At 46.2% G+C, this 72,089-nt stretch overlaps 1 long non-coding RNA gene across 1 annotated transcript; it reads left to right on the plus strand.

Annotated features, from left to right (window-relative positions):
- The first annotated feature begins 27,218 nt into the window (after positions 1 to 27,218).
- Positions 27,219 to 54,254, plus strand: LOC116838661 (uncharacterized). Its single transcript, XR_004376968.2, has 3 exons — positions 27,219 to 27,344; positions 27,620 to 27,702; positions 53,854 to 54,254. It is a non-coding gene; the product is annotated as an uncharacterized LOC116838661 (long non-coding RNA).
- Positions 54,255 to 72,089: the final 17,835 nt, after the last annotated feature.

Raw genomic sequence — 72,089 nt, forward strand, 5'->3', positions numbered from 1 at the left:
GTATCTGTGGCCAGCCAGTAACTTCACTGTGGGGCTCACGACGGATTTATTAATTGTTCCATCTGATTTAAAAAAAAACCCAACAAAAACAGGTGGCAGAATCAGCTGAGCAGAATCGTTGGGATTTTAGTGTTGCAGGATCTCAGGTCTGTGTGTCCCTTTTTATCCAAACCTCCAAACATGCCTGGGGAAGTCTGGGGGATTAGGGGATGGCCTGGGGTGAGGGAGTCAGATGAAAGGTTTATTGGCTTAACTCTAGTCACAGAGAAGTAAGCCAAACACCCCCTTTTCCGTGTCTGCCTCTGGCCCGTGGAAATCCAATCACCAAAGGATGCAAACAGTTGCCCCACCCCACAACAGCAGGAAAATCAATGAGGGTGCTGCATGCAACATGTGATGCTGCCTTCCCCTGAGCCCCATCTCCCATTACTGGTCATAATTTCCTTTATAATACCATTACAAAGCACTGCCTTGACAGGGGCTGTCAAGTCGCAGAAATGCTTCCAAGCCTGAAAGGTGAAAATCCTTGTTCTAGCAATGTAAAAACCTCCTGCTTCTGTGCTGACCTAAAATCAGCTCCCCCTTCTCCATTTCCACCTCACTCCACCTTTGCTATTCCTTAGCCACCTGGAGTGGTGACTCGCTGATGACCAATCTAAGACACCTCCTCCCCAGAAGCTGAGCACATTCCCACTGTGCTGTTCTAAGGGAAGAAGAAGAGACAGGATTGGGATGTAATCCAGTCTTCTGAGTGCTACACCCTAATGCTCTGCGCTGGCTTCCTTATTCCCACTAGCCCAGCTGCTTCTGGTAGTGGGGCGCAAACCCTTATCTCCTGCATGACACTGTTCCCTAGGGTTTTAGACCGGCTTCCAGAGCACTCTGCCTCTGCTGCTCCTGGGCAGGTGGGGGGCAATTTACCTTAGTTCTCTTGCATGGCAGAGCACTCAGCTGTACATAAGCTCTATTAATTCCCTTAGGAACATTCCATCAACATGTTTTCCATTTCAGTAACACGAGGCTACAAAATTGGAAAGAAACAGGAATATTTTATTGTTGTTTATTTTAATGACATTAATACATTTCAAGGTGAAACAGGTCCTGGAGCTCGTCATGTCAGGGAACTCTTTGACCTACATTTGGTCCTAGCATGAAGCAATGTTTATGTGATTTTGTTTGAACTTTCACAGACGGAAGGGAACATTCTTAATATACATTCTTTGCATCCATCTATTTTGTTTTATCAGTTAATGTCATAGGAGTGGAATGTGGACAATCTGCTATGTCTCAACTATTTACGATGAGGCTGAACTAACATGCAAATCTCTTTTTTTATGACAAAGTGAGGCGCTGCTCTCCTTATGTCTGATCAGTGGCTGCCCATATAGTCCAAGGTGTGTGTAACAGTCCCATCACCTCCCACTGGTCATCAGCAGCTTTTGAATCCAGGACCTTCAGCCCTATACTGAGCGAGTTAAAGTAGTGACTCCATTAGCTGGTAGCAGTAGCAGGCTTTTATCCTTCAGTAGGGCAGCCACATTAGTGAGGGGCACAGCACACCCTTTGACAGTGTCACATGTACAACTGTGTGCCTAATTTGAACATACAATTACCTTGCTTCTGTATGTAAATTAGGTAGTTTGTATATGCCAGGGACCAGAATTAGCTATTTGCATGCTCATTTGGTATGTACAATCATAATAATTGCATGCCCCACAAATTAGGTACACAACTGTGCATGTGAAATTGAACTTCTAGGCCTATAACGTATAATATTTTTGTAGATGTTTCTGATGTCTATGTTAATCATTGGTACAGGTTTTGTAGCCAACAGTTTTGTCAAATCTGCTTGGTAAATTTCTGAAGAAAACTGATCTATTATCAGTGCACTTTGAGGATAATCAATTGAACTCAGAATATGCATTAAAACGAAAAACCTCACCAGGATCAGTCAGAAAAAGGACATTAACCAAAACCTGCACTGACTCTTAGAACCTACTTCTTGCTTTTAAAGCACATGGTCTTGCCCAAATTCCTTCCACAATCTGCACTGATGATGACAGAGAGATTGTCAGAAGTAGGTGTTTGGAAGGACAGAGGACCACCGGCATAAAACAACCTTTATTTTATGTTGTTGAAGTGATTTTAATGTCGGTGGAAAAGTGCCAGAGAAAATAGTGCTGCAGACTGAACTGTAGCCATCGTAGTAAGTATTTATATTGTGGGAGCAGCAAAGAATCCTGTGGCACCTTATAGACTAACAGACGTTTTGGAGCATGAGCTTTCGTGGGTAAATACCCACTTCGTCAGATACATCTGCATCACCCACGAAAGCTCATGCTCCAAAACATCTGTTAGTCTATAAGGTGCCACAGGATTCTTTGCTGCTTTTACAGATCCAGACTAACACGGCTACCCCTCTAATATTTATATTGTGAGAGCTCTCAAAGATCCCAAAACAGATTTGGCCCTCTTCTGCTGGGTGCTATACAAACATATAAAAGAGGCAATCCTTGCCCTGAAGGGTTTATAGGTACAGCAAAAAAAGTGGCAGTGAAAACTTCCCCTGCATTATTCTCTGCTATATCCATTTGTGAATCACAGAGATTATTACGCTGATTAATATGGGAAAGGAAGAATGAAAAGGAAGTCAGGGGATGGACAGGAGAGGGCAGTAGTGGCACTTTCCCTGCAGCAGAGAAAGAGCGGAGATCTAACTGGAGTCAGACACTGTACCCAGGGTGGTAGGATTTCTGAATAATCAGTGATTCCAAGATTGATAACAAGCTGCTCCCCAGTAATAGCCATGATTCGACAAGGACAGTGAGCAGTTTCTTGTACCAGGTACTCACCTATTGCTATCCCAGCCTGCTCAGGGAAGCCTGGCTTTTCCTATCTGTTAAACACACCATTTGCACTTCTCAAATTACAAATGTTAGCGGCAGTGATTAACAGCAATAGTGGAGAGTTTTGTCTCACACTACACAACAGAAAACATCAGGTCGCTGGTTTCCTCCTACTCTGCTTTTTTTGATGAGCTGTTGGGAAGAAGATCAGAAGAGCAGGAAACATTGAACATTAAGAAGGAAGGTAATAAAGGCCCCAAAGTGTTACAGACTGGAGCTGAAGTAAGAGGAAAGTAGGATTAAGTAACAAATTTGTGGTAGGGAGATGGGTGTTGGAGAGAGGGAAGTGGATGTAGGTGCAAAGATTGGGATCAGTTTGGATACACGTTCAAAAGCTCAAATGCCTTATACGTACTATCCAATCTTGTGGACCAAATTTTTAAAGGGGCCTCAGACTGGCATCCATATGTGCAGCTGCCTGTGCCAATCACACGCATTATCACTTGTCAGCACAAATGCACATGCAAAACCCCATTTGACTGTGCTTAATTTATCATTGTGAATGTATTCTCCCATCTGTGCATACGAGGAACAGTGCACAGAGTGAGGCCATGGGCTGGACATTTTAGTCCCTTAAATCAGCAACATTTAGCCAGATATCTCTCAAGAACAGACACTGGTGAAATTTCTGGGATCCTCTCTTTCTGATTAGGATTTAATTACTATGAGAAGAATCTACCTCCGATCTTCCCAGAATTTTCAAATCTGGCCCTAGCTGAGAAAAGAAGGCAAATGTCAATTAAGGCTATTGTTGTTTATTATATGTATTTTGGTAGTGTCAAGGGGCCTAACTCAAGATTGGAGCCCTGCTGTGCTGAGTGCTGCGCAAACACACAGTGAATGATTGTCCCTGACCCAAAAAGCTTAAAGTCCAAATGAAAAGTGCCAAACATTTCTGAGCCTTCCAACCTGGTCAGTGCAACTTAAGTTCTAAAAATGGTCTGGATTTTGTTCTTGCCTATGACTGTGTGAGGAAAAACACCAATACCAGCAGAGCGAGACCAAGGGGAGAGAGCCAAGGAATAAAGAGGATTTCAGCTATTTTGTTGATTATTTACTTCTTTAAAACAGGCTTTTTTTACACCTAGGAGGTGACTTGCTTAGTGGTTACTGGTTGCACACTCCCTGTCCTTGATAAGAGTTCCCATGGGACATGCAGTTCTTTCCAGCTTCTCCTGCGTGAGTTTATCTGTGAACATCAGTACAAAGCAAAGGGGAATGAGGCCAAGTAGGTTTGTTTAATCTATGCTGTGACTAATAATGGTGTGCCGGGCTGGCTGCTTTATAGCACAACGTGGTACAAACAATCTGACAGGCCCTTTGCAAGATCCTTAGAGGAGGCATGATGCTGATAATTGGCCAGCCCAGCCCGTGATTTTAAGTGCAAGCCTCAAATAAGTTTTTATTAGCACCAGGCTGTGAAAGGTGCAGAGTTGTGTGCTATCCAGTTAAGTGCTATGGGCCTCCTTGGCTAGATAGCTACTGACACCGTGTACAGTTCCCCCTTCTTAAGCAGTGGCAGAGTTTTGAAAGGCCCAGTAGGAGCAAGAGTCTCTTCCCAAGACTCTGTTCTATTCAGTTTCTTATGCTGCCTTCATCACCGCAGTAGCCAAGCCTCTTCCAGTGGCCTGGCTCATGAAGTGATGTAACTAACGTGTCCTATAGCATCAGGAGTGGGACCCTCTTTCCTGAGTGCAGGGATGGGCATGTATCTTATGGCAAGCAAAGATAGCCGTGCACCCCAGAGTGGTGACTCTGACTGTCCTAGTCCAGGCGGCTGTGGCATACTTCCAGGGCATTTAAGAATACTTATCTTTCATCCAAAGATCTCAAAGCTCTTTACAAAGCCGGTGAGGCAGTTTATCACACTGAACATGGTCACCATGAGTTCCCCCATCTGCTTGTTGTACATGCTTGCTGGGTCCCTCATACTGAGGGATTGTCTACTTTGAGGATGGTACAGCTGCACACCTACAGCCTCTGTAATGCAGTAGTATGGACTCTTCCTACAGTGACGAAAGGGATTTTTCCATCGCTGTAGGTAATCCACCTCCCCGAGCAGCAGTAGCAGCAGCTGGGTTGACAGAAGCATTCTTCTAGCCATGTTTGCCCTAGGGTTAGTTTGGCATAGTAGATACAGTGTTCAGGGGTGTGAATTTTTCATTCCCTTCAGCACTGTAGGTTTGCCAGCCTAATTTTTAAGTATAGGCCAGGCCTAAGTTTGTAAGCTCTTCGGGGCATGGGCCACCTTTTTGCACATGTCCAGTGCCTAGTGCAATGGAGTTAAGATCTCTAGCCACTACTACAGTACAAATAATAAAGATGGGTGGGCATTATTAGTTCTGTTTAAATGGGAAAATTAAGGCCCAGAGGGCTTAAACTGACTCATCCAGGATCAGGCAGGCAATTAGCAACTGAGGAGTGGGGAATTGAACTTAAGTCTCCTGGACCCTGTCCTGTGTGTTAACCACTGGAGTTCAACACTGCCCCTCCTCTCCTTCTGCAATCTCAGAAATGAAAGTGTTGGTTAGAAATGAAAGTGAAATGACAGTGTCTGTCTATCAGGCCAGGGCAGCGAGACAGATAAGTGCCATCTCCCCCCAAATGCATCAGTAAAGAAGTAAAAGGACTCAGGTGGTACAAATCTCTCCAATAGGATCTATCCCCCTACCTGGGCCTCCCCCTACTGAAGGACAATTAAATCCTTGTAGTTTCTAATAGGGATTTGAAGGACCCTGAAGCCCAATCCCCCATGAGAACAGAATAGGTGGATTAGGCTGCAGTAACAATGTAGCCATGCAGGTGTAACTATGTAGCCGTGCAGAAAGAGATAAAATGCTCTACAGAATGAGGTCTGGCGCTGGTGGTCCCTGCAGCACTCAGTGACCCATTTCTCTCACCCTAATTACAGCACAGTCTCTCTGTGGACTGGATTGTGACAGGCCTTTATGCAGGAGATGGTGGGAATAGCAGAAGGATCCTCTCCAGCCTTGTACTTTCCACATGAGAGCCTCCCAGAGCTGCAGTCCCTATGCCAGCATTACACAGGGGATGCACTCCTGGACTCAGAGGACTTCTGTGTAGATAGGAATCCAAGTGTTGATACCCTGGGTTGGCTGGATGTCAGGAAAGCAGGGCTGGCTCCAGGCCCAAGCATGCCAAGTGCATGCTTGGGGCGGCATGCCGCGGGGGGTGCTCTGCCAGTTGCCTGGAGGGCGGCAGGCGGCTCCGGTGGACCTCCCGCAGGCACACCTGAGGAGAGTCCACTGGTCCCGCAGCTCCGGTGGAGCATCTGCAGGCACACCTGTGGGAGGTAAACTGGAGCTGCTAGACCAGCGGACCCTCCGCAGCCACGTCTGTGGGAGATCCACCAGAGCCGCGGGACCAGTGAGCAGCGGAGCCCCTCCCCCCCCACAGCGTGCCGCCGTGCTTGGAGCAGTGAAATGGCTAGAGCCGGCCCTGCAGGAAAGTTGACACTCTGTTGCCAATTCTTGCCAGATATTTTGTTTTTCATGAAGCCCCCAGCTCCTGGAGTCATGTGATTACAAGAATCAATTTTTTTTAAAGTCACTAGCCCTCATGGTTGCAGAGAAAAGCTTGAAAATGTGAACCCTAAAGGCTCAAACCCAGCTGGAGATGAACTGAGGACAAAGTTTCTAGGCTGTGGATCAAAAAGTTTGTCCCAAGTGGGTACAGAATAATTTAAATTCCAAATTTTTCAAACAGCTTTTATGTTGAGTTACTTAGTCCCCTGCACATAAGGAATAATCAGATATCAGAAGTGGCTCACTTATTTCCTGCTTTCAGGATCGATGCTTGGCCAGTGAGATTTGATGCTGCAATGCTTCTCTTGCTTTTCTCATTAGCTGAATATGTTGTCACTCAGTATGTTGCTGGGGAGCTGTATGGCCAGATGTCTTGGACACTACAGATTGGGCCTGCTCCTGTAGTTTGAATTCAGTTTGGATGAATTATTAATGAAAGCAGATGTTTCATTCTTTTTCCTTAACTATACTCCAGACTCTGTTTTGTTCACTCCAAACAGCAGGAGGACTGCCTGGCCTAGCCACAAAATTGTGGCCTGGATTTTTCCTGAAGTTCAGGGCTTCTCAGATCCAAGGGTGGGTCTTGTTTTATACAGAGAGGGAGTCACAAGATTAAGATATGAATCTGGGTTTCGAGTCCAGCTCCCACAAAACTTCTTGGGAATTCATAACTGGGGTCTTGTTTCAGGCCAACCTCCATTCTTAGCACAAGACTAGAATTCTGGTCTGAAATGATCATTAGTCAGGCAAGAAGTCTGAGGAGTCCTGGGATTGGGGAAGGAAACCAGGGGCTGAGAATAGGAGTAATAATGAGGAGAGGGAAGGAAGCTAGAGGATGAGGTACAGAATCAGCAATAAGAACAGGAGTACTTGTGGCACCTTAGCGACTAACAAATTTATTTCAGCATTCTGCGTGCTATTCTCACCAGCTCTCCTCTCCAGTCAATGTAGGTCACTGTTTTTATTTTTAAATGTGTCATTGATTCATTGAAAAGGCACGATTATGAAATGTTGGAATATTCCACCAGGAAGTGGAACGTCCTGCAGTGAGTGACTGTCTGAAATCCTAGACAGAGAAGGGGTTAATGCTTGTGCAGCTTACAGCTGGGAATTGCCAGTAACCAGGAAACAACACAGAATGTAGAAACCATGGGACCAGCTGGAGCCTGCTGGAATTCCATTCATTTGGGCAAAAGTGCTGTGGTCTCCGGCTCTGACGTCACTCCTTTGTGCATCACAGAGGAATGCCTCAGCCTTGTCTCTCTTTCTATTTTTTTTTCCTTTCTCCTTTCAGTCAGCTCAGTGACAAACTCAGTGCTGTGAGTGCTGAAAAGCCGTGAGCAGTGTTTCATGTGCCACATGCTCTGTGATAACATGAGAGGAAACTATGTTTCTAAAGCTAAACTATCTCTTTATTAAGAACTATTTACAGGGGTGCAGCACCTGCAGCTAGCATTCTAGCCATGTGCACACAGACTGCCTTTCTCGTGCTTTTTCCAAACTCTTGGCAACCTATGCTGCTCCCTTTGAGTTCCATGCAAATCGTTACAAGCAGGGGCAGTTTGCACACACACACAGGTCTTGGTGCACTTCTCCATTGCATCAGCGTCAATGGTAAGGAAATCCGCTGAAGCTGATTAGGTTACACCAGTCTAAGACTTTCAGTATGAGAGGATACCCAAGACCAGGAAGTGAAATATTTCTGTTGTTGCCCTGAAGTAGCACAAGGTACCCACTGTGCTGAACTCACATGAGGAAGCATGGTCCTGGGGTTAACATACTGGACTGTGATTCTGAAGAGCTGGATTCAATGCCCAGCCCGGTCACAAGCTTCCTGTGTTATCTACTTACCTCTGTTGTCTCTTTTGCACTTTACACAACAGAACAATGTGAAGAAACCACATGGGCACAGTTGGATCCTAAATAATGATGGTCACTAAATATGTACAACATGCAAGGTCTAGCGACATACATATTGTGGCTCTGACTGGTTTCTGGCAGCTTCTAAAACACAGGGACAACAGTAGAGGTCTCACAAGCTATTTACAGTGATACTACCCTATTCCTATACCCTACGTTCTGTGCATCAGTTTTCTCCTGCTGTAAAATGGGGATAATAATACTTACATTCTTCTGCCTTTAGTCTGTCTTGTCTGTTTATATAATAAGAAATACTGTCTTTTGCTCGATGTGTATGTGTACAGTACTTAGCACATTGGGCCTTGACCTCAACAAAAGTCTCTAGGTTGCAACTATGACACAAAAAAATAATGAAAATGGCTATTTGCCCCTGTTTTTGGTACATCTACAAAGTTCCCCAATTAAATCTTAAGCATACTTTTAATTGATTGAGGAACAGTGTGACAATTTGAGGACTCTTTTTGTACAGCGTATGAATTCTGGTTGATATGAAGTTGTTATGAAAATTATTGAATAGGAGAATGCTCTGTGTGTATGTGGAATCCACCATTTGTTGACATAGGTAAGAGCACCTTGTCTCTTCCAGACTAGATACGAAGGAGAGTCATTAACCTTAATGACTATGTCCTGGATGGAACAATTGCCATGCTAAGGACTTGGAGGTTGTGTGGAGCTGCGAGAAGCTACTTCCCCCATCTTGTCTTCAGGGAGTTGGTGAAATGTAGAGTGAAAAAATGCCAACAAAGGAATAAAAGAATGAAGTGTTGACAGGCTGAAATGTAGACTCGAGAGACTCATAGGAAGAGAATGCTTTGGGGACGAGAGAGCAAGAGATGGACAGACTTTCATACGGGAGAGTGTGATTTAACTGCAGGACCAACCCAGGTCAGAGAAGGCTAGTTGGGTTAGAGAAGGCTCCATGTTTCAGAAAAGAAGTCTTGGGCTGCAAGAGATGGATCCAGGGCACCCTGGAGGATTCTTTCCATGCCCAAAGAACTCTCCAGGGTGGTGAGGAAACTGAGGCCTAGATCTGTGTATCTCTTGTGCTTCTAAGTAAAAAACAATGATATTTTACAGTCCTGCACTGAGTCTGTTTGCATGTCGGTTGGCTTTCACTATTGCATGCCCCTGAAGAGGTGAACTCTAAACCAGAAGGCTCACACCTTCAGTGGGTTTCTGGGGAACGTGGAAGAGTGGCTGGTGAGGCTTGACGGAGATAGCACTCGTTTCAGGGCTGAAGCCGTTGGATGCGGGGTGTGTCTCCCCTGCCAAGAGGGGTGTTGGATACAAGGTCTGCACCTGGACTGCATGCCTACAGGCCCAAAGCCAGGCACGGTGCCTAAACTTTTCCCAGCCAAGCCCAACAACAACAAGAACATGAGGAATTCAGCTATTTGATCCCTCACAGCAGTCTGGTTACTGAGCTCAACTATAGCTAGGACAATCGGTGCCTAATCTGATGTAACTGAAAACTTCTATAATTTCTTGTTCTGAATGGGTTGTGTGTGTGTGTGAGGGAGGGGGTTGGTTTGTTTTTTTTAAATTCTCTCCATAAGTTTCATGGGATATGCACAGCTGCCAAGAGTAGGGTTGCCACCTTTCTAATGGCTGGTAACCAGACCCCCAAGGCCCCACCCCTGCACTGCCTCTTTCTCCACCCCACCCTCCTGAGATTACAAAAAAACCTACATCTGGGCTTGTCAAATGGTACAGAGACACACAAGCCGAAAACCGGATGGGTGACAACCCTAGCCAAGAGTCCCCCCCCCCCCCCACACCTCCAAACCAATAGGGGTAATGCATTGTCATTAGTATTCACTGGTTATTAACTGATTCTCAGATACGTGGGCATGAGGTATGGTTTAGTAAACTGTGTCCCTAACCCCAGTCAGTCATGGTAAAATGCTGCTGTGTGGAGGAACCATCATGGGAAACAGCTGTAGCCTGCAACAGTGTCAGAAATGAATGAATGGAAAAGGGCTTTTGCAGAATTTTGCATTGCCTGTCACCGAGCTAATTTTGGAATAGCCAGAATATTAGATGTCTGCAGTAGTACTCTGCCTTGATATGCAAATGTTAGCCAGAGACGTACTCTATAAAGTGGGTTTTATGCAGATTCTTTCTATAATTATTTAATCTCAATTTTTCAGAGTGCTTTTCTGAATAGTTCAGAGATTCTCCCTTTCTTTACTTATGTATACACATGCGTATACACCCACACACAATCTTTATCTATATAGAAATAGACCAGTGCATATGCCCATAGCCTCATTAGCAGACCCTAGGAAGGTTTCCATGCCTATGAAATCCCTAGTAGTGTGTGCACATAGAAATGTGGATACCCATCTAGCCATGTGAACGTGAAAATCAGGGTGTTATGGCTGGGTGACCTGACAGCAAATGTGAAAAACTGGGACGGGGGTAGGGGGTAATAGGATCCTATATAAGAAAAAGACCCAAAAATTGGGACTGTCCCTATAAAATCGGGACATCCTACCTTGGTCACTCTACCTTATGGACACCTACAGAGCTGCTGGGACAGCACAGTGATAGTCTGTGAAACGTGTAGTTGATCTATTCCGTGTTTGCCCCTCCAATATGGGTTAATGTGATACAACCAGCAGATCACAAAGCCTACTGAGGAGAGCAGGAAAGGGAAGGCAAATACCACCACAGCTTGGAATGTATAACAATGCTATCATGAATACTGTGGCACATAGGCCGGATTTTCAGCAAAGCCCAGCTCAGCACTCAGCATACATTCAACGTGCTGAGCTCTTGTAAAACTCTGTCCTTTAGTGGCAAAGTCCTAAGCAAGCTAACAGTGTTAAACTAATAAAACCATTAGACACCTTAGAACAACGGGATTAAGAAACAACATTTTTCAACCTGAGTGCTTAAGATCCTAAAGAAGTGCCTGATTTTTAGGGATTTGAAGCACCCACATCCATCATTGAGTTGACTGGGAGCTGCTGGGTGATTGGCCACTTATTTAGGTACCTGCCATTAAGTACACAGAACCTGAAGATGTTGGTCTTGGTTTTTAAGGTTTGTAAGCGAGTGGCTCCTCATTTCACTGGGCCTCTTTCTGGAGCAGGAGGAGGTGGGTTCTGTCCCTGCTGATATCGTGAAATTCCAAATGGCCTCAGGGGTGCAGCCCAAGGACAGCAGTGACGTTCCTAAATGGCCATGAACTTCAGAGGGGAGGTGGTTGGTAGGCTTTGTCTTTGCAAATCGCTTTGGGATCCTCAGTGGCTGCCCCAGACCTTAAACCACAGCTCAACGGGTGCAAATTGGCATAACTCCATTTGTGTCAATGGCATGGTGCCAGTTTACACCAGGTGAGGTTCTGTTCCTTGTTTTTAGGTGTCTGGCGTGAGAGGAAAAAATGAAAGCGACAGAAGAAAACGGACCAAGTGCAGAAGGTGCGGCAGCTATCTGTGTTTGTACAGCACCTGACACATTGGGCTCCTGGTCTGTGACTAGGGCTCCTAGGTGCTACTGCAATAGAAATAATAAATAGTGCTGGGTTTGCCTCCCTAGTCACAGATTTTGCCATCTTGCACTGGACAGGGGTGTGCTACCCAAGGGAGAAGCATTGTCATCACAGGAGCTAGAACTGGGGAAAAGACTCATTAGCTGTGCCACTTCAGGAACTGGGTCTCAGGCATAAGGACATGGTTTAGAAATCCAGAACATCTTCACAGCTGGTGTATGTTCTCCAATAGGCTATTTAAGGTGGATGGAACAGACACATCCTACCTCTGCTGTCAGTTTAGCTTTAAAAAAAAAAAAGTTTTCATGTTTATACACTGTTCCCTTCTGCCCTCTCCTTGATGTGGTATGAAGGAAGCCACAGCCACTGAAGAATGTCTTTAACGTCAACCAGGGGCGGATCAAAAAGCATCTCCACCCTCCTTCTCATGGTTTGGATGTGTCATCTGGACAATAAATATTAGCCGCAACTAGTCCACAGGATTTTTTTTATTAGCATTAGTTAAAGGCTCATTTGTCCTTTTCTCCCTTCAAGACCTTTCCCTGTTTATCTCTCTATTCATAATCCACTCATACAGGAAAAGCGAGGATCATTCCAGCCCCTCAAGTCATCCAGAGTTCTGATGCTTTCCTGCCTTCTCTCCCATCCTCTCTCTCTCTCTCCTCCCCACTTCTGTCAAAACTTCCCCCTATGACAAACGGCTTTCACAGCTACAGTCTTGATGTTCTATTTGAAATTCCAGCACTAACTTAGACCAGAATTTTCCCCAGGGGCTACAGCTTACAGCTACTAAGTCATGTATGGCTAGCTCTGTGTATGAGATTTAGCATTTAAGGAATGTTTGTGGATATCCTCAAGAGTGCAGATGGCAAATGATTGAATGCATATTAATTCTATGGAGCAACAGAACAAACTACTTACCGATTAGGGGTCAGTCCAGCAATCATTACGTGCACAGGACTCCCATCAAAGTCAATGGGAAACCTGTAGGATCACATGTTAACCTTTGCTTATTTTCAAACACAAACCTGTTGCGTTATTGCACCCTTTGTTAACACCTCAATCTGATATGGCAACAGAATAGCCAATAAACCATTGGCTATAAATGTTCAAACTTGGGTGCCCAACATTAAGTGTCTAAATAAAAGTGGCTTAATTTTACAATCAAGGAGGTGCTATAAGAACTCAGTTTGTGTTTGAAAATGAGTTGTGTTATACAAGTAAAAGCTTCTAGCAGTTCCCTCAACTGCTAGAACAGGGCCTCATCCTCCCTGATTGAACTAACCTTGTTATCTCTAGACTGATTCTTGCCTGTATATTTATACCTGCCTCTGGAAATTTCCACCACATGTGTGTGATGAAGTGGGTATTCACCCATGAAAGCTTATGCTCCAATACTTCTGTTAGTCTATAAGGTGCACAGGACTCTTTGTCGCTTTCAACCTCCTTGTCAGCTTCAACCCACTCTTCTATCTCACTTTCATGAAGTTTGTTGACTGGGTGTGAAGAAGAAAATCCTTCACCATTTCAAGAATTTGTGGTAATGTTTTTTTTTTTCTAACTCTTACTTTAAAGCCCTCAAATTCATCTTCATCAGAAGACATTTCTGCAAACATAGCACTAGAGCACAATTTTATCCAAGCTCTCCTTAATGTTTCACTTTTAACAGAATTCCAGGCACAAGCAACATTAAAAATTGCATCTTTTATGTTATAATGAGAATGAAAGTTCTATTCTGTACTTTCATGATTGATCAGTTTTCTCAGGGAATCTCTTTTGTAATAACATTTCATATTCTGGATGATGCCCTGGTCCAAAGGTTGAATCAATGAAGTAACGTTGGCAGGCAGGAAGATGGTAAAAATATTACCAGACACTAAGGCCAGGTCTACACTGCGACTTTAAATCGGTTTAATGGCCGATATACCGATTTAACGCTGTATCCGTTCACACGACGTCGTCATTAATATCGAGTTAAACGGCTCCTTAAATCGATTTCGGAACTCCTCCCAAACGAGAGGAGTAGCGCTAAATTCGATAGTGATAACTCGGATTAGGGTTCATGTGGACGGAAATCGACGTTATTGGCCTCCGGGCGGCATCCCAGAGTGCAGCACTGACCGCTCTGGACAGCAATCTGAACTCGGATGCAGCGGGCAGGTAAACAGGAAAAGCCCCGCGAACTTTTGAATTACATTTCCTGCTTGTCCAGCGTGGAGCTCTGATCAGCATAGCTGGCGATGCAGTCTCAAATCCAAAAAGAGCTCCAGCATGGACCGTACGGGAGATACTAGGTCTGATCGCTGTATGGGGAGACAAATCTGTTGTATCCAGCTCCGTTACAGAACACGAAATGCCAAAGCGTTTGAATAAAAAACTGCAGGATACACAGCGCTGCGTGACAAGCGTAACGGGAAGCCAGAGACTCAAATGGACGCTCATGAAGGGAGGGAGGGGGTACTGAGGACTCCAGCTATCCCACAGTCCACAGCAGTCTCTGAAAATTATTTGCATTCTTGGCTGAGCTCCCAATGTCTGTAGGTTCAAACACAGTGTCTGGCGTGGTTCAGGGAACAGCTCCTCAGTTTATTTCCCCCCACCACCACGTGAAAAAAAAAAGGGAAAGATTGCTGTGCTATGGCGTTTGCTCAATGCACTCCGCGAAAAAGGCGCCAAAGGGTTGTCTGCTGCCTTCACAAAGGGAGGGGTGAGGCTGTACCCAGCACCACCCGGGGAAATGTTTTCTGCCCCATCAGGCACTGTGCTCTCAACACGGAAGTGGGAACTATGGGATAGCTGAGGAACAGCTACCCACAGTGCACCGCTCCTGAAATCGATGGTAGCTTTGGACCATGGACGCAAACAATCGATTTCAGGATCCCACTGTGGACGCGCTAAACCGATTTTATTAGATCTGTTTTGTAATATCGGTTTAAGCTAATTCGAAATAATCGTGCAGTGTAGACGTACCCTAACTCTGGTTCATGAGGGTAAGCTCTACAATTGTCTCGTAATAGAATAACTTTTCTATCTTCAGGTAAGTCTGTTTTTCACTGCAGGTACAAAAACATGATGAAACCAATCATAATTTTTTTTGTCCATCCATGAATTACCTTGCACTTTGCGAACAACAGGTAAATGTGCAACACCTTTGAAAGCTCTAGGACGATTATGTTTTCCAATCACCAAAAGTTTTATTTTATGCGAGTCTGCAGCATTAGCACACGTAAGAACAGTTAGTCTGCCTTTATTCTGCTTAAAACCAGCAGCCCTAGATTCACTTGCATCTGCTAGCGTAGAATTTGGCAAGCATGGCCAAAATAGGCCAGTTTCATCAGCATTATAAATTTGTTCAGGGGATAGATCATGTTCAGCAATAAAATTTCTAAAAAATTCACAATATTTTTCTGCAGCTTCTTGGGGTCAGCTGATTTTTGTTCACCAGATGCATCTAGCTTTCTAATGCCATGACGAAGTTTAAAACACAAAAGCCATCCATCAGAAAATGCATGTGGCTCAGTCAATTGCATTTGCTTATAAAAAATCTTTTGCCTTTTCAATGAGCATTGGGCCAGAGATAGGGGCATCCTCTGATTGTTTCAATGAAAACCATTCATATAAAACACCATCTAGCTGCTCTTATTTAGGCATATGCAGAGTACGGCATTGTTCAACACTTTTATTTGACTCACAACTATCAAAAAATGTGAGCAATTGTCCTTTCTGAGGCTTGATGTCATATATCGTGAACGAGCCAACATTGTACTCTTGTGTCAAAACATTTCTATCCTCGCTCTTTTCAAGACATGTACAGATATCTATTTTCTGTTTTAATGTCAACGCAACTCTCTTACATTTCTCTCCTTTTGCTTTTCGCTGGTATTTTGGATATCATAACAGTAGGGTGGTGTTGATATTTTACGACAAACACAGGACAATACACTGAGTAATAATCCGACTGATCACAATGGTGGATACAAACAGAAAGAAGAGCATTCGGCTCTTCTCAGCCTACTTGACCATAGTCTGACTGCTCTCCGAAATACTCGGGTCCTGAATAGCTTTGGCATCGATTCTGGTTAGCTTCAGCATTGGTCCCGGTTACTAGATTGAAGATTTGTATTGGGAGATAACAGAAATGCTAGTTTCTAGAGTTTTCTGGTTGGCAAAGTGCCGGATAACACAGTTTTTACTGTATTATCACTTCAAATATCTGTGTACAGTTTGCATATTGCTCCTTTGCCTCATCTTGTCCATTCAGTAGAAAGTGCTTGTCACCTTGCCTCATTATTTATTAATATTAATAATTTGTCTTACGGTAGGAGCTAGAGGCCCTGACCAAGATCAGAGTGGAAACAGAGGCACAGAGAAATGATTTGTTTAGCCCAAGGTCATCCAGCAGGTCAGGAGGGAGGCTTTTAAAATCCAAATAAATGAATGTCTATCATATTATTCCTGACATCAGAATAATGTTAAAAAAATCCTAACACAAACACTTACCATGACATTTCAGACAAGGCTACAAAAGCTATATGCAGGAGCTACTGGTGGTAATTGTGTGACCACACATTTTGAAGTAAGTCCTAGAGGAATATAATGTAGCTGAAAGATGACAGAAAACTCTGGCATATCACAGCTTCCCATCTACCTTCTCAAAGTCAAGAATGAATGGCCTGTTATGATCATGCAGTCACACTGGGTTAGGGTTATTCCCTGCATTTGCTCCAATTGTTTCTCCTTTGTTGTTTCTTAGGAGACTCTTAAAATGTCAAAACACAATAAGAAATAATAATAGTGAAAAAGAAAAAACAACCCTTTGTGTTATGTGGGAAATAATAGATCCACACAATGATCAGAGAGTATCCTGGGGAATAACATTTACAAATCTACAGCCCCTGAGTCCTATGGACCAATCTGAGGCCTGGTCCACTCTTAAAAATTTTGCTGTCATAGCTGTGTAGGTTTGGAGTCTGACAAATCCAAGCCCTCACTGACTTAGCCATTTTGGCAAAAGCTTTAGTGTAGATGCAGTTTATACCAGCAAAAAAGTGCTTTTGTAGAGCTTATTTAGTTCAGGGAACTGGTATAAGCTATACTTTACTGGTACATGTTGTGTCTCTACTAGGAGGGTTTGCCTGTGTAGCTATACTGTTAGCTGTACTGGCAAACCCCTTCTAGTATAGACAAGGCCTGATCATGTTTGCAGCAATACCTGTAACATGCACTGGTAAGAGCTGTTGTTGCTACTGCAAGTAACTTGTGAGAGGGTGTTTATATGCCTTGGACACTGGGCGAGATGTTATGATAGCTTCTTAACAGGGGCCGCTATAGTCCAGTAGTATGCTCATGTACAGGGTAATATCTAGGAACATAGACACTGCTACTTTCAGGAAATGCTTGATGGGAGAGGACAATATATATATGGAGGAAGGAATAAAGCCTGAATGTTGCACTGTCTTGGCTCTCCATTGAATACGAGGGTTTAAAGCTGTGTTGTTAAACATGTTAGCTAACGTGTTTTAAACATTTAGTTTAGACAAGGTATACAGTGTTTAGCATGTGCTAAGCCGGTCACATTAGGCCACGTCTACACTAAGAAAAAGGGTATTTTTTTAACATGTGTTAGCTGGCCAAGTAAGCCCTAAGAAGAGCCTAGAATTTAACCAGCTACATTTGTTAAAACTACAGTTTACCTTGTCTACACTAGGATTTTAACATGTTAGTCAACACCAGTTAAAAATGCACATTTTTTTCCCTAGTAAAAACAAGACCTTAAAGGGGGGAGCCTAGGCTTTAATTTGACCAGTTTCGCTTATACTGAAGCCTACATTACCGTGTTTCCACTGGTTTTTTTAAGACTTTGTGTACACTTGTGGCAGCTGTAGGGTACATGTAGTTACATGTGACAGTGGCAGTGAAAGGCAGGCTACATCCACACTTGCTGCGATGTGTAGCTACACGTGGCAGAGAGAGGCTCCAGCAGTAGGGAGGCTACGCTACTGAAAATAGTAGTGTAAATATGGCCTTGTAGGATATATACCTAGGATTCAGGTGTGTAAGGCACTATACTCTATTTGCCTAAGCAGTGCCTCACTGCTTACACTGTTATTTGTATCTGTGTTAACTGGGCATGCAGTGTCTGTGCCCTCCACGACCCCATAAATGTAGACTTATCCTAAATATGTTAGCTAATATGTGATAACACCACACCTTTAAATCCTAGCCTAGACGAAGCCTGGGAAGAAAAACAAGTTTCCAAATCTGCAAGCAGGAGTAGTCCCACTGAAGTCTGTGGGAAAAGGGCTTGATTCTGAAAGGTGCTGCTGGCCTCCAACACACACTGATGTCACTGGTTGATGAGGGCACTCGGCACGTTATCAGACTGAATCCTGAAGCCACACTGGATTCTATTCAGTCCGTTGTCTGGGAAAACTCCCTTTGGCTTTATTGGGAGATTTGCCTGAGTAAGGGCTTCAGGATTTCATAGAATATCAGGGTTGAAAGGGACCTCAGAAGGTCATCTAGTTCAACTCCCTGTTGAAAACAGGACCCATCTCCAGATAGATTTTTACCCCAGTTTCCTAAATGGCCCCCTCAAGGACTGAACTCACAACCCTGGGTTTAAGAGATGAATGCTCAAACCACTGAGTTATCCCTCTCCAGTCAGAGCCTCTCCTAGACCAAATGGTGCCCCAGGCAAGGGGCATCTTCAGCATCCCCCACCTCCATTTTTTTCACTTTTGATTTCCTTGTTTTTATTGCATTTGTAGCCCATTTCGCAACTTTGATGCCTGAGTTGCATGCGTGATTTGAAGGGGACGCATTCAAAGAAAAGCAAAGTCTTGAGGCTCCGTTCATGTAGTGGACTTAACCTTAAGGATGAAACCACCAAATCCATCCCTGTGTGTGTTCTAAACTGAGTTGGAACCCCAGCCTCCAGATACCGGGGTATCATGTCTGTGTTATTGTAAGCACACTCATTCTCTGGTTGGTGGTTTTTCTAAATCCCAGTCTGAGCATTGTTATTGTTACTGGCCATTTCATTTATTTTTTAATTTTCTCTTGTTTTGCTTTTAATTCCCTCTTGAATTTGTGTGGCTCTAATGAACTTTGGAAGCCTGTTGGCTTGGGCCTGGGAGAGCCACGAGTACTTGGATAGAAGTCTTCCTTGTTGAGCTGAGATGACAGACTGACTGTGCTATTCATTAGAGCCTCAAAGCGGGAAAACAATAGTTAAACATTGTGCTTGCTGTTTGATTGCTGGCTTCAAGCCCACAAGGTGGGGACACTGCACTGACTGTTGTGACTTCACTTATTTTTACATGCATGAAATTTAAGAGGCAAAATAAAATGTGAAGATCTTCTCTATGTGTGTTTTGTGTTTACCACGGATATCCAGAAATACCATGGATGTGTCTGTGCCCACATCTACAGGTATTTCACATTTATTAATTTTCAGATATCGGAAAGTGTCAAAAATGGTTTATTGGCAAACAAAGCCTTCACTACTCCCCTTTTTAATCTGTGCCAGTTGGCTGTTTGCCACTAACTCTTTCCAAGTGCTCTGTGCCAAAGTCATCAGAATCCAAGGAAAATGAGAGACTTAAAGGAGAAAGCCAAACTCAGCTTTCGGTTTGGAAATTATTTTTAGCTAAATATTACTTTATTTAGGTTATACCAAGATGATACACCCCCACACACACATCTGCATCCTACAATAGTCCTTGCACACACCCTGATCCAGTGCATGCACAGTACAAGATATACCAGATACATAGCCAAAACCACACATTGTCCACAACACACACACACACGTACATACGTACGTACATACACAAGCATGTGACACATGGTATTAGGGGTAGAGGAAATTTTCCAGGGCCCCATCACTCCCACAGAGCCCATTTCCTTATTCACCTTGCTACCCAGCCTGCCTTCCTTGCTCTTTGGGGGGCATATGTGCAGGAATAGAGAAGCAGCATCAGAAAACAGTTGTAGCAGGTGGATCTGAGCACTTCCTTCAGCCCACCCTGGTGTAACTCAGTTAGATTTTCCTGAACTGAGGGGAACAGTCTTTATTTGTTCAATCTGAAGTTTCAATAGCAGCCTGTGTCTGAGGTACTGATATTATTGATATCTGTACGTATGTGTGAGAGAGCGCTTTGGTGTTCATGTGACTATACCTGCTTAGCAAGAGGAATTCAAAGAAGAGTGACAAAATGGCAACATTTTAAAATGTTTTCTCTGCAAAAAGTGAGCAAATGCTTTACTGAAAAAAAAATGCCATAGAACATTGACTTGCCCCTTCAAGAGTTTCAAAGCTCTATTGTGTAAATCAGAGAGATTTTGGTCTTTCAATTATGGAGCCCCAATTGACAACCCAGTTGTAAAGATTGTGCTCTGCTTTCCTCTGAAAGCAGAACCGAAATCCTTCTGCTCTTTGCTTTCATGACTGAGTTTAATTTGCAGACTTGGCGTGCAATGAAATGGTGTGCCCGTGCCCGCACACGCGCACACACATGCTCAGGGTTACTGAGAAGGATGGACGAACCTCTCAGAGTTAAAAGGTTTGCTGGCCTCTTCAATTCCTTGTATATTAACTAGCTTGGCAAACCCTACACCATATCTTTTTGCCCCCATGATTTAAATCCTTCTTTTCCCTGAGGGTGATTCAGTTTAAACATATGCACACGCATCAAATAAACAAATATATTACTGGAGCTAAGAGAAAGCATGTGTTATGGATTAGGGAGAGAAGCACACTTTGAAAGCTCAGCTGGCCCTGTACATGGTAACTATTCTGAGTTAATTTTTCCATGAGATTGCCATTGTCTTCATCTCTGCTACTTTCTCAAGTTGGTCTGTCTCTCTTTTTCTCTCTGCGTCACTCTTTGGCCAGGTCTACACTGCGACTTTAAATCGGTTTAATGGCCAATATACCGATTTAACGCTGTACCCGTTCACATGACGTCGTCATTAATATCGAGTTAAACGGCTCCTTAAATCGATTTCGGAATTTCGCGAGAGGGTTATAGCGCTTAAATTCGATAGTGTATCGGTTAGTGTTCGTGTGGACGGAAATCGCGTATTGATCGGGCGGTATCCAGAGTGCGCACTGAGCGCTCTGACAGCAATCTGACTCGGATACGGGCAGGTAACAGGAAGTCCACGAAATTTGAATTACATTCTGCTTGCCCAGCGTGGGGTCAGCAACCACAGTGACACAGAGCTCATATGCACTGGTAAAATGCAGTCTCCTGATAATCGAGAAGACGCGCTTGGCACACAGGGTTCTGGATTGATTGCCTATGGGTGGGATCAGTGCTCACAGCACTGCGTTCCAAAAGAGAAATGAAAAAGTTTTGAAAAGAATTTCAAGTCTATTGGCTGAAGGGCGCAGGGGACCCTGCAGTGCGGTGAGGAAGACTAGCAGGCTACCAGCCAGAGAAGCAAACGGAGGTCAGGCTCTGAGCCGAACAGCCGCTTCTATGTGAACTACATGCATTTTGGGGTTCGCGCTACCAGTGCCCACCTGTCCGTGGTTCAATTGGGATTGAATTAGTGTTTCTGAGGATGTAGCCGAGGGGGAGAAGGGGAAGATGGATGAAGATGCCGTGGTGAGGCACAGCAGTCCGTAACCCCACAGCCGGTTTTGAGACCAGATACAGTCCTGCGCTCCAAGCGACAAGCCGACGTGAGCCATGGAGCGACCTCCGGAATGTCCTTCATTCTGTATCAAACACGGATTAAACAATGGTTTTTAGATCGCATTGACACCAGGCTTTGTCGCAGTCGCAGCATTACTGTGTACAGGAAATTTCGTTAATGTCTGGGGATGGAGCGAAAATCTCCAATTAATCTCCATGAATCGTGGAGGAACTTCAAAAGCCTATGTAATGAGAACTATTTGCACAGGCAGCCTTATCGTTCCCCCATAGTAGGTAACTTTCAACGCATGCATTTTGCAGACATTGGTCGCAGGATTGAAGGCATTGCACTGAGGATTGCAGAAACAACGATCTGCCTCTGCGGTGCTATTGTAGGAGGAGTATCCATTGTTACTTGTAGAATCAGGATGTAATGGGGGCAGACATGGCGATTTTGCTACTGGCCAGGCGGGGGATGGAGGGATAGCAAGGTTTCAGGTCTGGCAGACAGGTATCTCCCGCTACCCAATGCGCTGCGGGGGTGAAGTAAGGTGACACTAGCAGCGATCGTGTATGAAGGAGTCCTGCGCTGTTGGTGGATGTGAAAGGGGGGTTTGGGCTTTGCAGGTTCCTTAACAGGAGCAAGGCATCATATGATCCTGTGTATATGAACGGCGAGAAGTCAATCTTAAAGCCTACTTACCTCGCCGCGTGATGTCGGTTGCCGTCCTGGCGTCGTGTGTGTGCAACACCAGTCACACACATGAATATTAAACAATAAAATGCGACTTATAGAGTCACATGTGCTCTGTAAGGTGGTAGTGTCTATTGAGACTATCATTGCTACTTAAGATATCTTTCACTACTTATCACTGGTTTGCCTTCCCATGAAGCTGCATTCTCTGCAGTCCCTATGCTTCATAGGGCGTGTCTCGATAACGGCAGAGAGAGAGCGCGAGTGAATGTTCACAGAATTATTGAAGTAACACGCAATGAGAGGGATAAACGAATGATTGAAGGATGTGGTAGCAAGTCAGAGATGCCAGTGAACGATCTGAGAGAGCTAGCAGAGACCAGTGTTGGGAGATGCACGCTGATATGCTGCGTGCTCAACTGATATCTCTCCAAGCATGGTGGATCTTCAGGAGAGCAGCCAGTAGCAGAGTGCCGCTGCAGCCTGTATAATCCCTGCAAGCCCACGTCCCATATCTCCCTCACCGAGGTAAGAACGCGTGGGGGGAGGCTTTTGCACCCGCCTATCCTCCACCCCCGGAGGTTAGTAAAAGGCTTCTTACGCTACAATGTGCTTAAGCCTTTCCTCCTCCTTCCAAAGCCAGCAGCCAGGGTACCTTCCTTCTCTGCCTTTTTTATAGTTCCTTTTAAAGATACATCGAAGGCGGAGGGTGGTGCTTACGGAAGTAGTAGGAAAAACACATATTTAACACAGCATCAATTCTGTAATGAATAATAAATGATTTCTAAACGAGACGAATTTATCCTTCGCCAACTGTAATCAAGGGGGAGGTGGGTGTCTACACTGAATGCGGAGGTTCAGTGGAAGCAAACAGATCACCGTACCTGGCCGTGCTGAAACTCGTTTCAAGCTTCTGCTGCGCAGCGACTCCAGGGTGCTCTTCTAACGCCTGGTCTGGCTGCTCGTACTCAGCGCCAGGTATTTGCCTCAGCTCCCACCCAGCCATAAATGTCTCCCCTCTATGCACAAGATTTGGACACACAGCACGCACATGCAACAGGACATTGTTGGCTGAGGTCTGAGCGAGTAAGTAATGACGCCAGCCGACTTTCAATGCCAAATGCACATTCTACACCCATCCGGCACTTGCTCAGCCTGTAGTTGAACAGTCCTGCCACTGTCAGGTGCCAGTGTATGGCTTCATGAGGCCTGTGCATCAAGGGTAACTGGGTCACCAAGGATAATACAGGCATTCACATTCCAACGGTTATTTTCTGTCGGAAGAATCCTTGCCCACGTTAAACGACTTGTCTCTGAGTGCGAGCTCATGAACCTTCCGCCATCCCACTGGATGTGGTAAACGTCCTGTGGTCCACCAGTGCTTGCAGCACCATTGAAAAGTACCCTGTGGTTTACGTACTGGGGGCCCTGGTTGGGGCCAGATAGGGATATGGTCCATCTATGGCCCCACACGTTCGAAACCCATGTCAGCAAAAGCCATCCACTATCACCTGCACGTTCCCAGAGTCCAAACCTTTCGTTCAACAGCTTAGATTGCTTTTGCTACTTGCTACACTGCAGCCCCACAGTAGATTTGCCACTCAAATGATTCCGACGACCGTAGCTGTCTGGCGTTGCAGTTCCTAGGGCTATTGCCACTCGCTTCCAGTGGGGCTGCTCTCATGTTTGTATTATGGCGTTCAGCAGGGAAGATCGTCACAAAGTTCTAAAAAGTGCTCTTCGCTAGCGAAAGTTTCGCAGCCACTGCGAATCGCCACACCGTTACACATGACGTCCACCCCGTCTGTGTTTTCGTGTCCAATTCGTGTTCAATGTAAGAGAGGCCCCGTTATAAGCAGTAGCTCCAAACGCTGGGGCGCGGTTATGAGGATTCTGCGCCTCTCGCCATCGCTTCTCGCCGCTCGCAATGGCTGCCTCCTCCTCCTCCTGCCTTTGCAGTCATTGTCAGTATGTCATAGACGGAGTACGCGAGGGTGACAACGTCGATACGTGTGTTAGGGTCATGTATGCTGTGCTATGCATTGTCAATGCATCCGGGAAAAAGGCGCCAAAGGGTTCTGATGCCTCACAAAGGGAGGGTGAGGCTTGCTCCGCACACCGGGGCAATGTTTTCTGCCCCATCAGGCACTGTGCTCTCAACCCGGAAGTGGGAACTATGGGATAGCTGAGGAACAGCTACCCACAGTGCACCGCTCCTGAAATCGATGGTAGCTTTGGACCATGGATGCAAACAATCAATTTCGTGATCCCACTGTGGACGCGCTAAACCGATTTTATTAGATCTGTTTTGTAATATCGGTTTAAGCTACTTCGAAGTAATCGTGCAGTGTAGACGTACCCTTTGTTCCATTTTTCATTCTTTTTGTCGCTAGATGTTTTTCTCCCAGGTGCCAGCTCCATGGCTGCTCCGGGGTGCTCAGCAGTGCTGGATTATTCTTTTATGGACCCTTGCCCCTGGACCATGGCCCCACCCCCACTCTGCTCTCACTCTGCCCTGAGGCCCCACCCATCACTTGCATGGCAGGGGGGAAGGGGGCAGAGAGGAGCACCCACCAGCAAAACCAAAAGTTAGCCCTTGTGGTATTTCTCCCTCCAAAGCCTTGTGTAGACTAGGGTTTGGAACCTAATATGTGTTAACACCCTAGGGTATATCTATATTTTGAGCTGGAGGTGTAAACCTCCACTATCTCAATCAGAGCTAGTTCGCTAATAATAGAAGTGTAGCTGTGGCAACGCGAGTGGTGGGAGGGGCTTTCTGCCCCAAGCATGAACCTGGTGTCTCAGACAGGTACATACTCAGGGTGTGTCCCCCGTTCTGCTGCCTGTGCTCTCTCATCCATACTCTTGTTTTTAGCCTGATCAGAGCCAATGCAGGTATGTCTCCTCAAGCTGGAATTTATGCCTCAAGGGCAAAGTGTAGACAAGGCACTGGGCCTTTAACACATGTTGGACTGGTTGCATTAAAGCCTAGGGCTTGTCTACACTGCTCCACTGTTCTGATGATGGGGGTGTGAATAGCAGTACCAACGTGCTGCTTGATAGACCCCATGTGGATGCTGCAGGCACGAATGGAAAGGTTCTTACTTCGCATTGATGTAGTCCTGTTTCAAGTCCTGTTACCAAGAACCTTTGAGTTCACACCCGCAGCATCCATACAGGGGAGTTACAGCACAGCACTGCGATGCAAGCTGCCATTCAGACCCTCAGAGTCCATATTGAGAGGCAATGTAGACATAGCCTGAGAAACACCTTCCAGATCCCTAGATAAGCCTGTAGTTTCTCATACGTGGAATATTTACCCCACTCCATTTGACCTAAGCTCTCCTCTTCTATATAGGTTCTTATACCACCCCTATTACCACAGCACTTAAGCACCTTTCAGTAGTACATTGAGAGATGTTACTAATATCTGTTGTGTGGTTCATTCTGTCTCTCTTATCCTCTTCCCAGGGAGAGAATTGGGTGTGCAATGAAGTGTTTTGGTTGCGGTTTTTTAGGTTTTCTTAAATGTACCCACTCCTGCGTGTTTACGACAGAGAAGGCAGGTTCAAGAAGCAGGTGGCAGTGAGGTTTGTGATGGTCTTACATTCCTGTAGGAGTTCATTGCACCGTCTCAGCCCAGCGCCAGAGATAGCTCTGTCTCCTGCACAGATGAGCTTTACCTGAACTGGATATTTGAACCCATGATGTTTGGCATGTTTAGCCTAACAATAAGAAGTTTGAGGGGAGATATGATCGCTCTCTATAAATATATCAGTGGGATAAATACCAGGGAGGGAGAGGAGTTATTTAAATTAAGTGCCAGTGTGGACATAAGAACGAATGGATGTAAATTGGCCATTGACACGTTTAAGCTTGAAATTAGGCAAAGGTTTCTAATCATCAGAAGAGTGAAGTTCTGGAACAGCCTCCCAAGGGGAGCAATGGGGGCAAAAAATCTAACTGACTTTAAGACCAAGCTTGATAAGTTTGTGGAGGAGATGGTATGATGGTATGTGGCCCATCAGCGACTGCCAGTAGCAAAAGTCCCCAGCGGCTGGAGATGGGACACTAAATGGGGAGGGCTCTGAGTTACTACAGTGAATTCTTTCCCATATGTGTCTGCCTGGTGGGTCTTGCCCATGTGTTCAGGGTCTAACTCTTCACCATATTTGGAATTGGGAAGGAATTTTTCCCTCGGGTCAGATTGGCAGAGACCCTGGGGGTTTATCGCTTTCCTCTGCAGCATGTGGCACAGGTCACTTGCAGGTTTAAACTAGTGTAAATGGTGAATCTCTGTAACTCAAAGTCTTTAAACCATGATTTGAGAACTTCAGAAACTCAGCCAGAGGTTGTGGGTCTATTACAGGAGCAGGTGGGTGAGGTTCTGTGGCCTGCAATGTGCAGCAGGTCAGACTAAATGATCACAATGGTCCCTTCTCACCTTAAAGTCTATGAGACTCTGGGGGAAAATGAATTTACCCTTCCCTAGTGTAAATACCTTGGAGAGGACAGAGAGAGGTGGGCAAAGAGAAGCTGGGGGTTGGGAATGAGAGAGAGCAAGAAGGTCATTGATTGATTTTATTTACCCCTTTCCGCATCCCAGGAGCTACATTTTCCTTCTTCCTCCTCCGATCCCCAGCATTTTATAACTCTAGTGAAATCAAAGTGATTAGCAAAGCAAGGAATTGAATAGGGGCTAAATTCTGTCTCCGTGTGTGTGTGTGTGTATGTATGTGTTTACTTACATCTAGAATTCCTTCTGGGGCTAACAGGAGATATGCATGTGTAGCAAAGGGCAGAATTTGGCCCTTGGAGAGTAGTAACTGTTTGAATCAATTCAGCAGTCATTCTGGTATGCTTGACAGTATGGCTGCTCACACGCAGCCATACCCAGCGGAACCTGGTTAATTGCATGAGGAACGTTTGGCTGGACACAGGGTTATCCTTGACTTAAAAAAAAATTTTTTTATAATTTCTACTAAGAGTATCACCGGAGCCAGGCAGTACAGTCTGTGGTGATTCTGTGTGGGGGCAGGATATACCTGAAACCAACTCCAGCTTTGCCCCCTTTGGAAGCTGGGACTCAACTTCCCTTCGAAATTCCGTGGCTGTGTTCAGCTATCCTGAGAAGAGGTGACTGAATAGGAGTGTGCTGGGGGAGGCGAAAGGGCTGGGGGAGTGGCAGGGAAGAAGCCAGAGACACTCAGTAAGTGCTGAAACAGGCCAGAGGGGGAGAAGAAGGGTTGGAGAGGCCTCCAGGTTAAAAGCCAAAGATTTCCAGTCAAAAGCCAGGAAGGCTATACACATAAATGTGTGGGTGGGTGGATAGAGCAGGGCAGCCCTGTGTTCAGAGGTCCTCTAATTCACTGCCCCACGTTAATACTGAACTTGTGCTTTTTAATCCACAGCTGGCTAGCAAGGGAGGTTTTCAATGTAAACAACAGTGGGGTCTGAATCTAGAAGCCAGAATGGAACCTCAAGCCACATGTCGGTACTGTACTTGTTCTCACCGAACGTCAGCTAGAGGCAGACCTTTCTGGTCATGTTCTGCGCGCTGTACTGTATTCTGATGATTCACTTCCTGCCTTTGCCCTTTTTGCTTGCTGCTGCTTCACGGCAGCGCTGCTCCAGGACTGAGTCCTGCAGCCCCAGCTGAAATGTTTATGTGTGCTGTGCTCTGTCCTGGCGCCTGCTTTAACGTGAAGGGCGGCTGCTGTGTGTCTAAACTGCTGTGTCATATTCAGTTATTAATGACCAAAGAGCCACATGATACAAAGTTCTGGGAAACTCAGGGCAGATTCCAGGAAAGGGGTGAACAAGTTCAGTAAACAGATTTTGTTAGAACTTGAACGGAGACCAAAAAAAAGCTTCACTGGGATTCTTTTACTTTGTGAGCGTTACTGAGTCTCAGAAGGTCTACGAATGGCAGAAAGAGCAAAGCATTTCTCCCCAAGGATCATCTTTTTCCCCCCCAATTGAATTTTATGTCATTGCTTGTTTTCAAGGCTGTGCTTAATAACACTCCCCAGGAACTTTATTCATTTGTATTCTTCAGTTAATTTTGCTGTTTGCTGCTGAGCAGCTGCAGTGTGCTATCCCAGAGGTGGCTGCATTTCAGTTGTGGTTCAGTGTATGGAGGGTCAGATTCTGCACTCAGTTACGTTGGTGTAAATTCAGAACACTGGATTTACAGTGGTGTGTATTACACACTGCTAAGCACATTGTTGGCATTTCACACATCATCATTATTAACCTAATGTAGTGATAGAATCTGGCCCATATTTTGTATCTGAGCTTGCTTAATTTATAAAAGCCCTTGGGGATCTTTCAGAATACAAGATGCTATATACATTCAGGATGTTACTGTTAGAATAGATTGGAAATTCTGTGTGTATCAGTGCAGAAGAATCAGCGGGTTTTGTTACCAGCTGAGGGCCGTTTTGGTGTTCTTATGAAAGGAGCTGGTTTAGTCTCAACAGACAGGGGGCCACATTGCAGTACTAACCCATGGCAAGTGGCACTAAGTGGTAAAGAGCCCAAGGACTGAATTGGCTGGTACTCAGTAAAAAATATTATTTTCAGTAAATTGTTTCTCCTAAAGTAATTGATTTTACGTTCACTCTTCTGCCCTTGAGTGAAGACCCAGCTACAGCTCTCTCTCTCATTGATCATGCTTTTCTGTGCTGTGGCTGACTTTATTTCTTTTTACTCCAACACTCCCAGTTGCCTGGCACTGGATCCGGTATAAAGTGATTGATCAATGTGCTGATCCATTGGTTTAGATGTGTTGAAAGAAAAGAGAAATTTGAACACATCTCCCTTTGAAACTGACCATTATGATACATATTAATGATACTTAGCTGGGTATGTGTCGTTATGCTCATTTTAGAAATGGAGAAACTAAGGCACAGCGGTTAACAGCCCAAGCCACCTCCCACAGAAGTCAAAGGAAAGACATCCACTGAGTTCAGTGAGAGCTGGATCGGATTTTAAGTGACTTGCCGAAGATCACATGGCATATCAGTGGCAGGGCCAGAAACAGAACCCAGGACCTCTGCCTCCTCATCAGCAGACCTATCCACTGGCCCATATTTACAGGCTATTATAGAAGCTCAATCTCCTCTTCTAACATTGATTAGCCTTTTACCATGGAGTGCTGCACCATGTGATAATGTGTAACAGTCTTTACGCATGGTTGGCACCTTCCATGCTTACAGAGTCCAAAGTACTTCATGGATTTTACTGATTGCCCCAAGTGTTGTCATTCGTTCCACTGGATTGCAGCTACTTCTGGAGTGAAACACAGCAAATGGTCAACAGAACACAGCAGTCTTTTAGTGGGGGAAGTGAAGAACGTTGCATCTGTTTGAAACTAGCAGGGGAATTTTAGAAAGGCAGAGTGGAATTACCCAGTCTGGAATCTGACTTCAGTACAGACATTAACTTTTGCAAAAGGAGCCACAGGATTTTTAAATGACCACACTGGTAAGTAGTTCAGTTTTGCATCCCATCCTCAAGATGGCATTCCCAGCGCCACAGTGCCTCGTACCTCCCTGCACAGGGATTGGCTCTGCTGACTCAAAGGCTCATCACATTAACACCATTCCCAGCAGCACCTAGGTATAATCCTAGTGCTCAGAACTCAGCATTCTAAATGTCTGCTCCCAGGTTACCAGTGCAAACCTTTCCAAGGACCTCTGTTCAGCATAGCCAGCCTACTGAACACTCCTTGGCAAAGGCAACATTCTTTAGCAGTTCTGTGGTATCGAGTATCAGTAGTTCTAGGGTGACCAGACAGCAAGTGTGAAAAATCAGGACAGGGGATGGGAGGTAATAGGAGCCTATATGAGAAAAAGACCCAAAAATTGGGACTGTCCCTATAAAATCGGGACATCTGGTCACCCTAAATAGTTCTGGTCTAATGCAGATTCATTGCAGATACTCTTCAGGTTTTGCAGTTCATGCCAGTATGGAAGATTCTTTAGTCTTTGTTTCATGTCAGAAGTGCATATAGGCAAAGATCCTTCATCTCCACTTCACATTTACATACCACACAGGTTGCATCTAAGGGCTTGTCTGTACCAAAATTTAGCGCACAGCAAGCTGGGATGTAAATGTACTCCACACTATTGTGCCCTGCAAGCAGTATCCATCTGGACACTGCTGCCGTGCGCTAGAAGTTCTCTAGTGCATTTTAATGCACTAGATCAAAGGTAGGCCTGGAAGTATTCGGTTTCTATGATAAATGCCAATGAACATTGATTTCTCCATACAGACACAAACCACCTAATAATATTTCTATCGGTGAAAACTGAAATTTACAGATGGGCAAAGTTTAAAAAAATAAAATAAAAAAAAGGCTGCTTGAGAACTTGAAATGAGAGTTTGATTTAAGGTAAATTTTGACATGCTCTGTTGACGGCTTGTGTTTTAATGGTTATAAAGCTTTTACTTTTTGACTCTGAACACCTACTGTCATTAAATAATTATTCTCTGACACCCCGCCCCCCATTATCTGACCTCCCGATAGTTTCCTGCAGCTGTGAAAATTTTAAAAAATAGAAATTATTAAAAAAAAAAATTGTAATTCTGTCAAGCCTAGTCACCGCACTAGGGAACTTGCAGTGAATAGCAGCAGGGTCCACATGGACAGGTAGAATGCAGCAGGCTAGTGCAGGAGAGATTTATGCCCCAGCTTGACACAAAGTAAATGTTCCTTTAGACAGACCATTTGTAACAATTGCCATATTGGCTCATGAAACATACAAGCTTCCCTGAACTGTTCAATTTTCTCTCACACACAAAGGAAACAGACACATTCAGTCAGCATAGTCGTTGTTTAGAAGAAGGGAACAACAAAAACAGAAAGAATAGAAATAAATGCCTTATAAGTGGAACTGGGCAAAAAAATGTTGACAAATAGTAAATTTGGTGAAAAATGATTTTTTCAGGCCACCAAAACTATTCACAAACTTGGGTTAAATTTGGTGAAAAGACTGGGGGAAAAAAAACAGATCTCCCGCCCCTCCACCCCCGAAATAGATAATGTTTTGAATTTTTGTTTCAAAGCATCTAGTTTTAAAACCAAACAAATGAAAAAGCTGAGAAAAAAATCCAAAAATTACCCCAAACTAAAAAATCTGAAAAAAATAATATTAATTTGGAGTTGAACTAATGTTTCTCTTGAAACTGATTTTTCTTTTTTCAGTTTTGTGTTTCTATGAGAAAAACAGGAAAAAAAACATGTTTCAGAGTAGCAGCCGTGTTAGTCTGTATCCGCAAAAAGAACAGGAGTACTTGTGGCACCTTAGAGACTAACAAATTTATTTCAGCATGAGCTTTCGTGAGCTACAGCAGCTCACGAAAGCTCATGCTGAAATAAATTTGTTAAGTCTCTAAGGTGCCACAAGTACTCCTGTTCTTTTTGACGGAAAAAAACAGTTTCAGTTTGAACTGAAATGAATTTTATTTTTATTTTTTGGTCCACGGAAAGCTGTTTATTCACACATCTTTACTTATGAACTGAAATGAATTTTATTTTTACTTTTTGGTCCATGGAAAGCTGTTTATTCACACAGCTGTTTATTCACACATCTTTACTTATGAAAATAGCGTGTGTCTGTCTGTCTGTCCGTCTGTCTGTCCACTGTGGTAGGCTGCGCTGCACTAAACTGAACACAAAATGACTCCCCAACTTAGCAGACAGCAGAGTCTTCAGAGGTTTAAAGATGCAGTACACTGTAAACAAAAGCATAAATTAAGGAACTATCTAAATACATCACACTCTTCCCCTCCAAAACTTGAATTAAACTTTAACCAAACCTTTCTGGTGTTTGGGGGGAAAAAAAGACTAGTAGGTTCCGAGTTTCAGCTGGCTCTTTAAGGGGAAGTGCCAAGATATTATGAGAGGCTGCTCCTGCTGGAATTCCTGGCTTGTCTGAAACAAGAAACAGCAGAGGTCCAGTGAGAGAGACCCTCATCTCTCAAGACCCCCAGCAAATGCAAAGGGGCTGGAGATAGAACTAACTGGAAAATGGGGGAGGGGAAAGGGTGTTCCATGAGAAATTTTCAAACAAAAACACCAAAATTTGTGACTGAAAACTAGTTTTTGGCCAACCCAGTTTTCAGTTAAATCTCAAAATTTCTGGTGAAAAGCACATACTTTTCATAAACAAACAACCCCCCTTGTTTCTCCATTAAAAAAAAAGAAATCCAGTTCTCGGGAAAGTGAAGATTATGGAATGAATTGCCGTGATTTGATGCTATACTGAAAAAAATATGCAGAAGTGATCCAAGCAACTGCGTCCTGTTTATATCTTGTGGTCTTATGAGTAACCAAGTGGAAAAAAACTAGAATGAAAAGATAACAGTTATGATTAAATTAAATTAAATAAGACAGTGACTCATTACAGGGCAATACAAACAAAAACAAGATATTTTAGGGCTGAATAATGACAGCAAAATTAAGAGAAATAACAAATCAGAAATGGCTAGATTAGTATTGCGGTGTAAATAACTACAATGGGATGATTAAAATGAGGGAACTGAACATGGCGATATTCAGTGAAAGGTGGTTAAATTCAGAATGTGGTGTTCACAACATATCTACTGTGCTCTGGGAAAAACACTGACTTCAGTGGGACCCTAATTTGACACTAGATCCTTTGTAGGATCAAATTCTGCTCCTATATAAGTCAACACAGTTATACACCAGAGTAACTGATGGTGGTATTTATCTTACAGTAATTCAGTGTTTTGTCCAAACAGGATTAAATCCCTCATATTACACTGGTTCTGGACCACAACCCCTGTAGATTCATCTGTGACCTGAATCCTAACTTTTTAACACAAAAACCTTACTGAGCTTTAAAGAGGTGTTTGCAAACCTCCCCTGCTTTAGTGTTTTGTTATAAATTTGGCGTTCACTCCACAGGCAGGGATAATAGATTAAGGCTCATGAATCTTTTGAGCAAACCAGAGACCAGTTTCGTATGACCCATCTGGGGCAATTTGTGGTTGTGCATTAAGATCATGTGAAATGTGACATGAAACTCATAGGCTTTGACTGAGCTGTGCTTGAGAATTTTTTTATCTCCTTTGCATTCAAGGGCTTGTCTACATGCAGACATTTCAGGAAAGTTAATCTGAATTAACTAAAGATGTGAATTTAAAGTGGGTTAGTTAAACTGCATCAAACTGTTGTGTGAATACTCTCATTCAGAATTGAAGTGGCTTTAATTCGGTGTTTCTTAATCCACTTTTGAGCTAAGGACTTCTCTATTTGAACAAATAGTTTGTGGCAAGCTGGGGTATGAATCTACCTTCCTCCCCCCTGCCCCCCAGCCTCTTTGAAACAGCACAAGATCGAAGTACATTCTTCTTCGTCTATGTGCAACATGCCTCAGGTGGCACGTGACCAGGATTCATCACCAAATTTGGTCCACTGGTTAGAAACTGGAAATGCACATTAGCAGATGCCACACAGACAGTTAGTCCATGGCAGACTAGTGTGGGGTAGATTCATACCCCAGGTTGCTGTGAACTAAATGTTCATGTAGACAAACCCTATACAGTAACTTCTCACTTAAAGTCGTCCTGGTTAACGTTGTTTCGTTGTTACGTTGCTGATCAATTACAGAACATGCTTGTTTAAAGTTGTGCAGTGCTCCCCTATAACATTGTTTGGCAGCTGCCTGCTTTGTCCACTGCTTGCAGAAAGAGCAGCCCATTGGAGCTAGCTGGTGGATGCTTTGAATGTAGGTGAACTGGCAGCCCTGCTATCAGCTCCCCTCTCCCCTAAATTCCCTGTGCTACAGCCACCCAGCAGGCTATCAATTGCTGGCAGTTCAGCTGTCCCTCCCCTCCACTGCCATGTGCTATTCCTGGAAGCATCCTGCTTGCTGTGCAGGGCAGGGGAAGAGGGAGACTAATGTCAGAGTACCCCTCTCCCCTCCCAGCTCCTGCCCCCCACTTACCCAATCTCCATAGAGTGTGGGGGACACAACAGGGCTCAGGACAGAGGGAGCTTGGTCGTAGCAACTGCTGTCTCAACTTGCTGATCTACTTAAAAAGGTGATGTACTGAAAGTGCGGTCAGCGTACTTAAAGGGGCAATGCACATCTCCCTCTGTCTCACACAGAGCGTGTGTGTCTGTCTCTGTCTGTCATGCTGTTTTCGCTCCCTCCATTTGTGCTGCCTTGTGGAGTGTGAGGCTACATTAACAACCGTGTGTTAACCCTGGAGGGCTTAGCTGTTCTAGTTCACCATTTAGCAGTAAGGCATTCCCTGGGAAATATCCCACCCTCTGACTTCACCACCTCAACCAGCTTCACAATTAGCATTGCTGTGCACAGTATTAAATTGTTTGTTTAAAACTTATACTGTGTGTGTACATATATTCGTATGTATAATAGTCTTTTGTCTGGTGAAAAAAATTTCCCTGAAACCTACTGGGGAAATTGGATTCGCTTAATGTTGTTTTGCTTAAAGTCACATTTTTCAAGAACATAACTACAACATTAAGTGAGGATTTACTGTACTGAACCGAATTAAGGCCATTTAATGCTGAATGAGAGTATCCACATGGTGTAATGCAGTTTAATTAATCCACTTTACATTCACACCTTTAGTTAATTAAGATTAATTTTCCTGAATGTACCTGTGTAGACAAGCCCAAAACTCAAGGGAGTGGGGAACACAAGCCCAACCAGAATGGCTCAGAATTATTTGCGCAAGCGCCTCTTCAGAGAAAATGCCATTGTCCTCACATTTTGTGCTTTGAAGCAGCTGTGGATTTTACTTATTTCTTTTCTATTGCGATTGTTGAAAGTTTCCCCCCATACTTTCCAAAATAACAAACCCCAATCAACACAGAACAGCATTCTTGCAGTGAAGCAGGTATAATTTAAGCACTTTGAACCTTTTGGACGCCCAGCGTTGTCTGGGTTACAGAATTATTTCCAGCATGGTATGAAGCTGTTATCATCTGCTGGTTGTTGAGCAGACTATATGCAATGAGGTGGTGGTCTCCGTTCTAAAGATAGGCCCAACCAAGTTTAAATATAAGTGGGTGGGAATAGGATTTTGGAATTCCCATTCACATGGAATCTATTAAACAACAATCAATCTGCTTAATTTTGTTTAGAGTTGCAATTGCTGTCTCTGTAATTGATGCAAAATACACCTAACAAGCAAGGTGATAGGTAATGAGCTCCTGCACCACTGTTCTTTAGCTGTGCATTAAGTCATAACTAAAATGAATGTGATCATCCACTCATCACAGCATGCATTTATGACACTTGGGAATCTCTGTTGAGGAGAAGACTGATATTGGAATAGCATTTAGGTTGTTGCAAGTTATGACTGAGCTATGTTGGCAGGGCTGTATGGGAAAGCTCACATTGTTCCTGGCTGTAATATACATGATTGTAGGCAGGGCTCATACTCTCTCATTCCTATGTGTGATATACAATTCCTTCTTTCCTCTTCCTTCCACTTTATTCCTTCACATGGGTTTGGTGTTACTGCTTGTGACTAAGGTCAGGTCTACACTTCAGACCTATATCAGTATAGCTACATCACTCCATGGTATGAAAAATCTACACCCCTGAGTGATGTAGTTATACTGATTTAACCCCCACCTCCTGTGTAGACAGAGCCAAGTCGAGGGGAGAGCTGCTCCTGTCAGCATAATTACTGCTTCTTCCTACCCTGTTCCGCCCCCTTGCTCCTCCCCCCTCTCCCTAGAGCCTCCTGCCTGCTTGCAGTGAAACAGCTGATTGCGGCAAGCAGGAGGCGCTGGGGGCGTGGTAATGGGGGAGCTGCTGGTGGGTACTCAGCACCTAACATTTTCCCTGTGGGTGCTCCAGCCCTGGATCACTCATGGAGTCAGCGCCTATGCTGACAAGAGAAGCTCTCTCGGTGCAGGAGCATCTTCGCTAAAGTGCTACAGCAGCGTAGCTGTCACAGTGCACAAAGACAAGCCCTAAGAAAACAAAAGTTTTGAAGAATATATTGCATGGTGGAAACATACCATATAAATAAGCTACCTAGACTTGAAAAGCAAAACTGCCAGGGTAGATTTTCTTTTGAGGCCTTAGCCTGCACCCTTTTTACTGAGATGGACTCAAGCTTCAAAATTCATATCAGAATTTAAAGATCACAAAGTCTGGGGATTCTTGGATAGGAAGTTTTAGTTAATCCCTGGATAAAATTAATCTCGATCGCTCTCGAGCCACGTTTCCAACATACCCTCCAGGGTAGCTCATGACAGATCAGAAAATAAGGGTCAGGCCTTTATCATGTGAACACCTCTAGGGTTTGGATATGAGATGAACACAATGTGAACTGGCTCTTTGGACAATTTTCCAGATATTGGTGAGAGGCTCTCTACTCCTGCTGCTTCCATGCATAAAAGAGACTGGCCTGATCTGCTCTCAAAGCTTTAGAAATGGTGAGGAATTGAATGCTATTTTGTTCTGCGTTAGCACTGCTGTCAAGGATCTCAAAGCACCATAGAAACATGAACAAACTAACCCTCCTAGCGCCTCTGAAGTAGCAATGTTATCCCCGTTTATGAAGACGAGGAAAGTGAGGTGCAGAGCAGTTAAGTGACTTCCTTTTGGTCACAGAGAGAACCTGTAGCAGAATAAGGAACAGAATCCAAATCTCCTGCTTGCCAGTCCTGTTTAGCCTTAGGACCATCCCTCCTCTGACAGATACTGATTTCTAGAGTGTGTGTATTGTTTTTCTGCACAGATGGTAAATCCTTCCGCAGAGTAAACAGCCTGAAAAGGGAACAGCTGCAGATGTCCCTTTGACAAGCTCCTTGCCTGGCACTGTCTGTGTGGAAGATTTCTACATGTCCAGATATGTTACACTGTTCCAATCCTAGATCGTGTGCTGTTGTTTACAGCTCAGTTCCCTGGAAGTCAAAGCTCTTCACACAACTAGTCTTTCAATTTCTGGAGGGACATGACATACAAATGTTTAATCTTCTCACAGCCAGGTTTCTAAGGGTATGTCTACGCTATGAAATTAGGTCAATTTAATAGAAGTCGATTTTTTAGAAATTGATTTGATTCAGTCGATTTGTGTGTGTCCCCACTCAGAGTTGGTACAAGGAAGTTTTGCGCCCTAGGTGAAACTTCCACTTTGCACCCCCCACCCAGCTAACCATGCCTCCCCCCACGGCAGCTAACTCAGCCCCCTACCCGGGGAGCCCCCCACAAAGCCCTACCGGGAGACCCCCGCAGCAGCTATACCCATGAGAGACAGCGAAACCTCTCCCCTCAATCCCCACCATGGCAGCTAACCCCCGGGGAGACTCCCCCGAGATTAGCCACAGAACTACCCTGCAGGGGAGGAACTCCCCCCGCGCCGCCATGGCAAGCTAACCCTCAACCTGGAGAGACTTCCCTGCAGCTCCTACACCCCACATCCACGGCAAGCTATCCCTGCCTGGGGAGACCTCCCCGCACAGAAAGCTAACGCCTGCTGGAATAGCCATCTCCCAGCTTCACTCCGTCGCCTCCTCCACTGAGAAGCCGGCGCTGCCTAATTCATCCTGCATGCCACAGGCTTGGCGCTGATTGAGGAGACTACAGAGCTGGGCGTGTGTGCTCATCGGCGGGGAGGCAGAGTGGAGGTAAGCTTGGGGCGGGGACAATAGGTGACTGTGCGCCCGTCCCCCCCCTGTTACTGCGGGCAGCCCTCCCCATGCGACCTTCCACCCAGCTCACCTCCACTCCACCTCCTCGCCTGAGGGGACTTTCAGGCACCCCCAACCACTAGACGCCCTAGGCGGCCGCCTAGTTTGCCTAAATGGTTGCACCGGCCCTGTCCCCACTAAGTGCATTAAGTCAGCGGTGTGTGTCCACAGTACCAAAGCTAGTGTCGACTTTCGGATCGTTGCACTGTGGTAGCTATCCCACAGTTCCCGCAGTCTCCACCACCCATTGGAATTCTGGGTTGAGCTTCCAGTGCCTGATGGGGCAAAAACATTGTCACGGATGGTTCTGGGTACATGTCGTCAAGCCCTCCTCCCTCCCTCCCTCCATGAAAGCAATAGCAAAGAATCATTTCTTGCCTGGGTTACCCGTGAAGACAACATACCATGACAAGCATGGAGCCTGCTCAGCTCACTGTCGCCGTATGTCTCCTGGGTGCTGCTGGCAGAGGCTACACAGCAGCATCCCCTTGCCTTGCGGACAGCAGACGGTGCAATACAACTGCTAGTCATCATCCTGCGGGTGCTCCTGGCTGACCTCGGTTAGGTTGGTCGGGGGTGTCTGGGCAGACATGGGTGCTCCTGGCCGGCCTCGGTGAGGTTGGTCTGGGGTGTCTGGACAAAAATGGGAATGACTCCAGGTCATTCTCTTCTTTAAGTTTTGTCTAATGGAGATTCACTCCTGCCTGGAATATTATGCCATCTGGAGGCTTCTGCCTCTTGCTGCTTTCCCAGTCGGCAGCACAGTGCGGTCGCACCTACCCCAGCCTACTTGCTCCCATGGCTCATGAAGCCTGGACGTTAATCAAGAGCTGTTCAACCATAGGCTGAGCAAGTGCATAATGGTGGTAGAATGTGCCTTTGAAGTATTAAAAGCTTGCTGGTGCAGTTTACTGACTCGGTTATACCTCAGAAAAACCAATATTTCCATCAAAAAGAACAGGAGTACTTGTGGCACCTTAGAGACTAACAAATTTATTTGAGCATAAGCTTTCATGGGCTACAGCCCACTTCATCTGATGCATAGAATGGAACATACAGTAAGAAGATATTTATACATACAGAGAACATGAAAAGGTGGAAGTACCCATACCAACTGTGAGAGGCTAATTAATTAAGACGAGCTATTATCAGCAAGAGAGAAAAACTTTTATAGTGATAATCAAGATGGCCCATTTTGGATAGTTGACACGAAGGTGTGAGGATACTTTAACATGGGGAAATAGATTCAATTAGTGCAGGGGTCCCCAACGCAGCACCTGCGGGCGCCATGGCGCCCAAGGGGCCATCTAAATGCGCCCGCGTCCTGGCCGGTGGTTGAGCGTCCAGCAGAATTTGGCAGCATTTCAGCGGCAACACCTCTCGATGACTCCGCTTGCCACTGACAAGCGACGTCATCGAGAGGTGTCGCTGCCAAAATGCTGCCGAAATTCAGTGGCATTTCGGCAGATGCTCGACTGCCACCATGGTCCTTCATCTGGCGCCCGCCAAACAAAAAGGTTGGGGTCACTGAATTAGTGTAATGACCAAGCCATTCCCAGTCTCTGTTCAAACCTAAGTTAATGGTATCTAATTTGCATATTAATTCAAGTTCAGCAGCTTCTCGTTGGAGTCTGTTTTTGAAGCTTTTCTGTTGCAAAATTGCAACCTTAATGTCTGTCACTGAGTGATTAGAGAGGTTGAAGTGTTCTCCTATTAGTTTTTGAACGTTATGATTCCTGATGTCAGATTTGTGTCCGTTTATTCTTTGGCATAAAGACTGTCTGGTTTGGCCAATGTACATGGCAAAGGGGCATTGCATTCTATGTATCCGATGAAGTGGGCTGTAGCCCACGAAAGCTTATGCTCAAATAAATTTGTTAGGCTCTAAGGTGCCACAAGTTCTCCTGTTCTTTTTGCTGATACAAACTAACACTGCTGCTACTCTGAAACCTACCAGTATTCCCATCGTTATTACTGCTTGCTGTGTGCTCCGCAATATCTATGAGAGTACGGGGGAGACATTTGTGGCAGGGTGAGAGGTTGAGGCAAATCGTCAGGCCACTGATTACACATAGCCAGACACCAGGGTGGTTAGAAGAGCACAGAAGGGCGCACTGTGCATCAGAGAAGCTTTGAAAACCAGTTTCATGACTGGCCAGGCTATGGTGTGAAAGTTCTGTTTGTTTCGTCTTGATGAAAACCCACCCCCTTGGTTCAGTCTACTTCCGTGTAAGTCAACTGCCCTCCCCTCTCCCCTTTGATCTCCGCTTGCAGAGGCAATAAAGTCATTGTTGTTTCAAATTCATGCATTCTTTATTCATTCATCACACAAATGGGGGGATAACTGCAAAGGTAGCCTGGGGAGGGGGGGAGAAAAGAAGCACAGGGCTGGGGTAGTTGTAGAGACACCCCCTAGAATGGCACGCAGCTCATCATAGAAACGGCATGTCCGGGGCTCTGACCTGGAGCGGCCATTTGCCTCTCTGGTTCTTTGGTAGGCTTCATGTGGCACTGCTGCGGGTCCCTGTTATAACCTCTGTCCTTCATGTCCTTGGACATTTTTTCAAATATTCTGGCATTTTGTCTTTTGGAACGGAGTTCGGATAGCGCGGATTCGTCTCTCCTTACAGCGATCAGATCCTGTACCTCTCGTTCAGCCCGTGCTGGAGCTCTTTTGTGATTCTGGGACTGCATGGTCACCTGTGCTGATCAGCTCGCTACACTGGGCAAACAGGAAATGAAATTCAAAAGTTCGCAGGGCTTTTCCTGTCTACCTGGCCAGTGCATCTGAGTTGAGAGTGCTGTCCAGAGCGGTCAAAATGGAGCACTCTGCGATAGCCACCGGAGGCCAATACCATCGAATTGCATCCACACTACCCAAATTTGACCCAGCAGGGTTGATTTCAGCACTAATCCCCTCGTTGGGGAAGAGTATAGAAATCCATTTTAAGATCCCTTTAACTTGACAAAAATGGCTTCGTCGTGTGGACGGGTGCGGGGTTAAATCGATCTAATGCTGCTAAATTTGACCTAAGCTCGTAGCATAGACCAGGGCTTAGGCTATCCACTATGTGGCTGTTCTCTGCTACCATTTGTATGTATTTAGCAATCATCCATGGCCAGGTGGCTAATGCTGGGCTGGATGAGTCTCCTCCTTTCTTACTGAGCCATCCATTTCAAAGCTCACAGGATTTCAACCATGTTCCTCACAGGACAACATTCAAAGCCCTTTCACCACTAGGCTGGACTCTGCTTAAATGATACCATGTGATGCTAGTCCACCACCAGCCTTTCTGTATTGCATCAATGGACTTTCTTTTAGAGAAGAAGCTGTCTCATCAGCCAAGATAGATTGTATTAATCCTTGCCTCTGGCAATTGCAGTTCTCACGGCCAGCTGAGGAATAGTTACAATGTTCATTCAGACGACATGAATAGGTTTGTACTCGGTGTGCCTGTTTTTCACTCCTGCCCCAAAAGGCCAGTTTGCATGGTCCACACTGTGCCTGTGGTTCCGATGACGATGCCATGAGCTTTGTACATGTGTTGTGAAGTGCTGACCATCCACCTGGATCAGCAGGCCATCCCCACATAGGGTGATCAGATAGCAAGTGTGAAAAATCAGGACAGGGTGGCAAGTAATAGGATCCTGTAAAGACAAAGCCGCTAATATTGGGACAGTCCCGATAATAATGGGATGTCTGGTCATCATACCTCCACAGCAGATGCCAACAGCCAAGCTGACAAGCCAGGTCACTGTCTATCTTTCAGAGGGGTCGTCTCTGTAGCAAAATGTGCCACATTTTTCTAAATGATAAGCCAGGGGATGTAGCTCCTTAGAGTCAGGTGGAACGCAAGGCCGGAGGCCTGGTTTGGGTTGTGTCCCAGGTTGTTGTTGTCATTTATTTAGAGCTGGTGATGTACTTGGTGCCATACAAGACACACACAGTGGAGCCAGTCCCCTCTCTGAAGAGATTACAATCTAAAAGATGGAACAGAGGAAAAACAATGAACTGAGGAGTCCAGAGCAAAGGTGTTTACCAGGAGGCTGTTGGGAACACACATCAAAGCACTGAGGTGCAAGCTAGCAGCTGCAGCACTCCTAGCATGCAGTAGGCTCAGTATAAACAGATTATCAGCGCCAGCCTCTTCCCTGGTTGTTCCAAAGTCCTGGCTGGGGAGCTGGAAGGGCTGTCACCAGGACTTGGCACACGGCACAGCGGATAGGATTGCAGGCTGTCACAAGATGGAGAGCATCTGACAGAAGAGAAAGAATGTTCTAATAGGACTTCCAGTCTCTGACTTCTGTGATCCTAAGGGAAACAAACTGTCCTGCATTAGGCAGAACATGTCATGTTTGGAGTATGAGTAGTCTCTGAATGGAATGCAGAGGGCAAGCACGAGGGAGACAAAAATACCCATCAGGCTGAGAGATGAAACAGTGGCACCAGTGTGGATGAAGCAGGGGGATGCCTGGATCTCGGGGAACTGAGGGGAAGATGCCTGTGACCTGGGTGAACTGAAAGAGAATCTCCTCAGAAAGATGAACTGAGGACACTGGGCAACAGAGTAAAATATCTCCTGCTGTGATTCCACTGTGACTAGTGAGCTGCTGGGAATGCGAGCCTGTGACGGGAGAAGAGAACATCTTAGGCCTAGGCTAAGCTAGAAAAGGTTTGCTGGCATAGCTGTACTGGGACATACAGCTTGGCAAACCCATAGTGTGGATGAGGCTTATACCAAGAAAAAATATGCTTCTGTGGGTATAGCTAGTATCAGTTCTCTGAGTAAAATAAATGACATTGGCAAAAGCACTTTTATTCTGATATAACTGCGTCTACACTAGGGCTTTTATCAGCATAGAAAGGTCATAAAAATCATAACCCTAAAGGACATTACTGCCAAAAGATTTAAGTGTAGACCTCGCCTTAGAGTGAGAGCAAATATTCCTGAGCCCTGCAGAATGCAGGGGTGTCAGAGAAACCCCCAATGAACTCCCAGGGCTGGTCTACACTGGGGGGGGATCGATCTAAGATAAGCAACTTAGCTACGTGAATAGCGTAGCTGAAGTTGAAGTATCTTAGATCAAGTTACCTACCGTCCTCACGGCGCAGGATTGATGTCCGCGGCTCCCCCTGTTGACTCCACTACCACTGTTCGCGTTAGTGGAGTTCTGGACTCAACAGGAGTGGGTTCGGGGATTGATATATCGCGTCCAGATGAGATGCGATATATCAGTCCCCGATAAATCGATTGCTACCCGCCGATACGGGCGGTAGTGAAGACGTACCCTCAGTCATTTCTCAATGGCCCATGGGGAGCCAGAGTAGTTTGTGACAGAACTAACTTTTGTTTCCTGCAAGGAGGGAGGGGGAGAAGCTGCAGGCGCACATCAAGTGGTCTTTAAGCAGCTAGCTCCTGCCAAGGGAAGATAAGGGGAAATGAATTAGTTACTCTGAAACCAACTCCATTTCTTGTCAAATCGCCTCGGCTTTGTGCCTAGTTAAAGCGCATCCTTGCTTTGAACACCTTGTTTCCATTCCATGTCGATTTTCCGGTGTAAAACTAATTTGCTGAGGCTTTGCTAATGTCCCTTCCAGAGGAGCTTCTATACGTCTTATCTCTATTTACTTGGAAACATCAGAACCAAGCTTCCCCCCTCCCTCCAAATTATTCTCAGCATCACTCCCTATGCATCCCAGAAAGTCACTTCCTATACGGTGAAACATCTAAGTGACAGTTCAACAAAAACTAAGGGATAATGTCTTCTGCTCCTGTTGCACAATTAGATCACAGGCACTGCCAGCTGGTAACCCTGGGTGCATTTCCAAAGGTATGGCAATCAGTATGCTGCAATGTCTCTAGCACAATAAAGCAGCACAAGAATATAGATTCATCAGAACCTTCCCTGTAACATTAGTGCCAACTGAGCTCACACCTGTGTGGCTTAAGCAGGTTCACCTCTAAGCTTTACTGATTGTATCGGAGCTGCCTGGGTATCTATGCAGCACCAATTAAACCCCCAAGTCCCAGTGAGCATGGGGCTTATCTGGAGTGGATTTTCTGGGGTCAAGCTCTTCTTTGGTTCTTCCAAGCCCCAATCAGGAATCTGGAGAAGGCATGGCAATCCCTTTCTCAGCTGAGGCAGCTGCAGGTTTTGCAAACTAGTAGGATAAGCCTTGCTACAGCTGGCTGCTTGTCTGTGTTTCATTTGAGATAATGTTCAAGATCAGATCATCAGGTGGATTTAATCCATGCCAGTGTCTGGCCACTGTAAAGACATGTCCCTTTAAGGCTGCTGTATCAATTCCTTATCATTACAAGAGTGAGTTACAAGGATTGCCCACAAGCCCCAGTTAGGATTGGGACTCCTTTGTACAGGGTGCTGGACATACGCTTGGTAAGAGACAGTCCCTCCCTCAGTCTAGATAACAGCTCTAAACTGACTACTACTGATAGCATCCGTCACCCTGGAGCTGGAGCTGGAGCCTGAATAGGAACTGATCTGAAGTCTGCTTTTTGTTTAATTTCTTCACAAAAGCAGAAGTGGCCTTTGTTTTGATGCCCTGAATAACTGCAATGGGAAGAAAAGGGTCTGCTGGTGAAGCCCCATCTAATGATATGCTGTAGGCAGGACTATTGTACGGAGACCCCAGATCCAACTACCTCAAGGCTTGAGGCCTCAGAACCTTGTCACTGTAGCTGGCTGTCAAACCCCTAACCCACAATCGTACAACTAAAGGGCTGCCCAGCTCTCCTCAGGTTTGCCCACTTTGCTTATGAATCCTTCACATTTCACCCCCTCCATTCCTTCCCTCCTTAAGGCCCCATCCATGCTGGGCTGTCTCCACAGCTTGCTGTGTTTGACTGAAGGAGGTTACTTAAGAGCTAAAGGGCTGATCAAAGGGCTGAGCAAGCAGGCTCCCTAGGATAATAATGTGGGTGATCCCCTCCTCCAGGGCTGAGGGCAATAGTCCCTTGTCAGGTGAAATGCTCCATCCCAGGATTTGAGCATAATGCTGCTCCTAGATAAGGATGCAGGGTCCTTCTTCCTCAGGGATTGAATGTTCTGTCTGCAACATAGTGACGACAGAGAGCCCCTCTCCCATAAGGATGGAGGATGCTCCCCTCCCCTCCAAAGTGCACTGCCTCTCCCTTTTCCCTACCCCTTTGCCTCAATCATTTACTGTACTTATAGACACTTAGTCATCAACAGCCTATCCCATTAGTCACCTGCCCAGATGTGATCAGACACATTATGCCCAACACCCCAAAAATTCCGTCTGTTTCATTCTCTCTTTGAAAGCAGCACGTGGTTGGTTTTATTAAAGGCTTCCCTGATCATCCTGTTAAATCTAATTTAATTAAAAATTAATTTGTAATCACGAGCTCTTGGCTGACGTTAAAAGAGAACGTGAAGGCTCTGGAAGCACAGCTGATTTCCCAGGAGTCTCAATGCAACATGGTGCCAATGCCACCCTTTGAAAGTAGGACTTGGACTGTAACAAGCAAGTGGCTAATGGGCAAGGATTTGTCTTTTTTGCTGCTGCTGTCCTGTGGTGCTGCTCCCAGTCTTGGCCAATAGGGGCCACTGCAGATGCCAGCAAAGGGAGGTTAAGGAGAAGTTAAAGTGTGGAATAAATATTAACAGACAAAGATTGAAACATGAGCTTGAGATGCCACTTGCAATTGAATCATTCACTTTTCTCAGCCTCTCATTAATACACACACAAAATCAAAGCAAAAATGAGAAGTACAACAAAAAGGAGTAAGGATTGCAAAGAGATTGGCAAACATTAGTTAAGCCACACACCGCCTTTGTGAAGGTGTTACCCTTCTTTTCCAAATGGAGAGATTGAGGCAAATGGAGGTGAACTGGCTTCCCCACTAATAAAATGTGAGTTACTGGCAGGACCCAGGAATCCTGGCTGCCATTCACCCTGCGGTAAGCACTAGACACCCTCCCGCTCAGGAACAGAACCCAGGTGTACTGTTTGTTTCCAATTTCCTTCTCTAGCAGACCACACGGCTCAACAGCTGAGCTGTTTTCTCTTCCATTGTTTTAATGATCAGTGAAGTGGCCACCCTCTAGCCAAACAGTAATATCGATACTTGAATTATTATGTATTTGGGTTACCGTGGCACCCAGAGGTCCCAATTGAGAAGAGTTTACACTATAAATAGATAAGACAAAGAGCAGGAGGGGAAACAGAGGTGACATAGTTTGCCCAGAATCATACAGCAGCTCACTGGCAAAGCCAGGAGCAGATCCAGATCTCCTGAGCCAGTACTCAATCCACTAGGTAACACTGTTCCCTTCCTTAGTGCATCAGGACAAATGTATTTATCCACAAGTTATAATGATAAATTACAAATTTAAGATTTTTTTTTACAAGCTTCATATTTGAGCCATTTAGACTAGGTGGGCTGCTGTATGGTGTCCCAGCACAATATAGCAGAGAGCCGTATGCTGCACTATTAGATGAAGTCACTTGTCCCATCAGCACTTGGATGGAAAGTCAAAATATTTTCCCTTTTTGGGATAGTGGGGGAAGAAGATGCTGAAAAAACACTCCTTTACATTAGAATTCTGATAGTCTAAGACCATATCTACAGTCCTGAATGATGTTGCTCCAAGTTCCATTGGCATACAGCCGCCGCAATTATTACATTGCTTGTGTGTGTCGTGTGCATAGTCAGCTCCTTGTGTCGGCGGTGCGCATCCTCATCAGAAGCACTTGTATTGATGGAGAGTGCAGTGCACCATGGATCAGTATCCTGCTGTGCAACGTGCCACGTTCCAGTGTAGGGTCTCTTGGGAAGTTCCTGCAATGCCTGGTGGGGCCAAAAGGAGCAGGGCCAACTCTGGCTTTTCTGCCGCCCCAAGCAAAAAAAAACCAGGGTGCAAACTTTCAGTGCCACTTGGCGGCTTGCGGCTGCCTTCTCCGACTGCGCTGGTGAGCCTTTGGGCAGGTGGCAGCTGCACTCTGGCTAGCAGGACTCCCTGTGCTGCAGACATGCCCCGAGCAGCGGAGTGTGCGCCCTGGCTAGCGAAGGGGAGGGAACGAGGGAGAAGAGAGAGAAGGGGGGCGGCCAGGGCTTCCTTCAGATGGGGTGATCGCCACTCGGCCCCTCCCACTGCGCCGCCTGCCGGGAGGGCTCTGCACTGCTCCCGCCTGCAGGTGAATTGAAAGTCGTTGGTCAGCGGGGAGAGAAGGATGCGGGCTGCTGGGCTTGCTGCAGACTTGGCACCGGCTGGGGCAGACAGAGCGTGCAGTCTGCTCCCAGCAGGGCGCTCCCCTCCTCCGTGCAACCCCCCCCTACAGTGGCGCACTGAAAGTCATTGGCGAAACAAAGGAAAAAACAAACAAACAAACAAAAAACACCAGGGCGCCAGGCAGCTGGAGCGAACCAAAAAAAGAGAAAAGAAAAAAGAAAAGGCGGATGTGCCACCCTAGGATTGGAAGGAATGGCCCCCCCTTAGAATCTGCCACCCCAAGCACAAGCTTGCTCAGCTAATGCCTGGAGTCGGCCCTGAAAATGAGTCACGCTGGGGTGACTGGGAGCATGGGGTGAACTTCTCATGATGCAGTCTTCTCCAGCCCATAATTTCATCAGCATCCCATAATTTTCAGGACTTTTTTTCAAAATTCCACAAACCCGTGTGTTCTTCCTTGCTGTCAGCTGTCTCTGACAGAAGCATGGAATCTGCACAACTCTGCACTATTGTCATGAGTATTGCAAGCACAGAGTGCATGACCCTGCAGTATTTGCAGAGCTACTAGAGGAGCTGAGGGGAACATGATGATTCCTTCGAGGCTAGATTGCTGTGGGACAGAGAAAGAAACAATTAAAGGTTATTGGTGGCGTTCACAGAGCAGCTGGAGATGGTGGAGCACTGGCTCTGGGCCTGAGAAACAAGCACTAATTGGTGGGATCGCATTGTCACACAGGTTTGGAATAATGAGCAGCAGCTGCAGAACATTTGGATGCGCAAGATCACATTCCTGGATCTGTGTGCAGAGTTTGCCCCAGACCTATAGTGTAGGGACATCAAAATTAGAGCCATACTGACAGTTGAGAAGTAAGGGGCAATTGCACGGTAGAAATTTGCAGCACCAAATTGCTACTGGTCAGTCAGGAATCAATTTGGAGTTGGGGAATCCATTTCAAGGACTGTTGTCATGCAAGTGTGCAGGACCATTAATCACCTCCTGCTATTCAGGACTGTGACTCTGGCAATGTGCAAGACATAGTGGATGGTTTTTCAGCAATGGGTTTCCCAAACTGCGGTAGAGCGATAGATGGCACACAAATCCCTATTTTTGCACCAGACCACCTTGCCATAGAGTACATCAACAGAAAGGGCTATTTTTCTATGGTTATACAAGTGCTGGTAGATCACTCGGGATGCTTTACTGACATCAATGTGGGCTGGCCAGGGAAGCATCTTTAAGAACATAGACTGTTCAGAAAGCTGCAAGCAGGGACTTTATTTCCTGACCAGTGAATTATCTTTGGGAATGTTGAAATGCCAATAATGATTCTGGGCAACCCAGCCTGCCCCTTATTCCCCTGATTTATGAAGCCGTACTCCAGCCACTTGACAGCATCAAGGGGCATTTCAACTACAGGCTCAGAAGGTGCAGAATGACAGCTGAATGTGCCTTTTGTCGTTTGAAGAGACACTGGTATTGTTTCCTTACAAGATTGGGCCTCAGTGAGAAAAATATCCCAATGATTATAACTGCCTGCTGTGTCCTGCATAATATCAATGAAGGGGGAAAAGTTTCCTTTGAGGTGAGGGCGGGAATGGAGCGGCTGTTGGCTGAATTTGAACAGCCAAGTATGAGGGCTATTAGAATAGCTCAGCGCAGAGGTATGTGGCTCAGGGAGGCTTTTAAAGAACATTTTAATAGTGAGCTGCAGTAGTAGGTGTTTCTGTAGTGTGCTCTACCTGGCCTTGCTATTTTAGGGCCTAGTTTGAATCTTGTAGTGATTGCTGTGTGTGTAGGAATACATTGTCAATGCACCAATGAATATTATCTGAGTGATGTGATGGGTGCTGTGACATAGTGAAGTAACAGGAAATGAGCAGGTCTGACAGCCCCAAGCACCAGCCAGCATATGTTATGAAGTAGTAAATTAAGGGAACAGAACTTAAGAAGGGGAAAGAATACACACTTCCATTTCAGGTACACATACACTGATCAGTGAAAGCCGCTGTTAGTGTATGTGAAGCTCTGATTGTCTTTAATCCCCTCCCCTCTCCGGATGGAGTGGTAAGAGAGTGCATTGACCCCTGATGCCACATGGAATGTTGAGGGACGTATAGGGATGTCCTGATATTGAGTTCCCTATGGGCTACAGCTTGAGGCAAGCACAGGTTTGCTGAACCTGCAGGTCTGCAGCATCTCTGTTTGATGTCTGAGAAACACAAGCATCTCCTGCTGCACATCCCTCTCCTTGGGTGAAAATCAGGACAGGGGTGGGAGGTAATAGAAGCCTATATAAGAAAAAGACCCAAAAAATGGGACTGTCTCTATAATATTAGGACATCTGGTCACCCTATCTGTGCCTTTCTCCTCTCCCTTCTCTCCTTCTCTATGCTGTCTGCAAGGGTGATCATCTGGGTCCTGTGCTCATTCTCTGAGGAAGCACTGGCTTGTAGGATCTCATGGAACATATCATCCCATGTTCTCTTCTTTTTCCTCCTTATCTGGCTCAAGTGTTCTGTGGCTGTGGAGGGGGAGACAGTCAAGGCCACAGTGCCAGCAGCTGAAGATACAACACACAGAGGTACCCGTGTCAGCGTATACATGACAGAAATCAAAACTTAAGATACTGAACTCACTCCACTTGATCCATCCAAGTTGTAAGCACTACATTCTCACTTCTGCTTGGGATTGATACAGCATGGTGCTAGTCACAGCACCAGTCATGGTGAATATGGCTCTCTGGGAGGGTCGGAAAATGAGGGGGAATAGCTCGCTTGCATGATTCTAGTAATATATGGCAATGGAAATGAATACTGGCACCGTTTTCCACAGGAAACAGTGATTTTAGCTGACATCTCACTCCTGAGGGTAGCAGAGGCAGAGAGAGCACAGCAGCTGCTGTACACTGCTAGCCTGGGTACTGCAATGGTGCCTGCTGAAGTAATCACTGAGTGCCCTGGGAAAGTGTCCTACCACAGATGGCTTGCAGATCTTTGTAAGACTAGCAGGTCTACAGCTCAGCACCAGATTGGTTGTTGACCTCCCTGGCCTTCTGGTGTGCCTCCTTGCCTTTCCTGCAGCATTGCTGCTGGTCTTTGTTGTAGCCCTTCTCCTGTATCCTCCAAGCAATCTGCTCATAGATGTCCATGTTTCTATGGCTGGATCAGAGCTGTGCCTGCACAGCCTTTCTTCTCTCCACAGACCCAGAAGATCCAATATCTCCTGTCTACTCCATGCAGGAGCATGTCTGGAGTGTGTAGCTGGGCAGTTGCATTTAACAGTGGAGAGTGGCTAGGTGTGCTCACCAAGCCAGGCAACCAGGAAAAAGAATTCCAAAAATTCGCAGGGCTTTAAAGAGGAGGGATGGCTTCCTGTCAACTAACCCTAGGCAGCAGAGTTCACAACTGTGACCAGAAAGGCCAGGGTGGGGCACTGTGGGACAGCTCCTGGAGGTCAATAACAGTCATTGAAAGCAATGCAGTGTCCATGCTGTCACTGCATTGGCCTAACAATGACTATGACTCTCCGCCGCTTGGGGAGGTGGTGTTTTTAAGTTGGCATAGTGGGGCACTTATGTTGGTGGGAGCCAAATGTAAGTGAAGACACATCCATAGCTAGGTTGACATAAGTATGGATGTGAACAGCTGTGCTGCTGCAGCACTTCAGTGCAGACACTATCTACGCCAATGGCGGGGTTCTCCTGTCGCCATAGATAATCCACCTCCCGAAGAGGAGGTAGCTAGGGTGATAGAGGAATTCTTCCATTGACATACCACTGTCTACATGGGGACATAGGTTGACTTACCACCACCACTGAGGGGTGTGGATTTTTCACACCCCTGACCAACACAGATAAACCGACCTAATGTTCTAGTGTAGACCAGGCCTCAGTCTTGGCATTTCAAAGAACTAATCTGCTATTATGCTCCGATTTTAACAGAAGTGTTATTCATATAACCTTGGAGTGCTTTCCTTTATGGTGTTTCGCATGTTAGAGAAACAATAATGAACTCTGTTGTTCAATATTATTCCTTCAGCTCCCATCACATGGCTACCAGCCAGCACAGTACCTCTATTGTTGGGCTGTGTCATGCTCACACAAGTGCCATGTCCCTACAGGGCTCCGATGTGGGAAAGCAAGGAGAGATTGTGCTTTGTCCTATCAGAGGCTGGTTGAGTGGTGGCATAATATGTTTATACAAAGGACAATGAGGATTGTAAATCTGTCAGATGGAGACAGAATTAAGAGCAGAGAATCTGCTTTCTTGAAAACAATGGCAATAAAGACCCATTCTCACCTCCTATATAGAAGGATCCTCCCTACAATAAAATATTGAGGCAGCATCAGAATCAAGCCCACAAACCCTGCCTCCACCAGTGGCAGTCCACACATCGGATGTATGCAGTCTCGTGTGAGGCCCCCTCACTGGGCAAGAGTCAAGAGGTTTTGCCCAGCAACACTCTGTTCCTGGAGTTAGCTCTGCAGTGAGGTAATCAGCAGGTTTCTACACAGGCAATCCCAGTGCTTTGAACTGTACCAAACTTCCTTTTATCCAATATGCCTTTGAGTAGTTCAGACTAATACAGTGGTCCCCAACCTTCTTGGCTTTTTCAGCCAAAGGACCACTGTGCGGTGGAGCACCCGCCAAAATGCCGTCGAATTTCGGCAGCAACACCTCTCAATGACGTCGCTTGCCATCGACAAGTGACGTCATCGAGAGGCTTCCCCGCTGAAATTCGGGGCCCAGCTCTTCCAGCCAGGGGCAGCTCTAGCCTTTTTGTGGCCCCAAGCACGGCAGGCGGGTTGCCTTCAGCGGCTTTCCTGTGGGAGGTCTCCGGTCCCGCGGATTCGGCAGCTTGCCTGTGGGAGGTCCGCTGCTTCAGTGTACCTGCTGCCAAATTGCCGCTGAATCCGCAGGACTGGGGACCTCCCGCAGGCAACGCATCGAAGATTGCCTGACTGCCGCCATCACAGGGACCAGCAGGGCGCCCCCCATGGCTTGCCGCCCCAGGCACGCGCTTGGAACACTGGTGCCTAGAGCCGCCGCTGCTTCCAGCAAGCTGCTGCATGACCATAGGTAACTCAGTCTGAGTTTGCGCCTCTGTTTCCCCTGCCTTTACTTGTTTAATCTATTTAGACTGTGAGCCCTTTAGAGCAGGAGCTGTCTCTGATTGTATAGCACTTGGCCCAACAGAGCAGGAATTAGATTGGGGCTTCTAGGTGCTACTATAAAACGGTGATATGGAGAAAATCAGGACATATGTAGATATTTCCTCTAGAACTTTTATGATATATATATATGCCCTGATCCCGCAAACAGGTACTCTTGTTCTTAACTTTATGCATGGGAGAAGTCCTGTGGAAATCAATAGGACTTCTCCCACAAGTAGACTATGCTCATACACTACTGGCTGTAGGATTGGAACCTACTTAGTACCAATGGTTTTGAAGTAATAAATATTTGAGGCACTGAGCTTACAAACATGGGGGAGAGCTAGCTCAGTGGTTTAAGTATTGGCCTCTGAAACCCAAGGTTGTGAGCTCAATCCTTGAGGAGGCCATTTAGGGAACTGGGATAAAATTTTGTCTGGGGATTGCTCCTGCTTTGAGCAGGGGGTGGGACTAGATGACCTTCTAAGGTCCCTTCCAACCCTGATATTCTATGAAATATTTATGCATATGGTTAACTTTACCTCTATGAATAATCCCATTGACATAGCATGCTTAAGATTAAGCATATGCTTAAGATTAAGCATATGCTTAAATCATTGTAGGATCAGGGCCCCAGAATGTAAGCCCTCTGGGGCACTTGCCCTGCACATTGCCTACCACAGTGGCGGCTTTGATTACTGATTGGGGCCCCAAGTGCTACTGGAATGCAAAGAATAATGATTAGGAGCCTGTGAGGCTCAGTGAAGAATCTTCTTGCCTTTGCTCCCAAAGCCTGTTTCAAATCTCCTGCCAAACCTTAGGGCTCAAACCCCATACACAGAGAGAGACAAATGGGTTTTTGCTACCAGCTTCATCAAACTACAGCTATTCTGTGGTTCCACTTTATAAACTCTCCACAGAAACCAATTATTGCTGGCGGAGAGCTAACCACCGTAGGCATATGTGAAAACTTGGCTCACCTCTGGTTCTGTATGCAGACTGGATTGAAGCTTTGCAAAATCCAGACCAGAAATAGTTTTGATGAATCCTGATTGCATGTATCAGAACCCCCTTCCTCCCCTCATCCCTTTCTCAGTTTCCAGGGGTGACAGAGAAATCGGGTAAATGGTTCTGTTTTTGCTCATCTGAATAAATTAAAACTTTCCATTTTCTTCATTAAAGAAATGGTCAGTGTATTGTTCTGCACCTTTTCCCTGCTTCTGTCACCTCCAGAAAAGCTCTTACCCAATACCAGGCACTATTTGAGGAAGCAGAGATTAAGTAAGAGGCAGCAGCCGGGGACATATGATGCTGCATTTAGAAACTGCCTCTCTGGTTGACAGCAACTCCCGTAAATGACCCCCATGTATAGGGGGAACATCAGATCCCTCCCTCTCTGAAGTTCCCTTGCAAACGCTTGCACCATTCACTTTTTGTGTCTACAATGCTGCTTCTTGCGCAACAGCAGGGGAATGGAGAGGAGGAAGGAACAGGCTGGGCAGTGAGATCTGGGGGCGGGGTGCACTAAGGTATCCAAGTAAGTGACAGGAGACCCTCTTTGCAGCTTGTGCAACCAATGTGTGTGCTGAGAGATCACAGTGCGCTGGCTCAGGATGGAAGCAGCTTTCCTGTTAGCTACATGCTGTGAGAAGGAAAGGAGAAGTGAAGCCCCTTTGGTAACAGGAAGACATTGAGGAGAAGGCAACGCCCAGCCCAGGCTGCACAGGCTCTGCCCCTTCCCCTCATTGGATGCACCTCCTGCATTGCGTGTCTCTGTCACAAAGAGCTTGCAATCATCCACCATGGGGCTAATGACTAGTATCTGTGTCTCAAGTGAGGCAGTCTCAAGATGCATTCTTGAGTGCCTTACCCAGCAGCCCAGGGGCAATTCCAGAAGCCAGTTTCTCAACCCAAGTGCAGCTATTATTTTTTTGAATGAGTCTAATAAAGTAATAATTAAGTTCATGTTGAACAATGGCAGGAGATAAAGAGGCAGGCAGAGCCCCCTCTGAATCTTTATTCCCATTGCATCAAAGGTGGCCTGAATTTAGTGCAAGGGAAAGGTCTTGATCCATTGCCCACTGTGATATTTCCATTGACTTCAGTGGGCACTAGATCAGGCCCCTAATCTTTGATCTCTGTTGTCAGCAAGGACACCAGTTATTGCCAGCTGAGCTGGTGGATGTAGTGATGTGTGATACTCATCCCCTAGGGAATGGATGGAGATCAGCCAATGCTTGTCATATGTGCCACTGAACAGCCATCATGGGGTAAAAGTTGTTGTCTACCAAATGCAGGCATGTTTCTGGAAATCTGCCTGTGTGTCTGCAATTGGATGTGCAAAATGTCCATCCAATTTTCACACAGAATTTGTGCTCATTGCTGCAGTTGTGGTTGTGAATGGATAAATAAATGCATTTGGGAATTCAGTGACCCGATATACAATCATCATCATATTTTTGGCACATACTTTTAAGCACCCTAAGCACTATGAATATCAGGCCCAAAATGTGCCATCCCTTCACTAGTTTATGATGTACCACACTGAGGTTTAAAGTGGACTTGCTCAACATTTTGGGGATAGGACTAGGGTGACCAGATGTCCCAATTTTATAGGGTCAGTCCCAATATTTGAGGCTTTTCCTTATATAGGCACCTATTACCCCCCACCCCCTGTCCCGATTTTTCACACTTGCTATCTGGCCAGCCTAGATAGGACTGCAGGGCTGACATCGAGACGAAAAATGGCAAACCTCATTGTCACTTTTGTCAGCTTTCTAGATGTTTCCTCAAGTCTTTTAAACACAGCAATTCTCCTGATTTAGTGGGCACTTATGAGCCTCCTTGGGTATCTAATTGTCATTGACAGATGTGATCTCCAGGCCTGAAGGAGCACCCCTGTCATTTATGGAGCAGACTGGGATGTCTTGCTTGAGCTGAGAGAGTGTGTGTGTGTGTGTGTGTGTGTTCTGAAAGGGGCATGGCCTGAAATCAACTCATCAGCTGCTGAGCAAACAGCTGCAACACAGGGCACCTTCAACTCCCATTTAAGTGGGTGGATGTTGAGAGCACTCAGCTCCTCACAGGAGTACTCAGATGTTGCAGGTTTGAGCTCCAAAAAAGCTGATTCCATTGCTGTGGCTGGACAATCTATAACATTCCCACTTAGCCCATGGCTGCACCAGGCATATTATTATGATTTATTAATTTGTGTTACCACAGTGCAGTGGCTCTCAAAGTTTTGTATTGGTGATCCCTTTCACATAGCAAGCCTCTCAGTGCGACCCCCCCCCTCACTTTATAAATTATAAACACTTTTTATATATTTAACACCATTATAAATGCTGGAGGCAAAGTGGGGTTTGGGGTGGAGGTTGACAGCTTGCAACCCCCGTGTAATAACCTCGCGACCCCGAGTTTGAGAACCCTGGCCAAGTGCCTGTTTTCACAATACATGAAGTGCAGGCTGTTTCTGAATGTGTCGGTGCCAGCACTGCGATGTGACTGAGTCAAACATACAGACCCAGTGGCTGGATTTTTTGCAGAAGTCTTGGCTAATTTTTAGACCATTAGTAACATGTAGCCATAGAAGATAAGATGATGAACAGGGCAATCAAACCTCATGCTGCAGAGTGCAAAGAGTTCATCTGCCCATCTTAAGACAGAATTCTTTTCCCCATGTACAGGTTGCACAATGACAGAGGTGCATTACTGAGGGGACATTTGAAGTGGCAGGTGTGGGTCACTGCAGGAAGCAAGATATCAGACTTGACAGACCCGTGGTTTGACCCAGACGAGAATGGCAAATACTTTGTTCCGGTATTTTATAAAAGGAAATTATATAATTATCCTGCAAACAGCAGTCTCACCCCTGGTTTACACAAATTTCCACCAAGAGTATCAAGGGGGAAATCATGGTCTAGTAGTTTATAGCACAAGACTAACAGCCAGCATTCTATTCCCAGCTCTCTGTGCCTCAGTTTCACCATTTGTAAGCAGCATGCCAACATTTTTACAGCTGACTTAGAACAACGCTTCCTCAGCTCTCATCCCCTAATGCCCCTACTCTACTTGTGCTACATTGATGACATCTTCATCATCTGGACCCATGGGAAAGAGGCCCTTGAGGAATTCCGCTAGGATTTCAACAATTTCCACCACACCATCAACCTCAGCCTGGACCAGTCCACACAAGAGATCCACTTCCTAGACACTACAGTGCAAATAAGCAATGGTCACATAAACACCTATACCGGAAACCTACTGACCGCTATACTTACCTACATGCCTCCAGCTTTCATCCAGACTTCATCACATGATCTATTGTCTACTGCCAAGCTCTAAGATACGGCCGCATTTGCTCCAATCCCTCAGACAGAGACAAGCACCTACAAGATCTCTATCAAGCATTCTTAAAACTCTGGTGAAGTGAAGAAACAGATTGACAGAACCAGAAGGGTACCCAGAAGTCACTTACTACAGGACAGGCCCAACAAAGAAAATAACAGAACGCCACTAGCCGTCATCTTCAGCCCCCAACTAAAACCTCTCCAGAGCATCATCAAGGATCTACAACCTATCCTGAAGGATGATCTCTCACTCTCACAGATCTTGGGAGACAGGCCAGTCGTCGCTTACAGACAGCTCCCCAGCCTGAAGCAAATACTCACCAGCAACTAAACACCACACAACAAAAACACTGACCCAGGAACCTATCCCTGCAACAAACCCCATTGCCAACTCTGTCCGCATATCTATTCAAGGGACACCATCATAGGACCTAACCACATCAGCCACACCATCAGGGGCTTTTTCACCTGCACATTTACCAATGTGATATATGCCATCATGTGCCACCAGTGCCCCTCTGCCATGTATGTTGGCCAAATCAGACAGTCTCTGTGCAAAAGAATAAATGGACACAAATCAGACGTCAAGAATTATAACAGGGGTCGTCAACCTTTCAGAAGTGGTGTGCCGAGTCTTCATTTATTCACTCTAGTTTAAGGTTTTGCATGTCAGTAATGCATTTTAACGGTTTTAGAAAGTCTCTTTCTATAAGTCTATAATATAGAACTAAACTATTGTTGTATGTAAAGTAAATAAGGTTTTAAAAGTGTTTAAGAAGCTTCATTTAAAATTAAATTAAAATGTAGAGTCCCCCGGACCGGTGGCCAGGACCCAGGCAGTGCAAGTGCCACTGAAAATCAGCTCGCATGCTGTTTTTGGCACGCGGGCCATAGGTTGCCTACCGTTGATCTAAATGGACAGTCCATATAGATTTTGCCCCTTCTGGCTTCCATCTCTCCCTGCAATATTGATCCACGCAAACACCCCAGATACTTTTCAAGTTCAGAAGATGGTAGCATGTGCATTTAAGAGGAAAAGCAGTGACTGTACCAGCAACAGGGTGGCGGGGAAAGGGGGAGACTGCTACCACAAAAAGGAGCATTAGGAGGTTCTTTCAAATGAACCTATGCCTTGAATGCTCTTATTGACACAGTGCCCAGGGGAGTTTCATCTTCTCCCTTTCGGTGGTGCCAGTGGCTCAGAGAAGCAGCTCAGCTGCAACTCCTGACATGAAACTGACACAGCTGGGACTGGAGTTCTCAGAAGCGGCCCTTAAGACCCGGGTCCCTGCTGCCCAAAAAACTCATATGGCTGCTTCTAGGGACCATTGCACTCCCCACTGCCTTCCCCTTTGAGATGCAGATCCCCTGTGATGCTAGAACTACCCAGATCACTCTGCAGCTTGCACATTTTTAACCTGAACTCTACTGGGGGCTGAAAGCTGCCCAGACGGGGGGCCACTCTCACCCAAGCTGAAGTGCCACTGTGTTAGGATGCACAGGCACAGCAAGAGCCTCCCTGTCTCCATCTTCTCTTTCCAAAGGCTGCGAAACCCTTCTAGCCCCACCACTGCCCGGCTGGCTCAGGGGCGCTGGGGGCACAGCCCCCTCCTGGGCTGATGCAGTGCCAGAGAAGGGGAAAGGAGAGTGGGCGCATGAGGCGGCAGCGGAGCCATGCAAAGATGGGGGCCAGTTGCGACTCGCGGAGCCTTGCACCAGTCCAGGCTCCTCTTTTGAAGTCCAGGGGCCAGGAGAGAGTCGCACAAGCCACTCATGCAGCATCTGGGAGCCCTAACGCACCTGCTTCCCAGAGCCCAGTCTCCCCAGTGCTCCCCGAGCCCCGTGGGCAGGGACTTTGGAACTCACATCCAAGATCACCGAGGTGCCTTTCTGGTGCCCCGTGGGAAAGAATCCCTGGCTGGCAGCTGCTTACCCTTCCTGGAGGAACTCCCTGTTGGAGAGCAGCAGGCTGAGTGAGGCCAGTAGCCGGGACCCCAGACCGGCGTGGGCTGAGCCACTCAGCCCGCCGCTGCTCTGGGGTCCTGGTCGCCGGCCCCACTCAGCCCACTGCCGGCCTGGGATCCCGGCCACTGGCCCTGCTCAGCCCGCTGCTGGCCTGGGGTTTCTTTCACCCAGGCCAGCAGCAGGCTCAGCAGGACCAGCGGCCGGGACCTCAGCTGGCAGCAGTGTGCTATTAAAAATTGGCTCGCGTGCCACCTTTGGCATGCATGCCATAGTTTGTCAACCCCTGAATTATAACGTTAAAAAACCAGTCGGAGAACACTTCAGTCTCCCTGGACACTCAATAACAGACTTAAAACTGGCAATTCTTCAACAACAAAACTTCAGAAACAGACTCCAATGAGAAACTGTGGAACTGGAATTAATTTGAAAACTGGACACAATCAAATTAGGCCTGAATAAAAGACTGGGAGTGGACGGGTCACTACAAAAAGTACTTTCCCCATACTAATTTCCCCCTACTGTTACTCACTCCTTGTCAACTGTTTGAAATGGGCCCTGATTACATTGGCCTCATTGCCACTACAAACGTAATTTTTCCTCCCTTCGTATTCTACTGTTGAGAATAGCTCACTTCCACTTTAATTGAATTGTCTCATTAGCACTGACTCCCCCACTTGGTAAGGCAACTCCCATCTTTTCATGTACTGTGTATATATACCTGCCTACTGTATTTTCCACTCCGTGCCAGGGCTGCCCAGAGGATTGAGGGGGCCTGGGGCAAAGCAATTTTGGGGGGCCCTTCCATAAAAAAAAATTGCAATACTTGAGAATACTATATTCTTGTGGTGGCCCCTATGGCGTCCAAGGCCTGGGGCAAATTGCCCCACATGCCCCTCCCCCCCGGGTGGCCCTGCTCCATGCATCTGATGAAGTGGGTTTTAGCCCACGAAAGCTTATGCCCAAATAAATTTGTTAGTCTCTAAGGTGCCACAGGTACTCCTTGTTGTTTATACTGTTCTTGTTAGTTTTGCAGAAGTGTTTTGAAGCATAATTAAGATTTGTGATTTTCAGATGGGAGGCACTAGAGAAGGACAAAGGTGGTAGTAGTAGATTTCCGTGGAGGGGGACGTTTATGAACATTGTTCCTTAATAGTAGGATGTACATGGATCAACCGTAACAGTTAAAAGAGGGAAGCTTTTCCTCAGCAGTTTTTGGAGGATCAGGCTATCTGGTGAAACAGGTGGTCTTCTCATTTTGGCCTCCTTAAACATGACATTGGGAGTCAGTTTCAGAGTCAGGCAAAACTAAACAATCATGGATACAAGTGAAAAGTACAGAAAGCTCTTTCCTATATTTGCTATTCAGTCTTTAGGCGTTTGCCTCTTAATATGTGTGTGCTTATGAGCTGGAGATGGGAATTAACATGCATAATTGTGAGATATTTCCCTAGAGAGTAAAAATGATGTCATCTACCTTTGAAATAATTTTACCAGACAGAAGGTGAAGCTGTATTTTGCAAAATTAGGCCCTATTTAGTAAATGTTGTGGGTCAGTATTTTTAAAGCAGCCACCATCCAGACTCTACATTTAGATCTACAATTTTTTGTACATGCAAAGCCCACATTTGCGCACACAATCCAGTCCCATATTTTCAGCATAGTGCATACACAAGGGTTTAGACATTTGTTTACACTGCTCCTAGTTTTGCTTGCAATCTAGTAACAGCCCACCTAAGTGACTAGATAGCCATGTCAGTATACATGCAAATTACTAGTTATGCAAGTGCACACCATTACTCGATTTGTACATGACACTGCAGTAATTGCATATGCAAATTAGATGCACAAATACATGCATATAGTTCTGAAAATTTGGGCCTACATTTTTATGTGCAAGCGAATATACAAATGTGAGATTTGCCCACATAAAGATGCATGTGAACATTTGAAAATGTGCCTCTTTACAGTTGCTGTGTTTGTTTGCCTTCAGTCTAGGAGTCAATATACGTCAATCTGATTTGGGAAGCACTCCTTGAACATCAGGACTAATTTTTCCATTGCTCATTAACCATGCTAGGGTTAGGTGAACAATCCACAACAAACAATTTGTTAGGTGCTTTTAACCCTTTTCCTCTTTACAAACTGAAGTGGACTGTGGAATCTCACAGTACTCCTATGCAGGCTCTGCCACCTGTCAAACTACTCACCCAATTTTTGACTAATTAGTTCCCATAGCCGGGTGGTTACCCCGCTCCGGCCCTGAAGGGCTTAAAACAGCCCTGGGAGAGGGCTGTGGGAGGGGAAAAGCTGGGCTGACTGGGGAAGTAGCCACAGCTGTAGCCAGTGCAATCAGGGCCCAGCTAGCCCTTATAAGAAGGGTGGTGAGCCAAAAGGAAAAGACATTTTCCCTTCAGCTTCAGAGAGTGAAGGACTTAGCTGCCTGGGAGCTGAGAGTGCAGGCAACAGAGCAGAGCTAGGTAAAGGTGAGAGGAGCTGGGGAGCTCCTGCCTGGCAACTCTGCAGGTTCTGTGCAAGGCTAAACCAGGTATGAGGGTTGCAGAGGCTGCAGCCCAGGGGTTAGGCAAAGGCAGCAGGTCCAAACCTGCCTTTGCCAATGATGAATGGCTTGTACACTACAGTCTGCCCCAGTGAGCGGGGGCCTAGATGGTGACTGGCAGTAACCATAGACTGAGGTGAGGTAGGGATAGAGGGTTGGGGGTTCCCCTGGAAGAAGAGACCCAGATTTGCAGGGGTACTGCCAGGGGGCAGCACCCCCAAGATAAAGGGGCACTGGGGTCTGGGAGGGACATGGGGCCAGTGGCAGGTGAGACACCAGCTGCAAAGGGTGCTCCAAAGGCTGGAAACACTAATTCTCTGGATGACCAGCAGGAGGCACTGTGCCAGTGAGTTGTCACATTGCTACAGTTCCCTATTCAGGATGACTTAATGAATGGATTTCAGCCTCTCTGGATCACCTGTGAACCTATCATCCTGAGTACTCTGAATATTGGATATTCAATAATTGAGCAGTGTGACTGGTCATCTATAGCGTATTGTATTGTTTCAGGTTCATTGATTTGATGAGCTAACCTTAAATGATTTCCACTTCTGCACAAAAAGAATTCTGTTTCATCCATTTGTTTTGTGTTGAAACAAATCTCAGGCCCAAAATTTCCTTTCTACTATCAAAACTTTTTGTTCGTGGAAAAACAAATACAAAGTGCAGCAAGCACACTGAAAGCAAAGCCACAGGGAGAAGTTGTGCAAAATATTGGAATAAAGTTTCTGTTACACCTCCAAGCTCTAAGCCATTCCAGGGCTGGATGTGAATGACGCACTCAGTGAGAGCAGCAGGTTGCTGTTGAAGGTATTTACTGTACAAGGCCATACATGCCAGATCAGCGGGGATATTACAAGTGTTAAGACACTGTTTTGTTTTTGAAAGTCAGGACTCAAAGCAGCTGGGAAAAGGTATGCAGCACCAAGTGCCAGCTTGCAATGTAGGTCAATTGAATGCAAAAGTGAAAGCAAATGTAGATCTTCAGGTTCCCACACTAAAAAATGATTCAGGTGGGGGGATGGTGAGGTTCAGTCTGCATGAGGACTTGATGGAAACCAAGACTCATGTGTCACTAGCATTTTGGGGCAGAAATGAAAATCTAGCTTCGTGGTGCATGTGAGTGGCTTTTACATCTGAGCCAGTGCTTGAGTGGCTGGGTGTACGTATGAGTGTGTGAAAGTAATGACTGTGCATATATATGTATGAGCGTTACTTGTGAGCAAATGTGTGGTGAGAGTGGCTGTGGTGTGTATGTTTGCAAATGGCTGTTTGTGTGTCTATGATGATATGAGGTATGCGAGCCAAAGGTGACGCGTGCCAGGGAAGGGGGCAGGTGGGGTCACATTAGGGTGACCAGACAGCAGATGTGAAAAATTGGGACGGGGGTGGGGGGTAATAGGAGCCTATATAAGAAAAAGACCCAAAAATCGGGACTGTCCTTATAAAATGGGGACATCTGGTCATCCTAGGTCCCATGCAATCCCAGATTGCTCAATCACATGGTGCAGCAGGGAGCTGCTTTGGGCAGGGAGAGGCAGAGGCATAAGGAACAGCTGGAAGCTGCAGGAAGGGGCTGCTGCTTTCTGGGAGGCAGATACTGCAGGGGTGTGTGTGTGTGACACTTGAGCTGTTCCAGGGTTGTCCGTCCCCAGCCTCCATGTCAGCAGGCACAGATCGTCTCTGATGCAAACAGCTGCGTGTATGTGCATTTGGAGGGGGTATCTATGTTGGTCTGTGTGCTTGAACTACTGAACTCCACAGAGAGTTCTGCACTCTGATTTGGGGTTAATCTCTGAAATTAGAAGCAGTGCTATCTACACAACACCAGGAAAGAAGAGCTGTGGTAGAGCGTGGGCCCTCATGCTTTGCTGTGCTGTCTGTGGTGTAACAGAGCCGTCCTATTCAAGAGCCAGTAGAAGGACAGCAACAACAGGGCTTGTAAGGCTGCAGATGTCACTAATTTCAAAACTTGGATCTCCTCCCTGGGCTGCCTCTTTCCTTGTGGTTACTCTGGTGATGGGTGCTTCCCTCTCCCCCCACTCCAATGTTCAGCCTGGTGGGGGAAAGAGCTCTAGTCCCCTGCTGACCTTCAGCTCCGTTCTCAGAGTGGTGGGTGCATTTCTGGGGTTGGGGGAGACAGACTCCAGTGACATCTTTTCCCTTCCACTCCCCAACCAGTGCCAGTGAGTCTGAGCTGCCTGGTTTGCTCCTGGGCTGGCCTCGCTGTGTCTGATGAAGGTGGGACATTCCCTGCACATCTCTCACTGGAAATAGTGTGGCAGCAGCTCAGAAAAACTAAAGCTTCCAGAGCTGGCCAGGCCCTGGGATCAGATTACAGGGAGTTACTCGTACAGCTTTAATTATGTGATGCAGTTTCAGTTACCAACAGACTTAATTGCAGTAACAGTAAGGAGCTTGAACAGTCAGAGTCATGTGTTTCTGGTTACAAGAAGCTGAGTAGTGCTCCGGCGAGGGAAATCCCCTCAAAAGACCACTGCGCGGTTCTGCGCACTGCACTGCGGCTGGGCTTTTCCTGTGTGTGAACGAGCTTGTCACTGGAGTACGCAGAGTAGGCTCAGTGCTGACACGCTGCCTGGGGTGGAGCTGCACAGCAGTAAAGCCAGTTCTGCAATGTTTCTCTGCTCTCACCAAACAACTTCTGACACAGGAGCAGCGCCTGCTTTAACTCCTTCACTGCTGCCCAGTTACTGCACAGGCCCAGCAGAGCTCATGTGGTGACTTTAGCTGAAATCCCCCATAGGCCACAAGTAAAGCTGAGAGTAGTGGGTTTGTCCTTGCCTCTCCTCCTCCCCCCCCCCCCCCCCTCCCCCCGGTGGATGCAAACAACTGGCCTGCACGTCCTGGGATTGGCACACAAGGGGTGCTGCAGTGTAGACCTGGACTGGCAGGGCTCTGCAGGTGGAGTCCTGGACTGGCACAGCAAGGAGAGGGGTAGGTCAAGACTGCCATTGGCAAAGCTGTGTGGAGGCCTGGGCTGAGGATCCACAGCTGGGGCTGGGGAGGGGCTGAAATAGCAGGACACTGTCCATGAGGAGCCCAGGACTGGGAGAGCAAGGGCTGCTGTAGGGCTGGATTGAATTGCACTGAGTGGAAGTTCGCACTACTCCTGAGCACGCTGTGCTCGCCTGCCCCACAAAAATTCAGGGGGCCTCCCAGTTTCTGAGGATTGAAGTTACCTGGAAAATTAATTTGGAAAAAAGTCTCTTCTCCTGTGGCTGAGTGTAATTCCCGCAGTGCTCCTGGGGCCATGGCAGCAGAGGAATGGGGTGTCTGAAATCTCAGGTCACCCCAGGACACCCTGAATGTCAAAGCGTTCTTGCTGTTAAGCCAGGGAAGTAGATCTTATTTCAAACTGCTTGTAGGCCTGTGTAAAATGCTATTAAAAATTCCTGAGGGGGAGACTAGAGAATCTTTATTAAGAAGCTCAGTTCAACTGCATGGGCAGGAAGGAACGAACTCCAGTTCAGTCCAGTTCTATATGTTCTCCACACACACAACTTTCCTGGCGGGGTCACAAGGGGCAATGTGCTAAACCAGTGACATAAACAGGAGGCATTACCCCAGCAGAGCAAGCTGTCATTGGCTGATCAGTGATTCCAGCAGATTCAGGCAGGACGTTGATACCTAGCGAATTCTGATGGAGGATTTCTGCCTTTCAGAATACTAAAAGCTATCAGAGCATATTATGGACTCAGTCATCATTTGCCAAAGTTTTTTTTTAAAAAAATAAGTTGGCTTTGAATTCCACAACATGATTTAAAATATGTGACTCTCCTAGACTGATCCTCAGCTGGCTTCAGTGTTGAAGCCCACGGATTACACCAGCTGAAGTGTTGGCTCTTGTGTTAGATTATATTACACTGGTGTCACTTCAAAATATTCCAGCAATTTTTTTTAAAAAAAGTTATTAAACAATTGGAGAGGCTGGATTGTGCAGCGAGCGGGCCTACAGTTTTCAGCATCTCTAGCAAGAGTGGAACATGTGACCAGCAATTGCCATATGGGACTGGACCGCATATCCAAAAGTGGCCAATACTAGATGCTTCTGAGGAATGTTCAAGAAACCCCATAATGGGACTTACCTGCCTATAAGGGAAGTTTCTTCCTAGCTCTCGAGCTGTGCCCTGAAGCAGAAGAGTTTAAAGCTCTTATACATTTTAAATCCTCTCTACTGTCATTAGGGATGTTCCCATTACTTGTATATATTTGTCCAACCCTTGAATCCTATCAAGCTCTGGGCCTCAGTACTATCTCCTGGAAGATAGATCAGGCCAGTCTGAGAGTTACAGTCCATAATGGGTTCTCAAAGCCACAGGCTGTTGCTTGCATTACTTGGACTCAAGGCAAGCTCCAATCAAGACTGACTGATGATGGATTATGGAGCTTTTCCCTTCTGCTGTAGTTCGATGGTTCCAGTCTGATCAACGTCAATAGGGACAAATAGTCTCTAGCATCACACAACAGTTTAGTGACTAGCGTGACTGAGTTTGTGGTGTCAATCCAGTTGCTCGCAGAGATGGATGCAAATATAGTACTTGCCCGTGGTTGGTAGCTAACTCTGAAACCACAAACTGTGGGGAGGGGAAGGTGTGAGACCATTACAAGGAAAGTGGGTGTAATTCTCACCCAACTCCCACCACCCATCAGATGCCTGTGAGGTGCATGTGATATCTATATGGACAGCTGAGACCAGTGTCATACAGTCCCCATGATTCAACCACTTCCTAATGCTGGGGTTTTGTAAGCGAAATCTTACGTAGCACTGAGTGGCAATAATCTGCTGCAGCACTGACTCAAAGAAAAAATTGACTTGGACGTGACCTAGGAAACAGAACCTGAGCCCCCCTGGAATTACTGAATGCCGCTCTGCTGAGTCACTCAGCTAATGACTGAGACCTCATGGATTTTTACCAAAGACAAGGCCTAATCTTGGTGTGTTTGGCAGAGAGGGGGGAAGCGACATTGGTGCATCTGAGCCTCATCCATACAAGCAGGTTTTGATGTTGCCTGCGTCGTTGCAATCCCTTAGCACACATGTAACACACACAACACACAAAAGTCCATGCAATGGTGCAACAATGTGCACAGAGCCTTTGTGCTTATTCTTTAGTGAGCAAGGCTAAGAGCCACGTGCTCTGCCACCCTGTCCCCTCTGCACTGTTGCAGTGCCAGCGTACACAGCAAGAGCTGTGATCTCAGCTGCAACAGTGCAATTAGTCCTTTAAGTGGGGTGCACATAGGTCTGACTGCAGCCGAGCTTGCTTGGCCTCTCTCCTGGCCTGCTACCATGCAAGGTCATGAGGCAGTACAGCTAATGGAAAGGAGAAGGAGGGAAGTTCCTCAGGCATGGCTACACACCCATGGCATTTCCCTTTGCATGCCTGAACCTCGTGGTGGACTGGGGAGCTAAGGGTCAATGGCCATTTGCACTCACCACTACAGGAGCGGGAACAGTCCCATTGTGCTCGGTCGGGTTTACATGGCCACTTGGGATAGCGCTGAGAGTGCAGGGAGTTTATTGGGCAGGAGGAACAAAACTGTCAAGAACCTGATCTTGGGGGTACTGCTGTGAATCAAGAGAGATGCTGCTGACTTCCTCATCATAGTCCAGAATTTGCCCCTTGTTTCGGAACCAGACACTCATGGGCACTGTGTGGCATTTTATTTTCAATCAGACAACAGGGGGCATAAGAAGGAAAAGCAGCCACAGCAATGGGCAAGAATGAGCCCAAGCCCTTGTAACCACAATCACAGCTAGAGTTGGGAGAATGGTACATACCCACCATTGCTCAGCCAGGTGCAACCCACGTGTATATCACAAACCCACTAGTGGTATCACCCAGCAAGACATCCTATTGTTTTATTCAGACAATAATATGTTTAAGGAACCTTTCAGCATCCTTGTTCAGGTGGTGGTGTCCATTCCTTTGGGCACCATGCTAGCACAGCGTGGCCAGAGCCATGACCTACCCACTACTATCCCTTCATGCACCAATAGTGCTGGGAGACTGCCCTGGAGGGAACCCAATCTGTGCCTGTTACACAGATGTTGTATCTGGAACAGTTAAGCTTGTTCCCTCCAGTTCCCTCATTATGCAGGGAAAACACCTCCAGCTGCCACTGCTTGGGGAATGTGGTACCTCCTCCTTCCCTGAGCGTGGCTCCAGCTCCTGGAGCCATCACTGAGCCTCTAGTATTTACTGCTCTGCTGCAAATGCCATTCTGGGCTATCTCCTATTCTAAATACTAGCAAATACCTGGGAATACATTCTTCTGTCTCCTATTTTAAGATACCTATCAATTTCTTGGGCCAGAATGCAGGCCAGCAAGTGCAGATGCAATGAGCACCAGGATGCACAGTTGCTCATGTACATGGCTAATTAGGCACATGGCGTGTGCTGTTACCCACTTTCTGAACAGGTCTGTTTGAAAATCTTTCTCCTGGGTAAATACTGAACTTTCAGCAGCATCAGAAGAGTCTGGATGAAGCTTTATGAAACTTAGGGCTTTCACTGCCTTTTTCTGGTTCATGTAAACGTTTCCATTCGCTATGGTCCTTATGGTTTCCCACCACCACACCTCCCCTCCTGTTGCCTCCAGCCACCTAAGATTCGCTTTAAGTTCAATTTTCCAGTGAAATCAGAATTTCAAAGCAAACCTAATGGAAACTCGAGACTGGCACGCAAACCACAAGATGGTATTTCCCTCAGGTCAGATTGGGAGTGAGTTTGGGGGGGGGTTATTTTTATTTTTGCTGCCTTCTGAGGTGTGTGGGTGTGGGTCACTTGCCAGGATTATCTGGGGATATCTCACTGAATCATTTCCCTGCCATTGTGGAAGTCTCGGGCACTGATGCACCTCAGTCCCTCCTATTCCTTCTGCCTGTGGCACATAATAGTCTAGTCTCCTGTGGCTTGTAATATTTTGGTTTCATGTCTGTTGGGTTTAATGTATGGGTGCTGAGACGAGCTGGTGCCCTGTGATACAGAGGAGGTCAGACTAGAGCAGTGGTTCTCAAACTGTGGGTCAGGACCCTAAAGTGAGTCACGACCCCATTTTAATGGGATCACCAGGGCTGGCATTTGATTTGCTGGGGCCGAGGGCTTCGGCTTCAGCCCTGGGGCTTGGTCTTCAGCTTCAGCTCCCCTGCCTGGGGATGAAGCCCTTGGAATTCAGCTTTGCCCCCTATCCTCTGGCCCGGGGCAGCAGCTCTTGGGCTGGCTCAGGTTTCGGTCCCCCATCCTGGGGGCATGTAGTAATTTTTGTCATCAGAAGAGGGTCCTGGTGCAATGAAGTTTGAGAACCCCTGGACTAGATGATCTGGTGGTCCCTTCTGACCTTAAACTGTATGACTTCTATGATGGAGATGTTTCCTCAAAAAAACCATCCTGTCCCAGGTGTCCAGACTCTGAACCATGGTCCTGTCAAGAACAAGTCGAATCTCAGCCCATTCACAGCCCTGAAATTTGATTCTGTAGCAAGACCCCAAAAGCAGGTGAGTTTTATGTGGTTTGGGGCTTTGCTGCAAACATTTAACCTTGCTCCCACCCTGGTGAGTCCCACGTTTATGTTTTGGGGGTGTGCCAGAGGTGACACCCCAAAACACCACTAAATATGAAACCCTCCTGCCCCCTCTCCCGTGCCATTGTATTGTTTTGTGTGAAGAGACAGCTGACTTTTTCTTGTTCTGTTTTTTTTTCTTTCTTCTGTTTAGCTTAAAAATATGTTGTTGTCATTTTCACAAGGCATGACCCAGCCTGAGGCCCTCTCACTTCTTTGTTTTGCTCTGGACTGGGGCCATGATTTCCCCTTTCCAGCACTGCTCTGCTCTTCCAGTCTTGGCTTCGGGCGTCTCAGATGAGAGGAGGTTGCCGACTGGATTTGTTTGCGCACCTCACCCTCTTGAAAGCTGTTTGTTTTAGCTCTGGAGACACCGATAACAGATTTGTCCCATCTTCCTTCTTTGCTGCCCTGTCAACATCCTGGATCGTGACCTTTAGGCCCACCGGCCAATACACTGCTCTACCCCAAAACAGCACCAAATTTCTTGCTTGTTGATGTTTCTTGTTTTTCAGGTAGTTCCTACCCTTCATACTCTGGCATTGCCCAGACTGTTAGACAAACAAATACTTGGAAGGGAGGGAGAGGAAGAGACCTCAACCCAGCCTGGGAACTTGCCCTCACAGTTTGCGTGCACATCATTTGTGGGCAGAGAGTGGGTATGATTTTCTGAACTGCCTAAGAGAGTTAGGTACCTGTCCCATTGACTTTCCATAGGAGTTGCGCACCTAACCTCTTTGGGCCTTTTGGATCAGGCCACTCCCAGTTTGATCGTGTACCTTTCTTGTCGCCCACAGATAGGGCTTTTTGAGAAAACCTGGCCCTTTGCCACCCCCAGAAATGGCAGGAAAATGGGGACTCTCAATCTTGGGGTTAACTTTGCTTTTGGAAACCTGGCAGAATGTCATGGCAGTGTCCAGCTTTGCGAAACTGATCCTTTCTTGGAGCTCTGCACAGAGCACCAGGGGGACATAGCGTGCTGCACTGTGTCTAATGCCTGCGGGTTCCTCCGCCTTTTTGTGTAGGACAGGTGAAATTGACTGGGATTCTTTTACTGGTGCTTTATTATTGCTGAAATTATGGGACGCTGGTGAAATTCCAGCTCTTTTGGGGATAAGTCATGTAGTAAGCAACAGAATATGGTAAACTCCCTATAAGTTTTTTTGAAGCATGTTCTAGAATTGAATAGGAAATTATGCCTGGGATTTCCAGAGGAGCCTAAGGCTATGTCCACACTACAGTTAGAGGTGTGATTGCAACTCAGGTAGGCATACCTGTGCTAGCTTTAATTTAGCTAGAAGTAGCAGTGATGATGAAGCAGCATGGACCCCAGTGTGGGTCATACAAGCTGAGACAAAATAGGAATGTTCTTAATGTTTTCTCTGAATACTGTGTGGGTGCCTCAGTTTCCTCTATGATACTACCCCCTGATACTAGTTTCCCCTATGCCTTTCTTAAGTATCTAGGTGGTGGGATAAGAGTGTGTGATTGTTGCAGAGCGCTCGAGGGCCAGTGTGATGCTATCTGCACAGAGAATGACCGACACCCTGTCTCCTGGCAACTGATGGCCTGGGCTCCTTCTCTGCAAAGGTGCCAACTGAAGGTGTTAGGAACAAAGATCAAGTGGGCTCCTAGCCACAGGAAAGAGACAAAGGCCAGAGGATGGGCTGGAGGGGACTTCAGTTTAGAGCTGGCTGGGGAAATGGAAGGAGGCCCAGATCTGGGTTCTGGGCTCCCTAGCCCCCTTTCCCCACTACAAGATGGACCTGACTGAGGGGTCCTGTTCTCTGTACCTACAAGCTCTGTTTTAGACCATGTTCCTGTCATCTAATAAACCTTCTGTTTTACTGGCTGACTGAGAGTCACGTTGCCATGCAGGGCCCTCTGGTTTCCCCAGGAGCCCCGCCTGTGTGGACTCGCTGTGGGAAGTGCACGGTATGGAAGGGGATGCTGAATGTTCCGAGGTCAGGCCCAGGAAGATTGAAGCGGTGTAAGCTTCTTGCCCTGGAGACAATATGCTCACAGAGAGAACCCCAGAGTCCTGACTGGCTTTGTATGGAGTAGTTCCAGAGCATTGCCTGGTGACTCTGTGACACAAGCCCACCTGGAACCCTGGGTATGTACTTGTGTTGCTAGCCCACACTGTATCGCATGCTGCTACCTCTTCACTGCTATTTTTAGCCATGCTAGCTAGATCAAAGATAGCCTGGGTATCGCCAGGATCATGACTGGGTCACAGTCAGGCAGCCCCTGCCAGGATTAACTATGTCCAGTGTGTTGCTGGGAGACTGAGCGTGATGCAGTTGGCTTCCTCACAGGTAAATACCTACCTGAGTTGCAGTCACACCATTGTGGTGATGACATACCCTAGGTGAGTTAGGCCTCAGCATCCCACTGAAATACAATTGAAGTAGGGCATCGAACTCCCCTACACTTAGGGTGACCAGAGGGCAAGTGTGAAAAATTGGGATGGGGGTGGGGAGTAATAAGCACCTATATAAGACAAAGCCCCAAATATCGGGACTGTCCCTATAAAATTGGGACATCTGGTCACCCTATCTAGACTCCTTTGCAAATAGAAGCCTATATCCCTTTAGAAAAGTTATCTTCCCCTACTAAATTCTATAGGTCCTTAGGGCCATTTCTATAGAGCCTTCCTGGTTTCATCCCTGTTACATTTTGTAGCAGTGGTCTATAAGGGACTGAAGATATTCATAAATGCCAGATGGCTTGGTAGTAGGGTACTTGTATGTGGAAGCCCTGGACCCTTGGTTTTAAAATCAGATGGAGTCTGGAGTCCAAGAAGCGTCCCCCATGTTAGGATGTGATGGCATGAGCTCGCTTCCTAGTCACTGGCCATTGAACTGTGAGCATTTGAATAGCTACTGGAACTGCTTGAAATGAGAGAAGGGGAGATTATAATATATTCCCCTCCTCCCACTTCACCTGAAATGCCATAAGACTTTAGCTGGCTTTACACACACAGCTTTCCAGAGTCTCTGGCAGCTTGTTCCAATGTGTCCATGTTGGAAAGGCTGCTAGGAGGGAGTTTGTGGTATAACAACCTCCTCTGCACCTGGGCCCTGCCAGCATTTGGCACGGCCCCCATAGTGGGCGGTGCTAGCTGGCGAGAGGGCATGACTGATTCAGCACATTCTCAACAGCCCCCCACTAGAGGGGCTCCTATGGAACTTCTTGTCACAACCTAAAACTGCTTCCTCCCACTAGGAACACCAAGGAAGCAGGGAGGGGCAGGTAGTGGCAACCTGCCATGTCTCCCACTGTCCTTTGCAGTGAGTCCCCCTGAGAAAAATCCGTTTTTACAGAATGCGTAATTAAACTGTG

Source organism: Chelonoidis abingdonii, chromosome 14, assembly GCF_003597395.2.
Source record: "Chelonoidis abingdonii isolate Lonesome George chromosome 14, CheloAbing_2.0, whole genome shotgun sequence".
In the NCBI taxonomy this organism is placed as follows: Eukaryota; Metazoa; Chordata; order Testudines; family Testudinidae; genus Chelonoidis; species Chelonoidis abingdonii.